General features: G+C 36.9%; 1 protein-coding gene across 1 annotated transcript; it reads right to left on the bottom strand.

Annotated features, from left to right (window-relative positions):
• Positions 1 to 17470: 17470 nt before the first annotated feature.
• Positions 17471 to 52171, bottom strand: LOC131075656 (uncharacterized). Its single transcript, XM_058012497.2, has 10 exons — positions 51839 to 52171; positions 40831 to 40919; positions 40657 to 40734; positions 37761 to 37873; positions 37526 to 37591; positions 27580 to 27681; positions 26878 to 27481; positions 26329 to 26534; positions 17975 to 18138; positions 17471 to 17843 (listed from the first exon to the last, which is right to left on the bottom strand). The coding sequence occupies exons 1-10, from the start codon at positions 52000 to 52002 to the stop codon at positions 17708 to 17710; spliced, it is 1722 nt and encodes a 573-aa protein (XP_057868480.2). The 5' UTR covers positions 52003 to 52171; the 3' UTR covers positions 17471 to 17707.
• Between the last annotated feature and the right edge of the window lie 19918 nt (positions 52172 to 72089).

Genomic DNA, 72089 nt, shown 5'->3' with positions numbered 1-72089 from the left:
TTTGGCAACATCTGCTATATGTTTGCCTGTTAAACATCTTAACTAGCTGCCTTAAACTATTCATTGGGCACAGAGTCACTAAAAATTGCTGAAAATTGGAGGAAAAAAAAAAAAAAAAACGTTCACAGCACTTACAAAAACTTTCCTTCCAAACATGTCCTAACCTATTGAGTATAGGTGTGTGTTTTATGGTAGGGAGCTTGACACCTTACTGTCATGAATTCTACAAGTGTAATTGATAGATTAGGATATGGCAGCAACAAAGAACTTCTCGGAAAACCCCTAAAAAACTGTTGAGAGTGTTAATGTTTTGTGACGCAGACATGCATTATGTGATAGTGATTCTTTGGTTCACTCTTTCATATGATGGGTGCCTACTTTACGGAACCATAGCACCTTACAACAATTTACCACCACAAAACAAAAATACCTAACAACGAACTGCGCACGAAGCACTTAGGGAAAATAGAACAGCAACTAATCTATTGTGCAGCAACACTTATTAGCACCAAAAAACCTACTCTATTATATACAAGTTGTTGATCATACCTCAAAAACAATGCTTGAGGTGAATCCCATTGACTGGGATTGGCTCCATATTGTTGTCTAGCTTGGAAAGCTGGAAAGCGTTGTGTTGTTTACATTTAGAAATAACGTAAGGCCCGCTCCAAAATGCATCAAACTTGGAATGCTTTCCAGGTTTTCTTTTGAGGGTATCCCATTTCAGCATTGCGTCTCCTTCCTGGAAATTTCTTGGAGACGCTCTTTTATCAAAAGATCGCTTCATCTGAGCCTGATGTTGCTCTATCTTGTTCATAGCATCATTTCTAGTCTCTTCTAGCTCAAATAACTGAGCTAATCTCATTGTTAGAGGACCTTCCTCCAATGTGTCCAGCTGATTTGCTAAGTCAAGTGTTGGAAGCTCGAATGAGATAGGAAGCCTTGCTTCCCTACCATACACTAGCATAAAAGGTGACTGTCTCGTGGACCTTTTTGGGGTGATCCTATCAACCCATAAGGCTAACTTTAACAGAGTATGCCAGATCCGTTGGTTACCTTCCATGGTCTTCTTTATGATCCTAATCAAATTTTTATTGGTTGATTCTACCTAGCCATTGCCTTGCGGATAGTAGTTGGAGAATGTATTTATGTAGATCCCTTTATTGATAGCCCAATCAGAGATTTTAAGACCAACAAAAGAGAGGTCATTGTCTGAAATGATGGACTCAGGAACCCCAAATCTGGCAACCAGGTCTTCATAAAAATTTAGAACAGCAGTCTCATTTGCCTCCTTGAGTGCTACTGCTTCAATCCATTTGGTGAAATAGTCAGTGGTTGTAAGTATCCACTTATGGCCAGCACTAGATGAAGGGTTTATCACCCCAATAAAGTCCAAACCCCACCTCATGAAGGGTTGTTCCACCTGGGTTGGTTGCAAAGGTAAAGCTGCCAAGCCCATTTTGCTGGCGAACAGGGCACATTCTTTGCACTTTCTGACCCATATGTGCGCATCTTTAAATAATGTGGGCCAATAATAGCCACCCTTCATCACCTTAAGAGTTGTTTCTCTTAGTGAAAAATGGCCTCCAACTGATCCCTCATGAAAATCATGCAGCACTTTCTCTACTTGGTTAGGCTCGATACACCTTAGCAATACACCATTAAAATCCTTACGAAACAGAACATCATTAAGAAGCGCATAAGGTATGGATTGCAGTCTAAAATACCTTCTTTTAGCTCTGTCCAACAGCTTAGGACACTCACCAGTTTGCAGAAAATGTGTCATTTGTTGCACCCAATCAAGAGTAGGAATTAAAAAATATGTCTGCTCGTCATCTTGCAGTGTTAGAACATCCTCTTGTTCATGCTTTGATGTGCTATAAACGCCATCAGCAAGCTGCTCGCACAAACCTTTGCCTCTAACCAGCTTGGTAACCTGAATCTTGGCGTCATATTCCTTTACCTTGGTTACCCAACCAGCCCTCTTGTCACTGAGATCCTTGCTCAACAAAAACTCTTTTATGCTCGGATGAGCAACCATTAGATTAATTCTATTGTTAGACAGCGTGTGTTTGAACTTCTTCAAACTCTTGATAATAGCAAGTACATGTTTTTCTACAAAAGTGTACCTTAGCTCATAATCTTTCAATGCTTGGCTGAAGAAGGCTAAAGGTTGTTCTGAGCCTTCATCGTTTTGATGTACCAACATAACTGAGATAGAATCAACATTACCATACGCGTACAAAGTGAAATCCTTAGAAAAATCAAGATTTAGAAGTGTAGGAGCAGCAGCCAATGCTTCTTTAATCAGTTCAAAACTTCTCTTGCCCTACTTGGTCCAGCTATAAGACATATTCTTCCTCAACATAGCAGGTAGAGGATTCAACAAATCTGCAATATCAGGGATAAATCTCCTGACAAAATTAATCCTTCCTATGAAGCTTTACAGACCTTTCTTGTGAGCTGGTAAAGGAAGGGCCAGAATGGCACTTATCCTCTCAGGGTCAATAGTAATACAATGTTTGGATACCACATAACCAAGCAATCTACCCTCATGGACAGCCAATACACACTTTTTGGGATTAAGTGATACCCCGAATTCCCTACACCTCTCGAGAACCTGCCTCAAGTGGTTTAGATGATCTTTAGCTTCTTTGGAAAAAAAAACTGTGATGTCATCAAGGTATACTAAGACAGATTTGTACATTAAGCCTTGAAAGGCCATATCCATGGCTTTTTGAAAAGTTGCCCCAGCGTTAGACAAACCAAATGGCATCTTTTTGTAAGCCATAGTCCCCCATTTTGTGGTGAAAGTTGTCTTAAACTGATCTTCCTCCTTAACCAATATCTGGTTGTAACCAGAATAACCATCTAGCAAGGAAAACCTCTCGGACCTTGAAACAACTTGGAGGATCTGCTCCATGGAAGGCAAAGGGTGACGGTCTTTCAATGAAGCTCTATTTAGATCTCGAAAATCTACACACAGCCTAATCTCTCCATTCTTTTTTCTAACCGGCACAAGGTTGGAAACCCATGAGGTATGTTTGATAGGAAATATTATGTTTCTCTCAATCAGCTTGTTTAATTCTTTCTTCATAAGAGGCTCAAGCTTAGGATTCAATGGCCTTTGCTTTTGCCTGACAGGTTTGGCGTTAGGCTTAAGCTCTATAGTGTGTTGGGCAAGGTGAGGATCAAATCCTTTTAAGTCAGTATATTCCCATGCAAAAACATCATTGAAGTCTTGGAAAAGCTTAATAAATGCTTTCCTTTCTACTGTTGTACATACTTTACCCAGTTTAAGCAGCTTACCCTTAAAGACTTCAATCTCTTCATAATGCTCTTACTGAACTTGCATGTTGGCCTTGATTTTTCTAGCTTCATCATCAGTATTGAAAATAGATTTGAAAATGACCAAACCCTTTGGCATCTTATTGCTCTTTCGCTGAATGATTTGGTCACTGTACTGGCGTTGTAGTCTCTCTTGGTTAGTATGAGAGAACTCAGCTTCCTCTCTCAAGAAATTTACAATATGTTGGTCACTTTCAAAAACTTGCCAATGTATGTTATTATCTGGTACAGCAGGCCTAATAATAATTTTAACATGTTGATGGCTACCGTCGCTGCCAATTTCTTTGGGAATATCAAACTCTACTCCTATGGCAGCTAATCTATCAGCATACTTATTCTGATTTCTGGGTATGGATATCAGATTAAAATCCTTCTAAGAGGTCCCACACCCTATGCTTATAAGACTTGAGCAAAACATTCTTTGTAAGACAAATGTTTCTTACCTGATTAGAAACTAACTCGCTGTCCCCAGATACTTTTAGACAGTTAATACATCTTTGTCTTGCCCATTCCAAACTGTGGATAAGAGCCTCGTATTCAATAACATTATTAGTACAGCTAAAGCAAAATCTGAAAGCTGAATGGTGTCTCTCACCCTTTGGGGAAACAAGCATGCATCCACCACCGACACCAACTTTGTTCTTTGAGCCATCAAAAAATAGCTCCCACAGCTCACTATCTTGCTGATTATCATGTTGTTCTGGATTTTTCTCTATATTAGGCATGAAGGGATCAGCCTCAAGTATCATAAAAACACCAAAATCAACCTCTTTCAGTTGTTCACATGGAACAACAGCCTGAGTTTGAGCTGCCCACTCATCAAGAAGGACAGCAGGTACACCTTTTGTGGGCGTATTGCCTTCTTGAACTACAGATTGCTCCTCATGCTCACTTGCAACCAAATTGGCATTACGAGGGGGTGGATTGTAAGGCTCTATATGATCTTTGGCTATAGGTTCTGATCTCATAGTGATGTTTGTGCCATACCTGGTCCTAAACAGCATATGGGACCAATCTGAAGATAAGTAACCTCCTATTTTTGCAGTAAAATCTCTTGATAAGCATATAGCGAAATAAGGAGGCAACTCTATAACATAAATGTCTTGTGGGATAGAGAAATTTGGGCAAGCATGAAGGGTTAAACTCATGTTTTCAATAACTCCAACTGTGTTAACAGCAGTCCCATCCAATTGGACAACTCCCCTTTCTAAAGGCTCATATTCAATCCCCAACCTATCTACAATTTGCTTAGGCATGACTGAACTGCTAGCACCTAAGTCAATCATGCAGTTATGGACTAATTGATCCCCAATGATCAAAAATACATAAAAGGGTGGGGATTTAACTTTTGAAGCTTTTTGTTCATTATCAGTTGTGGCGGTATTGGTCAACACAGCCTTGGCTTTATCTCTATTAAGTTCATCAAACATATCTAAATTTGACAAGGCTGATTGGAGTAAGTCCCTTTGGCTGGGGATACACAAAGAATCCCATATAGTCATGGATACACTTGCTTTCTTCATATGATCAAGAATATTGAAAGATGCACTTGACTTAGCTTGCATCTTAGGGACAACAACATCACCTTGAGAAGCAGATGTTTGGACTGATGGATTGGGTTGCTTCTTGCCTACCAAAGGCTGACTTGTTGGCGAGTGTCTGACATCTTCAGCAATTGATGGGACAGCAACACTCTGATCCAAGTTCGGCACCTAATGTATCTGGGTTTGATTTTTATCAAATTGTTGCCCTTCATCTATGGCTCTCTTCTTGGACCTTGTATAGACCATAGCTATTGAATCAGCTTGGTTAATCCCACAAAATTCTCCTCCTTTCAAATGAAGAAGAGTTGTCTCAATTTGTTGATCCCCTTGCTGTTGTATAGGATCCTCACGGGGCGCATCCAATTGCACACTTGAACTATTTTGGACCATTAGGGCCTGGTTAATCACCCCACTTGCACAAGTACTTTGGTTATGGGGTAAATTGCAAGGAAAACACCAATCAAAGTCCTGTGCCATATTGTTTTGAATGGGCATGAGCTCCTTTGAAGAGCTGACAGCATTGGGGTTATAAGCTTGATAAGGCCTTGGATTATAGGCTTGCCTTGGGCCTTGATTATTTGGTTGATAAGGCGGTCTATTTGATTGGTTCTGCTGATAATTAGACTGAAATGGGGGCTAGTAAGGCCTAAAACTTTGATTCTGCTACCTTTTCAAGTTTACTATCTCGTTGCCAAACGTTTGCAGCAATCCCTTAATCTCTTGCAAATCATTGGACTGCACTGGAAAATTGTTCTCTTGTCTAACAGACTGAGAATTTGGTGCTCGTAATGCTGGTGCAGCTGGGATAACAACTAAATGAGGTATTTGCATTGCTATCGGTGGCTGAATAGTAGGAAAAACTGGTAGAGCGGGTCTTGGGGCAATTTTACCAGCCTGTATAAGGTTGTTCACAGCCCTAATAGCTATAGCATAGGCCTAGGGTAAAGAAGTGCCTCCCATCGATTGCACCATCACTGAGATATCACTATTCAAAGCTCTTAGATAATACAAGAAAGCATGGTCAAAAATAGGTCTTACCGTTTATGGGATTCTATCCTAAGTCTTTTGAAAACGGTGGCTGAAATCTGACATGACCTCATGGGGAGCCCTCTTTATTGTAGACAATTGCTCCATTAGCGACAAATGGTTTGATTTGTCCTCGAAGAAACTGCATAATTGGTCACCAAACTGGTCCCATGTCACTATGGAATTGATAAGCAGGCCTCTAAACCATTGCAAGGCTTTCCCCTTCAAAGATGCTGCAAGCAATTTGACTGCAACATTCTCCTCTGTCACATGGTGGACAGCACATAGATTTGCAACATCTTTGATATGCTCTGTCGGGGTAGTCTGATCTTCACCATTGAAGTATGGTAAACTCTTCAAGGTAGCAACAGGAATTGGATCATGTTGAGTCAAATTAAGTGAGTTGCCTTGGTTAAATGCCACGAATGGCTGATTTCTTGCAGGAATCATCGCTACTGGGATTCTTGGAGTAGTATGAACTCCAACAGCAGGTGGAGTAGATTTGGCTCTTCTGGAATAAATATGATTTTCTTTTCGTTTCTCAACTACTATTCCTCTTCTTCAAGGTGGGGATAACTGCAAATATTCAAAATCTGAGGAACTACTTTTGGTTTGTATTCTTCTCATATGCAAAATATATTGGTTTTTCTAAACCAGAGCTCAGAGTCGCCAGGTATGCTGCTAAGATGCCTCTAAAAACTAAAAATGACCACTGCACACACCAAACAGCAGCATAAAATTTCTGATAAAGACTGAAAATTGCACTCTCAGTCCCACCGGGCAAGCCAAAAATTGTTATCACTTGAACCTGCACCCTATCTTTGTTAAGCTCTCAACTCAACAGGCTTGTGACACATGGGAACTCTCCTAGGCCTGTGAGTTGCCTAATAATTGGAGTGAACCTCCAGAGAAAGCCGGTTCTTAATTGGTTATCACCTAATTCTGACTATCCTAATGATTTTTTGAGGAAAGAGAAGGGGAACATGAAAAATGAACTTACTGCCTAATAGGTGATGCACCAAACTGAGTGTCTTGAGGAAGAAAATAACAAACAACAAACAATATGACAGTAATAATACTCACCTACACAACCTAGTTGGTCATAACCCTTGCATAAATAATTTATAAGAAGGCTAAAATCACAGTCCTTAGAAGAGAAAAACACTTCTCACAACCTAAGAATGTTAATTCACTAGCAACTTATAACCTTCAAATAATTATGCTTCTGCATAAGGTACCCTCATGAAAATACAGTTTAAAGGACAAGAGTATCACAAAAAACTTGCATAAACACCAAGTACTCAGTGACAAAAGAATATGGGAAGGCATGGACTGCTTATTACTGCTCAAAGTTGTTACAATGCTCTCTTATTCCTAAAAAGTGTTACAAAAACATTCCTTCTTGCAGAAAGAACTCAGAAATTACAGTCTACCAAAAAGATGAATGAAGAAGAACCCTTACAATGAAGAAGGAAGGTAGTATATATGCTTTCCAAAAAGCAGATAATGAATAATATATTCCACCTCCTCTTGGGCGAGCAAAAACAAAACCCCACCTTTAAAAGACCTTAAACAGGTCTGAAAGGGGAAAAGCTAGGCCAAAAGTCAAGCCAACCCATGCTGCAATCATAAAAGCCCCTAAATGCATCATAAATGGCCCCAAAATATCTCCTGATAGGCCTGCAAGCCTTCATAAATGCAAAAAAAATCTCTTTGACTTTACCAAATAAAATGAAAATTAATCTCATAAAGTGATTTCATTTTTTATTTATTTTTTTAATTTTTTTAATTGAATACAAGTTTTATTTTATGTTTATATTTAAAGGCAAAACTAGTAATAAATGTAAAGAATAATAAAACAATTTAATAAAGTGACATATCTATCACTTTAACAATCATTTTATTATTCCATTTATTAGTATTTTTTTACTCTAACTATAAACATAAAATAAAACAAATATTTAATTAAAAAAGAAATTTATAAAATAAAAAAACTCTAAAATTAATTAATCATTTTATAAGAAAAAATCATGCCTAAATCCCTATAAAAAGATAAATTAAGTGATTTAATTATTAATCACTTAAATGACATAGGAAAGGGAAATATCATGCATTTCACGGGAAAGAAGATGAGGAGACAAAGAATAAAATGAAAGGCAAAGAAAAATTTGCCTAAGTCATCGATGGATATTTAGGGAAAAGTAACCCTAAAACTCCATTTCATCCTTATCGATACTTCTTTCTTCTCAAAAATGCTCCTTCTTGTTGCCATGAGGGTTTGCCTTAGGTTCGAGTCACTGCTGTTGGAAATGACGATTCGCAGACTTGAAGGGTTCCACGGAAAGAGTCTATTTGACACACAACTGCAAATTTCCTTCGTTACTTGCTGATTCTGGGAGAAATGGGGGTTGTCGTGAGGATTTTGCTTACTACATATTCCTTGTCTAATAGCAAACTAGGCAGCTTATGTTGGTTTCTCTTGCTGTTGGGCGTGATTTTTACATTTCTGGGTGGATTTTAGTGATGTGTTGGGTGTCGCCATGAGAGTTATGCCACATTCTGAGGGTTTTTGAAATTCTGGAAATGATTTGCAAATTTCCAGGTGCATATTTCAGGCATTTCATTTTCGATTTTCTGTAGTAGCGTGATTTTCCCTGGCCGCCATTGCTGCTACTTTTGGGAACCATTTTCTGCAGATTTCTGCCATTAATGGCTTCTTCAGGTGCACATTTTTTTCATCTTTGCAAAAAGTAACAAAGTCTGAAACTTAACAATATGTCCTTCCGTGTATTTATGCGAACTGTTGCTTACCTTGCACGTTTGATAAAACTTAACACGTATCTCTCTCTTAACGTGTTTGAGCTCTAGAACTATCACATGTCTTAATCGTCCATAATTTGCAGCAGACCAAGCGCCATTCACTGTCCTAAGATTACATCAGATTTTGATCTTCTAATAGAGGCTCTGATTGACTGAATTTTTTGTGATTTGTTGGTTGTATACTTTGTTCTTTTACTGCTGCAACTGTGATATGACTGTTCCCCACTTCTTAGACTCATTGTGGATGCATTTTGTCATTGTTGAATGACTCTATTTTCTTTTTTAGATTCTTCATTGTTGCTCCCAGTTCTTCATTCACTGTTGATGACTCTTCAACTACTGCAATCTTTGCATTTATTGTATATAACAGCAAGTTGCTCATTTACTGCTCTGTCTCTAATTTGATCCTCTAAGACTACATTGCATATGGTTAAGAAGACTGCACTTTCATCTTTTGAATGGTGACCCTAACCTGGCTCCAAATGTTCTCCCTCCTCAAACATTTCTTAGGCTATCACTGTGCTCACCGTTAATATTACTTGTGGGAAGTCATTACTTTTTTATATCAACATGCCTCGAGGGGATTTAAGTAACACCTGTGCTTGTGCTTGGTTTGTTCTTTCACACATGATATTTAATTCAGATTTCTTTTTGAACCACTATTGTAGCTAATCATTGAAATCAGTATTTTAATATCACTTTTCTGATTTTCCATCTCAGATTCAAGGCTCTGTATGATATTTATTTTGATTGTGGTTGGGCCTAGGCAGGTATTTCCTTAAAATGGGACTGCAACATTCATTGTTAAACTTTGTCCTAGCTTTTATGACATTCATTTTGACAGTGAACATCTATCTTTGTGTCTAAGACTCTTTCACTGATATGCATGTCTCTCTATATGACTACTAAAAAGCTTTCGTCAATGCAAAACAGGTTGTGCTCTTAGAATACCTTATTTGATGACACTCCTACCACTACTTCATGAAAATGGGTTCTTCCTTTGACTCAAACATTATCACCGTTTAGCTTTTCATATGTCGACATGCTGAGCTCAACCCTTGTGGGAGCCCATTTCCCCCCCACATGTTGAAAATTAGCATAATCAAATCTGCAGCTACATATGAAGCAAACATGTTAGAAATAATATGCCTATGTATGACTATCTTCTTGATTTCCTTAATCTACTATTTGCTCTTCCGTGATGCTGACTATATGCACCTGATGCATGTAGGAACTATATATACATGCATGCATTAGTATACATATTAGGAATGTAATCAGTCATTGCTTAGAACAAAAAGTTCTAACCCATTGCATATTTAACTCTTTTGCAAATACCAAAAGGAAGGCAGATGCAGACAAGGACGAAGCAGCGAGACGAAGGCAACATCAAGGCTACTCCAACTGTTCCAGTCATTCAGGCAATGACTGGTTCCATTCTCAACATGCTCTCTTTATTTTTGTACTCATATATACATGTCTATGTATTTCCTTCCTGCACCTGATGTATGTGGCTAGTCTCACAGCTCTTTGTGTGGGACGCATGTTTGAATATTAATAAAAATACTTCCCTTTTTTGATGAGATGTCTCTCTCTTCTGCTGTTACAAACTAGAAGTATTAAAATAGAATCTTTAGTTCATTTTTTTCTAGTGCAGTTGGAATGCAATATAGCAGAAGTAACTTTCTACTTGTTTCATTTTGTAAAAACAAGCATATCTTAGAATATTTTTCAACTAGAAGTGAAAAATAGGTAACAGTACCTCCAATTCAATTGGTGTATTACAAAGTGCTAAACAAACACGATTATCCTTGTTCGAATAGGAAATGCATCTTCATCATGCATATTGCATTAGCATAGGTCATATCAAAAAATCATTGTCTCCATATGCATTCTACAGATCATCATGTCATATAGGTCTGCATACTAGGGGTATAACTAAGAAAATTCTAAAAAATCATAAAAGGTCCTGAACAAACCCCTAAAAATCAAAAACTCACAAAATCAAAAACTGAAAAACCAAAACAAGAAAGCATAGACCATCCTTCAAAACCAAATCAGACACAGACAAACTCTCAAGGTTTGCAATCATACTTATCGCATGTCTTGTTAATCAATCTATCAAACTCTATCAAATATCAACATGTCTTATACAAGGAAGGGTACACTCAAAACCAGACATATCGATCTTATACGGGGTACTTACTCTTTGAAACCAGACATTCCTATCAATGATCATCAAATCAAAACAATGATATCAATCAGTATGGTTGTTGGATTTTATCCAGGTTCGTCTTATCTCCTATACTGAAGTGTTGCATCTTCGCTTTTGCTTGTGCATATATTTCAGTCACTTTTGTCACATCCTGGTTCGTTGGAACCCTCATGGCTTGAAAATGATTAATGTCCTAGTCTTAGGTTAATCGACAGAGTACATTACATGTCCTAAACAGTATCAACCAAGTCTATTTTACGTCAATGAAACCTGGTCGTCCATTCTGAGTCAGTCACCTGTCTCCTGACTACTGAAGAGTTTTATCACTGAGTACACAAGCAAAACAACATTACTGAAAACAATCACTAAACAATTTGGGCTATGAATGAAATTTTTCTCTGTGTGTTGTCTTTTATATTGGTTTTCAATTATTATCCCTTTGAGTAACTTGAGGAATTATATCTTGACTAAGAGGTGCAAGGATTGGGGGCATAATATTTTCTTTGTGTTCTGCTTGTAGGAATGATTTTGATGATCTGGAAACATATAATCAGTTGAGTGTCTGTGATAAGAGCCTTCACATCAAGGTGAAATCGCCACACATACCTCGACTCCGCTTATTTGTATGCTACAGGGAGGTTCACATCATTTCTTTGTCTATTTTGAGGGAATTTCTTTATCATGCAATCTGGGTCCCTACAAAATCTATCCAAGGATATAAACGAAAAAAGGGTCATTGCAAACAAGATAATTAATATTGCACATGCAAAGAAAGGAACTCTAATCTGCCTACTATGTTTGTTAACGCTCAATGATGAAACTTAAGCATTTCAAATCCAGTGACTAGGTTTAGGTTGCATCTCATTTTGCATTTCATTCTGCATTTTGTGAATTTAGAGTGATTTCGGTATTGATAACAATGATCTCTCTATCTTATGAATGAGAGTTGGAAGCATTATCATTTCTAAGCTAAGTGGTCTCTTTTTCATCATTTCTCTGATTGAGTACTTGTGTATTGAGATGTTAGTTGCATACATAAGCATCTTATACAGATTCATACATTTATTTGCATTCATATTATTGCATAGAAAAAAATAAACAATTTGCATTACTCATTAGTCATTTTTATTCATTTTATTTGCATATGAAAAGAAACAAAAATAAACATCCAATTCATTTGCAGTACATCCATACTGAAAAGATATGCATACATATAGAATAAAGCATATACAACATCTCACAATCAATCGACACAAGTACGATGAAATCAAATCAAGAGCTCGTAAATCGGTTGTCTTGAGTCCATTTTCGAGATCGAAATCGAAATCCGAGATCATTTTGCTAATCAATTTCACAAAATTTGAACCACTTAGCGTTTTTCATTAAAAGCTCAATCTTTCTTCAATTTGGGCTCATTTTCTAATGAATCAACGTTGAATCTCAATTTTATTCTACAAATCAATTTTGCGCTCAGTTTCTCATCAATCAACGCCAAATTGTCAAAAATTCCTCTGAATCATTTGTGCTCAAATAACTTATCATCTCTAAACAATTGTCTAAAATCATATACCCTCGTTATCTTTCGATTTCACTCACGAGAGAGCATACTCATGACCTCATGACCTCACATCTTCGAAGTCGAGAAAATTCCCAAATCTTCATCAAAAGTCAAGCAAAAATATTTTCAACTAAAGAAAATCAAACAAATTCTTATTGCTAAGGGGCATCTCAGCTTCATCGCTTCATATCACGTTGAGATCTCTCGATCATTTGAATCGAATCAATCACTAAGGGCATATCAGTTACATCGCTTCAAATCAAGCTAATATTTGTCTTCATCTGAATCAATCTCTTAACGTCAATCAGTTTCATCGCTTTTCATCAAGCTGATTATTCGTTTAAACTCAACCAAAATTTTAAAGAGTATCTTTGATCACACGCTCAATCTAAGTAGGTGTTCAGTTTCATCACATCAAATCAAGCTGGACAATTTATCTTCGCTCATCGTGTCTTGATCCATCAAGTTCAAGACCGATTTTATATTCGCTCACTGTGTCTAGTTCAATCAAGTTCTAGATCAGTAAGATCTGCTTCTTGATCAATCAAGTTCAAGTTTGGTATCTTTGCTCTTCATCGTTCTTAGTCCAATCAAGTTCGGGATCGGTTTCGCTTTAATCAACTATGTTCAGTTGCATCGCTTCAAATCAAGTTAAATACCTTGCTCTTCATCTGGTTCATGATCAATCAAGTTCAAAACTGGTATCTCCTAGACATCAACTATTCTTTAAACCAACGCGCTGCTCGCACATTAATTCAAAGGGGCAAATGTAATACCCTAAAAATAGTCATCTAAACCATGGGCCCCTAATCTCGACAACATCACCAATGTCGTAACCAAAGACAATTAAATCAATCTTGAGCACACAATTTATTAATTCTTTAATCATCAAATGTCACATGGCAAGTGAATTATTCTATATTAATTAAATATTTATTTGATTAATTAAATCATTCCAAGAATATCATTTTGATCAATTATCCTATTTAATTTATTAAATATCCTAGCATATTTAATTAATTAATTAATTTTCCATTTAATCATAAAAAGGGAATTAATTACAAAGCAAGAGTTAAATTGAAAATAAAATAAAAGAATTGAATTGAAAGAGAAATCAAACTTGAGATATTATTTCTTTCTTCTAAATTGAAAACTTGAAATCAGAAAAGCAATTAAAAGGAATTTAATCATTCTCTAAAATTAGAACTCAAAGTTTTTGAGAAAAGAAGTTCAGTTGCATTGAAAAGATTATTTTCTTGAATAAATTAAAGAATTACCTATTTTTATCTCGAGTGAATTAATTGAATTACATTTCTAATACAAACTCAAGCTTTTTTTCTGAATGCATTTCAATTAAACTATAATTGGAATCTATCTCAAGGTTAACTGAATCTGATTTCTCAATTATTTCATTTTATCCTAAATTGTGTTTTCTCTTGATCTCTCTTGTGAATTTCTATAAATTCAGCCTTCAGCGCTCATTCAAAACACCCTAAAGATTTATTATTATACACTTTTTTCTCTGGAGTCATTGAAAATATTGTGCTTGCTTTTTGAGATTATTTGCTTCTTAGTTTAGCTTTTTGCATATTTATTTCAATTATGATTGTTTGAATCCATGATAGTTTGAATCCATATTGTTTGAATCTTTCATCCATCTTGCATCCATTTAGCTTAATATCATGCTCATATAGATTAAATCCTTCATCTTGGTGTGGTCTAATCACTGGTATTGCTTATACAAATCTGAGAGCAAGTCTATACTCACATCTTTTAGAAGGCAATTGGTCGATTTGTTATGGTTTTATTATTCATGCTTATATCTATCTAACCATACATGTAATAACTTAATTGAAGAGTTGTGTCTTGCAGCTTACACATACTTATTTCACTTTTTCACACACACACTCCAGTCATAAACCTATTTGTTACTGTTGGAGAACTTACGAGCGGGAGAAACAGTTTTAAAAATTAAACTTTGAGCGGGATTAATGCAGATGGGAACCACGGTCAGTAAGGGCAAACGAGATGAGTTAGAGGGGCCCACAACAGCAACGGAAATGTTAACTGCGATTGTTTGCAGAACGGAAACGGATGGGAATGAATGTGGAAGGAATGGGCCCTCAACACACCTAAGCAGTCAAAGCTTAGTGTGTGTTGTTTAAGGTTGATCGGGGGTAAGAAGGAGAATGAAGGAAGACGAAGAAGAGGTGGCATAGGGTGATGTAGGTGGAGTTGCGAAGGTGCTGGAGGATGTTGGAGGGTGGAGAGAGGATTGGTGGAGGATGGGCTGTGCTAGGTGGAATGGCAGAGGATAGGAGGTGCGACAGTGCTAGAGGATGGTGGCCGATGGAGATATGCCAATGGAAAATGGAGACAGTAGAAGTTAACAGTGCTTGGAGGTGGAGAAAAAAAAAGGAAGGAGGTATTAATACTTCAAGAAAGAGTATAACCACAAGGAGGGGTACCCCAGTGTGACTCCCCCCTCCCCCAATGTGACTCTATTGGTTCAAAGCTCCAGTCAAAAGCAATTACGGATCAAAAAAATAAAAAATCCAAATAGAATTAAAATTAACTTTAAAAATTAAAATTTGAATAAAAACTTATATTAGTCTTATTAGTATTTTCAATACATTTTAAAACTTGAATTAATTCAAATTTTAACATATTTAAAATTTAAATCAATTTTGAATTTTAAAATAATTGAAACATTAATGTAATTTTTATTAATTTTAATATTTAATTTGAATAAAGATAAATTTAAATTTCATTTACACAAGCATTTATTGCTTTTGCAATTTTTATTTTTTTTCTATTTTTTAAAAGTTTTCCAATTTTTTTTTATTTTTCAAAATTTCCAATTTTTTTATTTTAACATTTTACGATTTTTGGTGTTTTTGGACTAACGCTAACCTAAACTAACCAAGCAAACAACAACAAAGCAACAACAAGTGAAAACGCAAACAAGCAACAACTGGACAACAACCAACAAGAGGATGCATGCACAACAATGAAGATGCACGAGCGACAACACACGACAACACCAAGACAAAGTCGCACGCACGACAACCCAAAACACTGAAGCAAATAAATGAGAACACGGGGGGCAGCAAGGTTCGGGGTACCGGGAACTTTAGGAACTAAATTCCTGAGGTTCTTGGGATTCCTAAATCACGAAATCTCGAAAGCAACAAAGAAAAACAAAAACCCGGGATTCCAGAATCCTAGGGTTCCAGGGTGTGAGGAGGCCAAGGCCACCAGAACCTCGGAAACCCGGAATTCCGAAACAACAAACACAGAAGAACGCGAGAACCCAAGATTTTGGGGTTCCAAAGAAATGAAAAACCTCTTCCAAAACTGGAACTTCCGGATTCTAGAATTCCGAAGAAAACAAGCAAATGAGAACAAGCAAAGACAGAGGAAGGAACAACAAAACCGAGAACCGGGGATCCCGAGGTTCTGAGTTTACAAACTTGGGAATCCGGAATTCCGAGATTCCAAAGGCTGAAACGAAAGAAGCAAGGGCTTCGGGATTTCCAAGGTTTCAACAACTTAAACGCTATTGAAAAACTTGGAAACCCGAAGGTCCAAAATTCTGACACGGCAAAACAAACCAAAAAAAAAGGGAAAACACGGCAAAACAAACCAAAAAAAAAGGGAAAACACGGCAAAACAAACCAAAAAAACACGGGAACCCAAGATCCCGAGGTTACAAACTTGGAACCCAGAATTCCGAGATTCTGAAACGCAAAGAAAACCGAGAGGGGGGGTCCCCAACTCGGGAAGTGAAAATTTGGGGTGCGTTATGCAAGGGCCTAAAAATTATGTTCTGACACAGTGAGTTGTTTAAAAATGATATTTACTGATATGTTTTTAATAGTCTGAAAAGTAGTTTATTGTTGAGGTGTGCAAATATTGCTACCCAATGTATCTCACTATGTAAAGAAGTATATTGTTTAGATTTGCATGCATTTCAGATTATGGCTATTTCAAATTTTGAAGTGGTTTGAAGCATTTGCCAGTCTCTCTTGTTGTTGTCAATATTCTTAACCAAAATGATGTCCTCTAAGTAAACGTAAGGTGATCGTTCTTTGTTAAAATGCACTTGATTTTCTCGGAGTAAACATAAGTTAATCATTATTTCCTTGAAATGCAAATGAATATTTCTCATTTGACTGAGATTGTGAGAGATATCAAGGACGACACTGAATTACAGAAGACAATGACAGAAGGCATCCACTGCAAAATAAGTATGCATTCTTACACACTGACCACTATTTGAAAAAGGAATAACAAAGGATTGTACCTCCAAAGTCATTTGTCTTAGAGGAAAGTCAAAAATGGGCAGCTGGGGCCACAAACAGATTGCATGTCCATAGATGAAATTATATATAGAAGATGCTTAATCCACCCCTTCTATTTAAGGTTGATTATAGGTGGTCTAAACCTCGTGTTGCAAATACAAGGAGAACCTAGCCAAGTAACTAATCAACCAAGATTCTAGGAATCAAGAGTTGCTACAAGCACCTGTTATGTTGGAAGAGTATTTATAATCTGGAAGAACAGACAGTAAAGGCATTTAAATACACTTATAAGCGAAAAATTTACTCTCTATAGATTAAGGTTATACTTTAAAGTTTTAAACAACAAATTGCCTCAAATCTTGTTGCATAAAGAAGGTCAAGGTCGAATAAGAATGCAAAGCTTTTAGTAGAAGATGATCTTGATTTAAGCCCAGTATTGTGTTATCCATTTGGCTATCTAACAGCTCAAATTGAACCAAACTTCTTCAATTTTATAATATCATGTTACATCTCAAATTGCCTTGATTGACCCAGTGCCCTTAACTCATATCTTTCAAAACAGACTTCTTTGTAAACATTATATCCTTTGAAGTACTGACTTACATTAACAAAGAAACATTATAAGCCTTCAAGACAAACTAAGTGCAAACTTCAATTTACATGAAATAGACGGTAACATCAATTTTATAAATTTAGATTTTGTGCATTGCAAGGAGAGATGACAGCGATTCAGCCCTCATCTTTCCTGTGCTGGCATTGCAAATTGAACATCATTGCTCCATGACATGCTTAGGTTTTTACAGCAATAAAATACAAATCCTGCCAAAACATGTATAGAGCAGATAAGGGTAATAGTGTTAAAAAAGTATCCAATGTTTTCTACAAAGAAAAATCATTGGGTATTGTCTGCCAGCTGCGACCTCCGGACTCCCCAAAATGACTTTGGCTCCAAACCTTCCCTAACTGCAGTGAATAGCCAACCCATGTGTGAATCACAGACACTACAATGTGCAACAGTCCATGCATACCTGGAAAAACCATTATTTAGTATAAGTTTGGGCAATCAGTAAATTGATAATTAGGAGGTATTTTCCACGGCAAGTCAAATTATGATAGATCAGTAAATTATTAAAATGAACATAGGTGCAAAAATTCTCACCCTGGAAACCAACTGTGCTCAGTCTCAGCTTGCCCACTTAATGCCAATCCTTTTGTATTGTAGAGAGTCAAAATTTCATGAACAAATCCATAAGCATTTACATAGGCACCAACAGGCCCATCAGTGGACATTACAAGCATATTACGGCGTCTGGCTATGACAGTCTAGAGAAAATGAAGTTAATTTGAGTCAGTATTTCTTAATTAATTTCTGAAATACAAATTAATTGATGTCTGGAGAAAGCCTGAAGAAATAAATTTCAACTAAAAATTAACTGTGAAATGATCGTCTCACTAGCCTAGAAATGAAAAAAGGAACAAACATTATTCGAATTTCAAACAGAAAAAAGATGATCAAATTATTGAATTAAGGGTCTGATCATGGAGATTAAGATGATATGAAATCAAAACAACTGCCCATGATTTAGTTTGTTTCTGTTGAACAAACAAGTAGAGTGCAGATCCAAGAATTCTTTGGATATTTCAAAAAACTTCCACACAAGAAATCAACTACATTACCATGAGAAATTACTCAACCATACAGGAGCCCAAACATATCACATAAACTGGATGGATATTCCATAAACTAGTCATCAACTTACAGATTTAATGAAAGAAATGAAGATCGTAATCTTGCCAATAAACAAACTTGCAATGTATATATAAGAGCAAACACCATGCACAATTAAGAAGACAAAGAATTCACCTAAGTTACCAGATCCGAGCCCTGCAGCGCAGATGCGGGTCCAGGTCCGCGTTCAGTACGGGGCCTGGTTCGTGACTCACAAAATCATAAGCTTATTTTTCTTACATGAATTTTTTGTGAGTGTTTTTTTTTATTTATAAATTCAGTTAAAGTTATTTAATAAATTTATCGATTATTATATATATATTATTATAATATAATATAATATAAAAGATATTATATTATATTATAATAATAATGTATATTAATATCTATCTTACCCCGAGTTTCCGGGAAGGGGGCAGGGGGACAGGGAAACGGGTTTCCGGGACTGAATTTTGTGTGGATATATGGCCAATCAAAATTATGAAGAGTGAAGAGGGTGGATATATATTTTTACCAATCAGGCCATTGCACCTCCAGGTAATAGCAATTGCACTAGTAGATAATGTTTTTGTTTTGTTTTAAGTTTTGAACCTTTTTACTTGCACTTTCCTAGAGGAGATACACGAGAGACAACCAAAAACCTAGTGGGAGATGGGCTGATGCACAGGAGATGGCTAGAAACTTCTCTTGGTTAGCAACCAATAGTACTATTGTCATCTTATGACACCCTTGGTCCATCAGTGAGAATCAATCAGAGATAAGTTCCATGTCCCAGCGCTGCCCCCAGTTGATAAGGCACCAAGTCAGGAAATCAAGAAAATGTTTAAGTGTTCTCTTGTCATAGGGCGGAGTTTGGACCTTCTCCTTCATCCTTGCATCTTGCCTTCACACCTTAGAGTCCATTCGACCATTCTCCTTCCCTTCCTTTCCAGATTTTGATATTCGGGGAACAGTCTACCTACCCCTTCCCTCTTTGGGAAGAGGTAACCTATCTCCCCCAACCTCGAAACCCGGGCTTCCCTTCCTTTCCAAATTTTGAGATTCAGGGAACCAGTCTACCCCTTCCCTCTTCGGGCAGAGGTACCCTGTCTCCCCAAACCCCAAAACTTGGACTTTCCTTCCTTTCTAGATTTCGAGATTTGAGGAACCAGTCTACCCCTTCCCTCTTTGGGAAGAGGTATCTTGTCTCCCCGGACCCCGAAACCCAAACTCCACTTCCTTTCTCAATTTCAGAATTCAGGGAACCAGGTATCTTGTCTCCCTAGACCCCGAAACCCGAACTTCCCTTCCTTTATAGATTTCAGGATTTGGGGAACCAATCTACCCCTTCCCTCTTTGGGAAAAGGTATCATGTCTCCCCGGACCCCAAAACCCGAACTTCACTTTCTTTCAGGATTTCGGGATTCGGGGAACCACTCTACCCCTTCCCTCTTTGGGAGAAGGTATCCTATCTCCCCAAACCCTGAAACCCAAACTTCCCTTCCTGTCTAGATTTCGAGATTTGGGGAACCAATCTACCCCTACCCCAAAATCCGAAGTCCTCCTATCTCCTCCCTCTCATCCCTTCAAACTCTGGGGTTCCCGAAACCTCTCCCTTTGCAGCAATTTCTTGAGAACCTGATGCCCGATCTCCAATGAATACAACACTTGTCTACTTTCATTCATGGAGCTACAAGGGCGTATTTCATGTTTTTTGTAGGATTGCAATCAAGTAGAGTCCAAGGCAATGCTTATTTATGGTTACTTGATGGCCTTCATGTCAGGTCTGCATGCTCTAACTTTGGAATGTCAAGCAATCTACCTTCTAGAAGTGCTTTTCTTCTTGGGATTGCCTTGTCTAGGCATGGCCAGGTTGGTTGCACGCACAAACATGTTAGATCCGTGCACTTCCCTACCTTCCCAAACTGACATTCCTCGACCTATGCCAAGGTCAAGGTTTCCCCTCTTTGACTATTGGTCTCTTCTCTGCAACCAGTTTGCTATATATAGGCTGTTAAGCCTCATTGTAAAGGGTTTTTTCCCTGCTAGCTTGAGCTACCTTCTACTCTTTCACTCCTCTTGAAGATTTGTATATTTTCTTGCAATTCTGCAACTATAAGTTTGGCCATTGGCCTGAGAATGAATTGAAACCATCATTCTAGGCTCTCTTTGACTTATGTATGTTGCGTATGTTTTCCTACCTTCATTAAAGTGTATGTTTGGTAGATTTCTCTCTAATATTCTGTGTTAACTTTCTTTATGAGTGCGACTTGTGGGAAACTCTCTCCCCTTTTGACATTTAGCAAAATCTAACCTCCATACATGCATTGGGGTCATTCATGCAACTAGATTTTGTGCATCTCTAGAGTATTTTGATTGATTCTTTGTGTCATTTCAGGGTGGGGAGAGGGACATCTCTTATCTTGGTGCATCACCTCCTTTCATTTAAGCATTTCATTCTTCCCTTTTCCTCTACAAACTGTTAGAATAGGTTTTAAAGTGGAATTTGGAGTGTTGAGTTGGTTCAACACCTACACTTGGATTGAGAAGGAAGTTGTCCTTCTATGGAGATTCAACCCCTTTGCGAAAGGTCCCACACTTCTAGGTTGTTTCCATGTTTCACAAGATTGTTGGGTTGATAGCTTAGCAAGGGTGCAAACTTTTGTGACAAGTACCTCACCCCTTCTACCTCGATAGCTTCCATGTCAACTACCCCTTGACAACTACAACCAAAATAATTATTCCATTCACAAAACCCTATTTAACTCATCCATGAGATCACCTTTTCAACTTCTATTATCTTTTGATAGGCTATGCCCTACAATTTTAGAGTCAAACTATAAGAATAGGGACTCCACCTTTCTCTTATTTTGATAAATATCTCCCAACACCTATTTGTTCCATGTTGTGGCTTTACCTTGACTTTTGACAATTTCATCTGCAACACATCTCATATAACCTTTGAAATTTGTACTCCACCACCCATTAAGCTAGGTTATGAAATCTAGGTGCTCAAACCATAGAAGTCCCATTTTGAAAGGACAACCCCTGGGTCTTGGATCTCTATTGCTTTCCATCCAAATGTGCTAGTGGTTAGAGCCTACAAAGCGTAATAGCTTAAAGGAGAGAGAAGTGTGCTTGAAAGCTTATTAAAAAGCAACAAATCCATGCACATAGCCATGAAGGAGGATAAACAAAAAGCAGCCCTAATGTTGCCCCATGATTTTTCCTTTAAGTGAATTGAAGTCCCTTGATAGTAGCCAATTATATTCCTTGTTTTGTGCCCTGAAACGCCTCGAATCGTCCCAAACTTGAGCCCTACCTACATCCACATCCATTCCATGTATATTGGAAAGAATACCCTAAAAATTCAATTGACTCTTGATTATTTGAACATGACAACTTGAGGTATGTTCTGAGTGGAATCCACCAACAAACCCAACCTCTATTATCCTATAAAATAGCTAGACCCCCTACCAAGCTAATAGAGTCAACCACGAGTTTCTTGCTCCTCCTCCAAATACTCCTTAGCATATCCTTCATATCTATGTTGATTTTCATTTCCTAGAGTAATACAATGTCTGCATTGTGCCCCTCTACAAACTGGTTTAACAAAAAGTGTTTATCGAGTGTATTCAACTCCCAAATGCTCCAACTTATGATTTTCATGATTCCATGGGCGGAGATGTTCACCTCTATTCTAACATAATTTGGTGATGGGTGGATGCATTCCTTTTTTAGTTCCCCCATGTCCATGACCTTAGCTAAGGCAGTCATAGTGTCTATGTTGTGCTCCTCTATCAACTGATTTTTACTAAGCAATGTTTATCAAGGACATTCAACCCACCTTATCTTCATAAATATCTTTTACAACCTCTTCACTCTCCCCATCATCTAACATATCCTCACTTCTTACAATGCCCTCCATTGAGAGAGAGGCTTCTCATCTCTAGTGGCTATTTCCATAGGCTCCAATGAATCCCTTCTTTTGAAATTAACTAAAATGGGGCCATTTTATGGTAGCCACCTCCTTTGAATTTGTCTTCTCTAGCACTAACTTCCTTCTTGCCAACTTTTAAATTTGAATTTCTTGTTAGGGAAAACTCTTCCATACCTTTCACTCCTCTTCAAGGAGTCTAACATGATTTATCCTACCCATGATGCACCTCTTACCAATGTATCCAACCTTCAATAGTTATAACACCAATCAGCAAACATTGAAAAATCCAACCCCTACATCCAAGTACCCAAAAAAGAGCATAATTTGGTGGACTATCAAAACTAGTTAACTAAAATTGATTTTCACATATATCCTAGCATATGTGGCCATCACCTTTGCTTCAATCGTAGTGGAATTGTGTACATATTTTATTCCAAGGCATCTCCAATCTCCTTAAAGACTTCTTCCAACCATAATTCACGCTGGAGTTTGTAACTTTGTACATCTAAACGAATGACTTTGACAAGCTTCTCCTCTAAATCAAAGCCTATGGTCCACAATCTAGGATAGCCTTAAATTCCCCATGAGCTGCAGACCACACTTAGAATATTGTCATTTCTAAGTGAAAGCATAATCAATTTCATGTTGACTTTGTTTCTAAGTTTGAGTTCGGCAACAAAAAATATCAAATCTTGATATGCTTAAAAAATTTGGAACTTTTATTTAAATTTATTTACTTAAAAATATTTTAAAATTATTATAATTTAATTTAATTTAAATTTTTATTTTTTTAAATTCAATTTACTATATATAAAAAATTTAAAATAATTTTTTAAACTTATTTACCTTGTTAATAATATTAAGTTTATATAATTTATTTATATTTACTATAATATTATTTTAGTATTTATAAATTATATATTTTTAAAATAAGATTTAATTTAGTATAGTACTTATATTTAAAAAGATTGTATTAATCACAAATCTTTTTCGAATTTTTTTCCTTTGTCGAACTTCATCTGAATTTTACTGTTGCTGAACACGAACTCGAACTTGAACATTGTGACATAGGCTGCAGGTATGGATATTCTAAATTAAATGCAATTCTACGCAAGTAAATGCAAAACATTTGTAATTAGCTTTATAAATAAAGATTAAACGATTTCTAATATAGTGCTCGATTCAGAATTGCCTCTGACCAGAAAATGCTACCTCCCTGTCTGTGTAAGGTCTCAGATTCTGTACTGAATCCATGCTTGTTTCAGGATCAAATCCACACCTCAAGATATTTTCCACATCCATGGATTCATCCTTCAACCATGCAGATCTGATATTTGTGTTTTTGTGCTTCTGCTCTCTTCTTTGCTAATTTCACTCCTCCTCTGCTCTATTATCCCCTTTGCTCTGAAGATTGGTGGTATTTTGAAACTTTTTAGAGGGTTGTCACTATGTTGTGAGGGGACATGTTATCCTAGGTCAACCCTTTACAATGCATAAAAGATCATATGACAGCGAGCAATGCCCTAGAAGTGTTCTACTATTGATTACCCCTTTATTGCTTCTAGGATGAGAGCCGATAACAGAATGTGTGAGGATGTGAAATAGATGCAATTAGTGCCTTTAGATAAATGCACATTGCACCAAATTGAGCAATAATTTGTTTAGTCAGCTCACAATAGCTAGCAGAATTTCAATTTCAATTTCAATTTTAAAATTTTACAGGCCAAATCTACCTCCTGTTAAAATGACCATGGACTTGTAAATGGTCAGATCATGGTGGGTAACAGATAAATTGAGATATGTGTATGAATGGGCATAATTAATGCATGATGGATGTATCAGAAAGTGTGCACATATGGGCACAATTAATGATAAGTAAAGGGTTAGGGGAACGGGGCCAACTTCACATGAGATTAAATCATTTGTCATTAAGTACATATACTTAGGCATTCTCCAAAAATGGGCACAAGAATAAAGGCATTCTCCCAAAATGGGCACAAGAATAAACGGGAAATGGCATGGGTATGCAAATTTCACCATTACAATATTATGATAACATATGCTATTAACTCTAAAAAAATAAAAATCATATTTTAATAGCTTGAAAATGATATATAAGATAAGCATTATTTCAATTTAAGAAACAATGAATTTCATAAAATGAGATGTTCTGTCCTTCAAACATGTAAATGTTATAGCCTAGAAAATTATATATGCCTAAATAGTTAAAAACTTATAATGAATTTGACAAGCATGCATTGGAGCATATATCCACACAAAATTTTCTCTAAACACCACTAAAGGATAGCAAAATTCATTTAATGTTCTAGAATCTAAGCAGTAATACTCTGAGTTACAGGTAACAGGCAAGGATCATTTTTACTTTGAAATGAAATATAAGTTTGTGTTCCCACTTAACACATAGCAAGTTTTCTTTAGGGAACGAGATCAAGAAACAACAATAATTGAATTCTGAAGGCAATATGAAGAATTTCCTCTCTGGAATATCTAGTTTAGAATTTAAGAAGCCTTGTTTCCAATGCTAAAATAATTCAACATGCATCATATGCATCATGTGGCAGACCCACAGTCAGACCTACAAAGATTCTTCGAGAATTTGAATAGTATTAAAGAAGAAATTTTCTCTGTTTTAACTAGCTCAACTACTTGTCCCCATTAACTACTCAATGCATGCATACATAGGATGAAATCCCATGTGTTCTAGTTCCTTCTCCAACTATCGATTGAACCAAAGAATGAACTTTGCATTCCTTCTATAACATTCTAAGAGTTTCTGCAGAAACTTCACAGTAGAGCTCCCCTCAAGCATGCACAGAGTATAATTAAAGTGATAAAAGTATTTATATGTCAGAGAAATACTATTAAAAAAGGGGTTTGACAGGTTTTATTTGTTCTTTGGCAACCAAAGAATGCTGCCAAGTAGAAAAAGACACTTAAAATGCTAATTTAAATCACTATGCCTGTTTGTTGTAATTCTGAAAATTGAAATTTATTTTGTGTAAAGTACAAGATTTACAAGGGTTAAACAAAGCCCGCTTTGCTAGAAATCAAAATCCCATCTTATAACTGGCAGTCCTTTCATGTCAAGGAAAAATTAAGACTTGGAACTAAACAGACTTTCCAAACTAAAATTGCCCTCTTTGATATACAAAATACATCAAAATGAAATACCAAAAGCCAATATCAAGGGGATTGAGAAATACGAATTATAGAAACAATAGGTGCATGCTCCTTTATAGAATAGAGTATAAACTATAAAAAAAGGCTATGAGTCCTTCCACCATTTTAATATTAAATTAGATCTACATGAGACATGAATAAGCGGACCAGAGTTTGCCTGTCAGAACTCTGCTGGTTGATGATTTGGAATGTCAGCTTCATTTTATAACTGGCCGGGTATTCCTCAATGCTAAGCTACGACTTCAGTTAAAATTCAAGCTGTGCATCTCACTGTATATATTTGAAAAATGTATGGTCGTACACCTCTTGTTTCTTGTTCTGTTCATTATTTTTAAAAACAATATGTGGGATCTTATCATCAAGTGTTTACATATGTCCTATCATCTTCATTGTTTTCTTCAGTCATCTATGGAAGCAAGCAACTTGTAAAGTTTTCCAGTTTAATACTAAAATTGATGTATATTTTCAATTTTTACCTAGCTTAAAAAAAAGATGATACAGTTTATAAGTCAGTGTCACCATCCAACTGCATATACACATAAAAGTAAGTGAAAACAGAAAGATAGCAATCTTCTTTATAGTCAAAGTTAACAATGATTGTACCTTCAATGTCCTTGGGAAACAAGCTACTAGAGAAGTTCAAATAGAGAGATTGAAAGTTTACCATGCAAATCTTACAGCGTACACGGTCAATACATTCCAAAAGTTGTATCTCTCTTTGCAACCTGTACACAACACCATCAATTTCCAGAAGCTCTTGCCTTGTACTATCAGGTACTGGTATTTTACTAGCAATATAAAATGATAATAAGTCTGGCTTCTTCACTAGATCATCCATTGAAGGAAGCTCCACCATCTGCCTCCACATATCTGTGAAGTTCAGTCAACACAAAGTCAAAGGACACATTTCAAGATGATAGTCCACCCTTAAAAAAGAAATATAAACAACCAAGGCAGCAATTCTTAAACCAACACAAAATGATGACAATCTTACATAGCACAAATACATTGTCTTTATTCTACCGTATCCTAGAACATCATAATATCACAATTGAAAACTAATCATATACTCCAGGAAAAGGGAACAACAAAAGATCAACCATACAATAATACTGTGAATACGAATCATGCAGCAAAACAAAAACAGGTTTATTCATCTGACTTCTGAAAGAGCATTTGACGAGATAAAATCCATCATCTATCTGACAATTACCTGCAGCACGTCGGGCAAGACTGTATGCATCATACATTCTATACACCCATTGTGGCCATGCTGCACAGGGTGCCCTATACCTCCACTTCAAATCATCAGCAACCCAGGCTTTGCCTGCACCTCCCCAACCTCCATCCTTTGAAGACTGTTTTCTTTCCAACTGAACCGTGCTCTTCTCATCACTCTTACTATCATTGCAGTTTGTGTCAGATATGCCATCACTCAAAGACTGTTGTGGAGCATTTCTAGAATTCCTTCTATGGGATCTTCTTGGCCTCTGCCAACCAATCATATTCTCTTCATCACTGCTAAGTTCATCATCTCCTATTCCAGGATGGCCCTGTTCACCCATATCAGTTGATTGTACCTGTCTTTGCAACCTCCTTACAAAAGGCTCCTTTTCAACAGTTGAATCTGATAATTCATCCTCCAGCTCATCACTATCACTTTCAATGTCCTCTCTTCTGCCATCATTGGAGTTTGAAGGCTTTGACCATGGTACCTTCCCACTTTGAAAGCAAGGTTTAGATGCCAATGAACCAAACGCATCCTTTGGAACATGCAGCGGAGTATCTTCTTGGATAATCTGGACCTGTGCACATGGCTATATAAAAGAAAAATGTTTTTATCTATGACTTCTCCATTCAAAATCCTGTAAAACGAAAAATAAAGGCCATAGCTATAATAGGAATGAATTCTTACTGCACCATTCACATCAGTCCAACAACGACGCAAGCGAAAGCGTTGCTGTCCCCGAGTAACAACATTCACTGAGCCATCCTCCAAGCGACGGTGTTGACGAATCTATTAGAATATAAGCATATATGTTAAAAAAAAAAATCTGCCAAATAGTGAAACCATGTACTAACATTTTATTTTTGTTGTTCACAAAAACAACTCAAATTAAAAGAACCAAATCAATGCTTGTTTGATGTTTCCATGAATTTTCAATGTTTATGATTTTACTTAGTGAGAAATGTGAGAAAACATTGTTACACTCCAATATCTTGGTTTTTGAGAAAATTGAAAGCTAAAGAGAATAACGCATTTACAGTCACTTTCTTGTACTGATATATGGATCAAGCTATAACAAAATCTCTTCACAGAACTAAACAATTAGAGTTTTATTTTAAAGGATTTTATTCACATTTTCAATATCAGAATTGTTCTATCATTTCTAGCCACAACTGCAATGAGCATGAAGTGGTAGGGGCAAAAATAGTGCAACAGTCACAAACTTAACTTTACAGATATTTTACTTATTTGTGAATACAGATGTGCCGAATTTGCCATTTACTGAATACCACAAGCCCACATACAACCACACAGGTATATCATACAGGCTAGGATGTATTATCTCTGGCACAAAATAAACAACAATTACAAACCATAAAAAATATGAACAAAGACTCACCTATGTCTGATTTTGTGTTATGAACAATAAATGAATTTTACGCAAAACGCATAGTTTGTGTGAGCATCAAGCTAGCTTGAAAGCCCTCATAAATTTCTTTTGTCTAACATTATAACCAACAACTTACCAAAAAAAACTTTTAACATTTTCAACACAGCAAATAGTCTAAGCATTTGAAATGAGCAAAAGCTCCTAAAAAATATACCATTAAAATCCTATTAGGGATAGCCCACATACAGATCAACAGCTTGAAATTGAATAAACATCACAACATAAAACCGACAAGCAAGGTAACCTAAATAGAACAACATGCCATTATTTGAGAGTTTGATTGTGTTCATGTTACCATGTCATTAATTGAGTCATGTAAGCAGTGACCATTGGTATCAAGGTATCTACCATACTAAGAGAAGCAAGTCGTAATCCTCGTGATTAAAGATAAGACAATTTGATTCATAAATTTCTTTAGGTTCCAGGGGTCATGTGATCCCCTGGATATCCTCAATGGATCTCCCTAAACAAGACATGTTTAACTTATTTTTCCTTTGGTTGTCAGCTGGTCAGAAGAAGGTCAAAGGGAACACCAAGCCAACCTAGTGTCCACCCACCTTTAAGAAGAATGAACTTTCTCTAGATTACATGGATTTCATTTACCCATTCAAAACTTGATAAACAGGTATGTTTATTTTCGTCAGGCTGTCACCTGGCCAGTAGGAGGTCAAATGGGATTACCAAGCCAACCTTGTGTCCATCCCCTAAAAGAAAAATGAACATTCTCCTGCAATATACTTCGACTTCTAAAGAGACTGTACTCAACATAAATTTGATAAAAACACCTTCCAAAAACATATCGTATTGAAACTTTGTATAAACCTGTTATACCCATATGAAATTTTCATATCATATCCAATTTCTAAGTAAAATGTTGTCAATTCCTCCATCCATAATTATGGTTCAAAACTACCATGTTCATCTATATTGGTGTCTCTCATTCATATGCTCTTCTAAAAATAGGGACAGATTGTGTTTGGGTCAAAATCTGCTAAGCATCATTCAAAAGGCACACCCAGATGAGAAAGTATAATCTGGGCTTCAGATTTCAGTCAGAATATGAAGTCGCCCTCTTATGCCCTGCATACCTAGCCCCATTAGTTTTCTTGTCTTGGAAATATGGGTCCCCCTTTATTTGCTCTTTGTAGCTTTGTTTTTTTTAGTTTTTGCCTTAACACCCCAGAACCTTGGAATCCCAAGGTGTTCTTTGCCTGTTTTTGAAATCCTACCCCGGAACCCTGAAGATCCGAGATAGGCCCTTGTTTTGATTTGTGTTCTTACCCCGGAACCCCAGAGTTCCGACGTAGGCTTTTGCTTCTTGTGTTTGTTGAAACTTCGGAATCCCGGAGTCCCAAAATTCCGAGTTCTTCATGTTTTGTCGTTAGTCACTTCAGAACCCCGGATCCCCGAAGTCCCGAAGTTGTGTTGTGCTTTTAACTTCGGAACCCCGCAACCCCGGAGTCCCAAAGTTGTTTTGCTTGTTTTTCTTTTTTCCACCTTGGAACCCCAGAAGCCCGAAGTCCCGAGGTGCCCTGCTTGTTTTTCACTTCGGAAGTCCGGCACCTCGGAGTTTCGAGGTTTGTTTGTGGTTTTCTTGTTTTTCACTTCGAAAGTCCAGAACCCCAAACTCCCGAGGTGTGTTTGTCTTTCTGTGTTTTCCATCTCGGAAGTTCGAAGCCCCAAACTCCCGAGGTCATGTTTAAGGCAACCGTACGGACGGAATATCAAGGGTATAAATAGAAAAACTGAATTTTTTTGAGCTCATTTGTGCATTCGAAGTTTTCCAACCTCCTAGCTCTGCCTCCCGACTTCGCGCCTCCGTGTTGCCAAGTTTTCAAGGGTTTTCTTTCGCCAGGTTGGTAGATTTTTTTTTCGCCCTCTTTGTGTTTTCTTGTTTAGATTTTTCTAGTTTTTAGCTTTGATTTTCTTTTTTTTCAGCTTTTCTCATTTTGTGTGTTTAAGTTCTTCCCGCTTACCTTAGGGTTTTCAAACCCCAGATCCCCGGAGTTCCAGGCTCTGTAGTTCTAATCAACCTCGGAACCCTGGATCCTCAGGGTCCCGAGGTTGATCTTTTTTGGGTCGTGCTTTAAACTCGGAACCTCAAATCCCCGGAGTTCTGGACCACCTTTTGACCTTTGGATGAACTACCCCTAATCTCGGAACCCTGGAATTCCGAAGTTCTTTCCTCTTAGGCCACTGTTTTAACTCAGAACCTCGGATCCCTGAAGTTCCAGACCATCTTTTGGGCCTTCACTCGAACTACCTCGAGACTTCGGAGCCCCAAAGTCTCGAATGAGCTGTGCTAACTTGGTCCACCTCGGAACCTCGGAGTTCTGAGCTCCATTGGTTTGGTCCACCCCGGAACCTTGGAACCCCGAAGTTTTGAGCCATGTTATTTTAGCCCATCCTTACCTCGGAACTTCGAAACCCCAGAGTTCCGAGGTCAGGTATTTTAGAAAGAGTTTTCCACCCCGGAGTCCTAAAGTAGGTGATATAATTGATATATTTGATGATGTGATAGGCTAATTTGTGGTTCTTTCTTGCAGATCAGAGCAATTAGATGGACCCAACCTCCAGCAAGAGAAGCAAGGAATTGGATAAACTCCCAGTAACCATGAAGTACCATTATCAAGGGCAGGTTTATGTTTCCAAATTGGATGATCAAATCAAATGGGTAACTGACACAGAGGTGGGACATGTTGAATTAGAGGATATTAGAACACAATTGGATAAAACAAGGCTAGAGGCTCCTTATAGGAGAATCAAGAGATCATGGCTAGTAGAAGCAACTGTTTTTCCTCAATCCATCCAAGCCCCCGAATTCATTATGACTGTGGCACAATTCTACAGTGCAGACACTAGGAAGTGCACGGATGATCAAAGCAGGACAGTAATAGATTTGTCAGCAGATATGCTAGGATTTGTTTTTGGTATTCCTTCAAGAGAGGAAGAGATGATGTTGACAATTGAAGAGGAAGCTGAAGAGGTGTGGAATAGGGATACCGCCTCGAGTAAAAGACACATGAATGAAAATTGGCTCGAGGAGGAGAGGAAAACAGGATTGAAGGCCAATGATATTCTAAGGGCTGATTTCAAGGAGCCACAACGTGACCTGATTATTATGCTGAGCAAAGCCTTCGGCAAGACAGATTGCCGACATTTCCACTCATGGATGTTTCACTACATGACTACTATTTTGATTGGAAAGAAATATTTTGATTGGCCTCAAATCTTATCAGACAATATACATAAGCAATTAGTTGATGTGCATAGAACGAAAAAAATCTTTTTCACCTCATATGCTATCTAGGTAGCTGCCCAAGCAGGCAAATTTCCAGGGTTGCAAACAGAGGGTAACTGCCCAAGCAGGCAAATTTCCAGGGTTGCAAACAGAGGGTAGCTGCCCGAGCAGGCAAATTTCCAGGGTTGCAAACAGAGGGCCAGCTCGGAGATGAGGAAGGACAAAAGGTGTGGGAATATTACACTCAACTCCCTCTAGGCAACACAAAGGCACATTACAAAAGAATAAATGATGCCTTCCTTTTTCCTATCATCATCAAACTCACAGGTGATACAAGGTTATAGAATAAGCCCAGAAGCCATGGCAATAATCAGGGAATGGGCATGTTGGTTCATTTAGAACCAACGTTCCACATATATCAAGGTCAGTGGATTTACATGGAACCCTATGCTGCTACCCAGATACTGCAATGACCGAATAATACTCCTAGAGTATGTCAGGCAGATGTTGGGGTTACAATCACTGTTGTCTTCAAAACATAAGGCAAGTGTGGATTTTTCAGTTTCTATTGGTTCCAAGATTCAGGTGGTCAAGACAGCGGAGCAGGAGTTACAAGATTTAAATTTAAAAGAATTCAATTATGTTCGAGAGTACTATGACCCATACGGCAAACTGAAGCAAATAATGCCAAAGGCATATGAGGGGCATAAGCTAAGATTGGAGGATTTTTGGGCTAACCTCCAAGATAGTTTTGAAGTCAGAGAGAATTTATTCTAACCTCTCGGTGCCACAAATAAGGAATTTTGAAATAGAGACCAATCTCCCTAAAGAATTGAGGAATGATGGTGGATTGTTAGATCCTACATACAAGGAACAAGAAATTGATAAGAAGCCCCTCTCTCCAATCAGATGGTCGGGGCATGAAGAGGTGGATATAGATATAGTAACTCAAACTGTTATAGATAGAACTAGGCAGTGGCTAAGTTTGAGGGTTAGGTCGAGCGCTTCGAAGGGGAAGCAAAAGGAATCAACCTCCGGTGTTCCTCAGTCAAGGGCTCATAAAGAGTACGCCTGCAAGACAAGGTCCAGCTCCAGAAAGAATACGTCTACGAACCTAGAAGAGGCTACCCAACCTGAAGAAAGTACTGAGGAACTCCTAAAGCAAGTCAAGGAGCAAATGAGGAAGGCCGAAATTTTGAAGAAGGCTGCTGATTTCGGAGTAAGAGAAGGGTTAGGAGTTGTGCCATTGGCAGAGGTACATCCCGTTAGGACAGCAATTGGGCAAAGGCCAGGAGAGGGCACTCAGGAGGAAGATTAACAAGGGAAAGTTGATGAAAGTACACAACCTCCTCCTGATACAACAAGTGCATCTACTCAACCCCTGTCAACAACAAGCACACAAGCTCCAATTTTGACGTCAACCACTACAACCCTTCTGCCAACACCACCTGGTATTTTTGTAACAACATCAGCAACACTACCTTCAATAACCACAATATTGACTCCCGTTGTAGAAAATGTAAGCATTCATAACATTGAGTCAGATTCTAACCAAGAAGATGAGCAAATTTGTGGTACAGTTGGTACGAAGAAGGACTGAAAAGAAGAAAGAAAAGAAGTTTACCAGGCTCAAGAAACAGGCACCGGTTGACCCCATGGACATTGATGAACAAGGTCAACTAGCTAAGCAACCACTTGGGGAAGAGGGAACAAAACGAGCCTGAGGATTCACAGGATGAAAGATTGGTCTTAACTCCAAAAGACCAAGAAGATTTACTAAAAGAGATAGCTGCCAAGCAAGGTATGGAGGAAATAGATACAGGAGATAGGGAATTCGAAGAAGAAATAACTAATAAGTTAGGAGAGTTGCATAAGCAACAGCAGTTTAATATTGATACCTCTTCGAACCGCCCAAATTCAACCAAGTACATCAACCCGAGATATTCAAACCTCGGAGTAAGAAGAAGAGGAGAAAGATGAAGCAGAAGAGCACACATGCTGACTACCGACATCGTGCCACATGAAGGTGAAAAGGATAAGGATGTGCCACAATGGCTAAACTTCACCTTCGAGAAGAAGAAGAAATTCGTGCTACCAAAGGTTACACTACAATAGGCCATCATTGAAGAACCACGGAAAACAAAGAAGGCAAAGACAGTGCACCATTTGTCAAGGACAGATTCTGGTGAAGTGATTGCTGATGTAGCAGTTCCAACACAAGCTGAAGGTCAAGACTCCCCGAAAAACCAGGAGTCACAGGTCAAATTGGGTAAACAGACCAAGTGGGGAGAGCTAGATAAATTGGAACTTGCTACTGGTGTCATCAGGGGCCAAATAGAAAAGGAGCACATCTCCCACTCAAAGGTCAAGGCACAGTTGGAACAATAAAAGCAGCTATTGGTAGAGATGGGCAAGCCCCTAAATACTCGTATAGATGACAATCTACCTTCAATCTCATCACTCCCAGAAGGAGAAATAAAAGCACTAGTTGAAGTAAGACAGGTGGCAACTACAGCAAAGGCATGGGCACAAACAAATGCCTCTAAAATTAGATTATTTTTGCAAAACACCATGAGAGAATATGAAAAGGCTGTGCAGGTTGAAGGAGCGTTAGCTTCTTGTTTTCAGCAGTGGGAGCAGAAGCTCAACATTTTTGGCAAACAGTTTCATGTTTTGAATAAAGTTTTGAATCTTGGGGAAGAGGTTATAATAAGAGAAGATCTCTTAGCCGGAGATAGTTGTAAAAATTTGCAATCCTACATATACATTTTGGAGTTGAAGATTGAAATGCTCCAACAGTATGGGAAGGATATAACAGGTATTTGATCTCCCCTTCTCAGTGTAGTAGAGAAGTATGAGAAGTTTGTAGGGCAGTTGTTAGGAGTTTTGGGACTTGGTATAACCAATGCTGGACATATGGAGGAGGACAAGGTACTCCGCCAATGGGATGCATATGTGACACATTATTTTGCAGCTCCTGCTCAGTTTGATGTTGAGTTAAAGGACAGGTATACGTATTTGATAACTCAATGTCAACAGGGCTCAGAGATGGTAGAAAAGTTGGAAGGTAGAAGAAAGAATGCGGAGGAGATTTTGAGGAAGTACAAGTTTAGAATCAAACATGTTGTTGACCCTCCTGCTGAAGTGATTGCATGTATCATTAGCAACTACAAGACCTATAAAAAGAAGTGAAAGATAAACATACGGTTAAACATACGGTTGCTAATGATAGCATGACTTTTTGAAGGAATTTTGCATGACACTACACTGGGACTTCAACTGCACCTCCAAATTACACTTTAGTTTTGAGCAAGTTTTGCATGACTATGAAAGCTTAACTCATGCAACACCGTTTTCGTAATGTTCGCCTAGTCCCAGTTTCGTAATAGTTAACTAGAGTCTAAGGCAGAGACTTGCATGTCGACTGCGACTCCTTGCTTTTTTAGAGCTTAATTTAGATAGGTTTATTTCCTAGAAAGTAGGACAAGAAACTCTATAAATTGGAGAGTTTGATTCATTTGTAAGGGTCCACAAATTGATGATTTGAGGCCCACTTAGAGATTTTAGATTACTTTTTGCAGATTGTTATGAATTAGAGTAGTTTTTGTGATACATTCTTTGGAGTTAATACAAGAAGCAGCTCATAGATTGCCTGATCTATGCATATGTGCTATGAATTTGTTCTTTGCTTTATGAATCATATTGCGCACGTAAGTGGTGTATGAGAATTACTCTGATAGGACAATATTGTGGTGATATTCTTTCCATAAATTTGTGAGGTTGCATGACTTTGCATGTTTATTGGAGGTCCGTTATTGAATGTTGGTTTGAATAGTATTGATGATTTTTGGATTGCAGGGTGCTAATTGAGTAGTTCATTAAGTTGTTATTGCATTGGTTTCATTGTTATTTTCTTGTTTCCCTGATCTATCTTTTGCAGTTTATTTTGAAAGAGAATTTAAATCATAAAAATACAAAAAAAAAGTAAGTTATTGGAAGTTATTGGAATTTGTTTCAACCAGCAAACCCCTTAACAGGGACGACCGCATTAACCATTGAGTTGCCCATCACCGTCGAGACCCGACTATAAAGACCTTCGAGTAGTTAGTTTCTCAAAACTTAATGATTTTCAGGAGAGGTGGCGAGTGGTCACATAAAACACCTGACTGTTGGTGAGTGTGTCAAACACCCGTCAACACGCCCCCGTCAAAACTAAAGCAGATTTTAATGGTTAAATTATGTGTACCCATAATGGACTGGTACAGTCCATATCAAATATTCATATGATTAGGCATTCACCATATTTATTATATAACCATATTATGAAATAATAGAGCTGAATTGAGAATTTGCATGCATTGACATACCACTCAAGAAAATTTCAATGTCTAACCATCTAAGTTTCATTACCAATGTGAATATACAACAAAATGAAAAGGTCAGAAGGCTATGAGTACAAAATGACAAAATGGAGACAACTAGATGTACTGTTACTATGCCCTTGCCTCATCTTCACTTAAATTGAAATAAGAATTTGAGTTCAAGTCATTGCCAATATAAAGGGTGACTCGTCCCATAGAACCCCAACCAATCTTTGTGGCATCATTACGATCAACATCCCACCATGCAGCTACAGCCTATTGATTTTGAAGTCACAAAACACTATAAATTTATAAATAGCCAGCAACTTTTCTGCTCATCAAGAGGTAAGCCTATTCCTACTGACTTGCTAAATAAAGTTGTAAGTGGACCTTTGTAATGTCCACATTTTTATGCCATATTTTTATATGAGCGTTGGCCAGTTTTCAAGGTTTTTCAAAGGTTTCCAAGTGAGCTGGGAGAGTTCCAGCATTCTTGGAGAGCTCAATTTAAGGTACACTTGGCATCCGGTGGTGGTTTGGAGTTCAGATGGCTTTCAAGTTTGCAGTGACACTCTTTGTAGCGTTCTGGGTTTTCCTGGGTTTGTTCTCCTTAGTCCTTGGAGAACTATTTATAGTAAGTTCTTTTGGGTACCAGTCTTTTGGGGTTTTTTGGGGTTTGTTCTCCTCGGTCCTTGGAGAACACTGCTATTTATAGTCAGTGCTTGTTTCAGCACCAGTCATTGTCCTTCAGAATTAGTTATGTTCTGGCATGATCAATTTCCATTTTTTGTGTCTTGGCGAGTTTTTTGTCATGCGTCTTATTGATCCTATGCCTGAGGCTCCTAATGAGAATGATATTGTATCTCTACTAGTATATCTATATTTAAAAAATATATGTAAAATATGCCAAGAGATATCTTATAATAGAAGAGAATCATCTGTAAAATAAATGTTCTTCTAAAATATTAAACTCCAAGTATACAAATCCATATAAGTCCCGCATGCAAAAAGTTGTGAATCTACCTGGAGACAAGTGGCAAGGGTTCTATTTTATTTGGAGTAATAAAATAACACCTCCACAAAAGCTGAAACATGACATATTTCATGCATTTACCCGTCATTTGCATATCAAATTGTTTCAAAAATGGATTTTTGTTTACGGACATTTTGATGTCATTGTAGATGCCTCTCGGCATAACAAGAATCTTAGCAAAGTGTTTCACATAATTTTCACTTACTTGGAAACAATAGCAAACATGAGGGTAATTTCCCTTTTTAGTATCGCACGATGCTTTTCAAGGACTGTATTGAATTTTGAAATATCTTTGTTATGCTACAGATATGCTTTAGAAGATGTTCGTGTTCTCATCTTTCCTTATCATGCAGGCTTCATATTATACTATAGAATATTTTAACATCTGGTGTTTATCCAAAGTTCGATTATTTTAAAAAAAAATTGCAATCGTGCCAGTAAACAAGAACCCCATCCCAACAGGATTGTGAATTACTCTCGCCATCTAATGCACCATTTAATAAAGCAAATACAAATGCATGTCCAGATAGTAAAATTGTTATAGTTACCTCAGCAGTAGTCCCAACTAAAGCGAACCGAAGGCCTTCATCTTGGGGCAGAGATCGAACATGTATCTACAGCAAAATTTTAACAAAACCTTGATTAACTTATCCAACAAGGAATTTAATACAATTGAAACTAATATTCATTTTAGTTCATATCTACCTGGTGATTAAAATCAATAAGCAAACGAAAAGGAGAGAAAAATAGAAATGTGTGAAGCAAGAAGATTAATATCCATACCACACCTATAGTGTATCGGGCTTCTTCCTGCTGCATAGCCCGTTCTACAGCTGCTTTAAACCTCGGCTGTATCACTCTCAATGGAAGAGTAGCTTCTGGGAACAATACAATTCCTGAAAGAGAACCAATATGACCACCTTACTGCAAATTGGGTAAATGTTGTCGCAATCCAATAAATGTATCATTGCATGTATCAATAAATCAAAACAAAATTTCCAATAAAACAAGTTCCTTATATAAGTAATGAAATAGTCACATGTCGTTAGCAATGCAAAATATGAAGGACAGATGAATATGTACTTATAAAACACAGAAACCAACAGCAAAGCCATCATGTGAATATGAACTGTCTTAAATATAACCTAGTAATTACACATTAGGAGCTACTAAAGCTGGGTGCAAGGAATATAACATGCATAAACCTATAAAATAATAAAATGAGACAGAAAAAGACCAATGAACAAGAAGAATCAAAAACACCAAAAAATAAAGTAGACAAGAAATTAGTTGCGTGTTAATTTGCTATCATCCTTTCAAATAAATGCATCTGGAAATATAGTTACTATAAAAGAGGTGTCTTCTACTAAAATTGCCATTCATCCTAAAAACCTTTTGATACTCAAACTATAAACTAGATTATCTTCCATAAACATAAGACCAATAATAAACAAAAAACAACAAAAATCAAAAGTAACTTCTCAGAACTAATCAGCTTTTTATAGTAATTTAAAAGATAACCAAGAATGACAGAAAGATAATACCTAAACTTATCATAACGTACAAAAGAAAATCTGAGTGATAAACCAAACCCAATAAGAAGCAAAATATAATAGTTTACTTTGACATGTCATTGCACTGATATAACATCATGCCATCACCGGAAGGGGGAGACTATTTCTGTCATACTCCAAGGATGAAGCATTGCAAGAGGAAACCTTATAGGCCTAATAAGATCTTATTTACAATTAGTTAAAGAGGTATTTACCTTTTCACAGTATACAATTAATAACTATTCATATCACAATCTTGTTACAATCATTGTGTGCAAATCTCCATATCATTACAAGAGACAACCTCATATTCAAGCCTGTATCTGTAAAAAATCTCCTGTAGTGAGTGGCATACACCAAAGTTTCCAACCTAAAAATTGATTTCTGTAATGAAATGCAACAACAGACACAAAGAGATTATTGAAGATGGTATTTCAAAAACTAAGATATAAATACTCCCCATCACTTCAAAGGGGCAACATCACGATATAATATCTCAATAATAATTTGGGAACAATGTACTAAAATTGACTTCTGCTTCCTAATGATATGCCAGTGCCCAATACTGGGTTAGAGCAAACTCTAAACAATTAACTAGGTTAGCACAACCCATAAGGTAATAATCAGCTGACCAAACATGCGAAAAAATTAAAAGAATGTGGAAACAATTAGAAAACTAACCTGAATTTATATGAGTTAATCCCAAATTGTGGAAATGGGAGCAACACCTCCAATCATTCTATTTCAAGACAATCAGATGTCATTTATAGTTTGGAGGTCTATATTATTAAACTTGGAGAAGAAATGGGCCCCATGCAACTCACCCAATAATTCATCAATTGAAGTATAGGAAACTTGTCCTTAATGATTTTATTGAACTCATGTAAGTATAGAACCTGTCTGTCACACCCTTTACGATATATTTTTACCCTTTAGCTAGGAACTGAATCCATAATTCAGCAAAATCACACATGTAGGGTCCCAATATATGAAGCCAAGGAGCACCCAAAGCTATGTCACACTCACCTAATGGAGGTGTGAACATATCAGCTTTGAGAGTGCAATCTCCCATTGAATTCTAACATTTCAACATTTGCCTTTACAAGACAATGTGCCCCAATTGGCAATCATCACCTCAAAATTGTTGCAAGTATACACATAACATGTCACCTAATGAAGTTTTGAAGTTATGAGAGAGTTTAAGGAAAATTCCTTGTTAGTTGGCCACTGATTTGACAGTCTTGATTCTAAGAAGTAGGTAACCATTAGACAAGATGAGGAAATCAGCTGGAAAAAACACCAACACATACATGGTGGGACAACCCTAGTGTTGTTGACAGTGTCTAAATACGTTTTTCTATTAGACCTCTTCTCTTAAAGATGGTCAAGAAAAACTATAAACTTCAAGTCCTGCAGATCCCTATATGGTCAGATTTTGGATTTATATAAAATCAAAAATGTTCATGCTTACTTCTTAATCCAAAAACAGAAAGTCAAAATATGAAAAGGGTACAAGAAAAGATATAATACTTGGGGCTCTCAAAGTTACTCTTAACAGTAGTAAAATGAAAAGCAAACAACGTTTAAAGAAGAATCAAATATTAACACTCCAAAACTCTACAGAAGATACAAGAACCTTAATCAAATATGGTTCATTGCAATCCAATTAAATAGAAAATCCCAAAGCATAAATACCCTCTAAGAAACATAATTTGTATTCTAACATATTAGATTTCATGCTCAGGGTACAAAGCAGAGAATATAGCTATAAGCTTTGCTAATTACCTTTAAAAAAGCAAAGTCAATTGAAAACGATAATTGCTAAAAGCATTAGAAAATACAAACTGACTTGGATTACTTGAATAAATATCTTGAAATTTTTATAGAAAAAAAATGTTTGCAGGATTCAGGATAGATCAATAGACTTTTTCCAAGATCCCAATAGCAAAGTTGTCAAGGAATTATTCATACTGCCTCCATTGTAATTATATAAAATTAATTATAAGGTACCAGAATCAAAAACCACGAGAATATATCCACAACAAATGTAAAACAATGGACTTTCATCGAGAACATTTAATCTTCTTTACAAAAGTATGAAAAAAACAATCAGTGAAAGACTTTACCCTCCAGATAAAACATTGGCAGATCAAGAAGAGCACCGCCATCCAAAAATGCTCGTCTACAATGAATATCATCAACTTCTGTAACACCACACAAAATAAATGAAAATTAAAAAACTAATTCATAATTCAAAATGTAATTGAACCTTAAAACTTTCAGATAGTTCACAAGCTTACCGCCAAGGTATGTGTGCAAGGATGCCAATGATGTGTCGAATGTGAAGCCACCATAACGGCCTGCCCCTCCATCCCCACGTCCACCTAGACTGCAAAACAAGCATGACATGAACTCTTGGCAGAGAACTAGTTTTGACTTTCAAGCTATTAAAAGTACTCTGCTGCATACCTAAAGAATTAAAATTAACTTTATACTGATATAGTTTAAGCTGCTACTATATCTGAGATAAATCTTTGATTTTGCTTCAATTAAAGCATAATAATTTCTTAAATATCCTTTTAAAGTTCAAACTGGAACATCCCTTTGCATTCATTAGAAAATATCATTAATGTTGACCAATGGTTATTGATCAAATGACTTAGCCTGCTACAGTCTTCAATCATACATATATCGGTTCACGATGAATGTAGCAGTTCTCGTGATTTTTCAAAATATCACAGTGATGGATAGTAATCCCTAGGCCAATGGCTGTTACTGCAGTAAAAATGACAAAACCTTAACAGCTAACAATTTCACACGATAAGCTACAAAAGTCACAGATAGCTCCATTAAAACAATAGTGTTTTCTAATTTCCAAAGCTGACACTCTTGGGATTTACACATCTTCCTTGCATATGTATAGAGTGCTAACAATCTAACAAGGAGAATTAATAAGGAGAGTTAATACATTCACAACACCAGTGCCCAGTGAAACGGAGCCTGGGACTTGTCGCTCTACACACAAACTTTTAATTTGCAAAAGCAACTAGAAAGCATAGTATAGAATAAACTACTTCAATTTAAGAGTCCAATTAACAGCATACAGGCATACAGACTGAATGAAGTACAAGATATTATCAGGTTAAGGAAAGTGAAACTATCTTCTCAGAACAAAACCAAAAAAATATATCCTTTCATGGACTGTAACTGAAATTCCAAAAACAGAGCTGATATTGGCATGGTGTAGTGGTTTAAATGTGGTGGTGTTGTTCTTGCCACCAAGGTTCAAACCCCATTGCGGTGGGGATGAGGTCCCCTGTTTTTGACCTCACCAGTTCACAGCTCCCGGTCAAAAGCGTTTACCCCTTAAAAAATGCCAAAAACATAAATCAACAGGCTGCTAGCCAATCAAGGGCAGTCTAACCCAACTCGCAGGAACATAATTCTGCAACCAACATTCAGACCTATGTCACAAGGTTCATGTTCGTGTTCAAGTGCAACAAAGATAAAATTTGGATTAAACTTAACAAGATAAAATTTGCAAGAAAAAATCGTGATTATATTTGACTAATATAAATTAGAAATTTTTTAAATATATTAAATTAAAATTATTAAAAATATATATAAATAATATAAAAATAATATAATGTTGAATTCCTGTTTTTGTATATTATTTTGTCCTCGACAGTAATATATTATTATATATCAAATTGTTATATTATAATTTTATGATAACATTATAATAAAATTATAAAGCACTTGGCTACAGTGATGTTCATTTAATTTGTAAATTCAGAATAACATTATAATAAAATTATAAGGCACTAATACTCAAGGGCACATGGGAACATTTATTTAATATATAAATGATAGGTGCAATGCTTACGAGTCAGTGCTGCAGAGCCTACAGCAATATTTATTTAATAAATAAAGAATTAATGATGGCCGAAACATGCGTCCAGAAGCTCAAAATGAAACATAATTTCAGAAATGAAATGGAGCTTTCTTCCATCGAAATCCATTGCTGCTCATTGCATGCTGCCAACACAACAACCAACTGATGGCAGTGGCCCAGGGTTTCAGATCAAGAGCAACAATACAACATACGAACAAATATTATACAGGTATAACTTGTTGAATTGGAAGCCTAAATATTTTTTTATTAACTGTGTTATCTAGGAAATGAAAAATAGCCAATTTGTGAAGGGAACTTCCAAAGGGCTTAATATTTTTTTATTAACTGTGTTATCTAGGAAATGAAAAATAGCCAATTTGTGAAGGGAACTTCCAAAGGGCTACGAGAATTAATGAGATATTAGTTTCAACTCTTTGACAACCTGTACAATCTCTTCAAGTTTGGATCTATCTGACCTGAATCTTTGTAACCTAAGTTGGATGACAATTTTAATAAGATCATTCTCTTGTCTAACTTTAACATGCTCAATCTCTTGCAAGATCAGAGTACATCATAGAAGCTCTTCTTGTGCAATAGAACTCTGAAGATGATACTCTCAAGCTAATAATTATGGATTCTGAATCCAGAAGTGCACCAAAAATTTAACAATTATTTTTAATAATAAGGCACCAAAATATCTATCTCATTCTTCAACAACCGAACCAAAATACATAGAACTCTTCCTTTAAAAGGAAAATCCACCACTGTCCCACTATCTAGCATAATTAAGATGCACCAAAAGGTAGTAAAACTAAAAAACTACCTGGAGCAACTGAATATGCTAAACATAGCAAATTGCTAGTTCTAGTGATTTTACATTTAAGCACAGACGGACCTAAAAGTTTGCCCATAACATCTACATGACGAAATGTGTCTGAGTCTAAATGTATACCCAAGATCACACTCAAACATCAAATTATTAAGTCTAGAAAATTCTAAAAATCCTAAAAAAATTTAAATTACAATTTTCGAGCCCTAGATAGTTAAATTTGGCCCTGAAAATGATCAAAGCCAGCTTCCTAGGGTGGATTACAAGCAAATAGATCTCTGTGAGCTCTTCACTTCAAAAAAATGGCTTTCATCAACTACCCAAATCAAAAGTTAGAGCCTCCAAAAGTTATTCTCTACTATCATTCTCCTCTGTTGAAGAAAATGGCTCCAATGAGTTATATCCTAATTACATTTCTGACATTTGCTCCTATCCGGTCTCTTCAATTCTTGACATTATTCTCTTCTATCATTCTCCTCTTGTTGAAGAAAACTTGGCTCATATGAGTTATCCTAATTAAATTCCTTACAATTGCTCCTATCCAGTCTCTTCAATTCTGATTCTAAGATCCAAGTGTTATTCTCTTGTTGTAACCCTTCCAACTATACAAAAACTTATTGCCGCTTCCCTGCCTCATGTTGATTGTCATTTCGCCTAGAACTAATCGTATTTATTCTTTCTTCTTTCTGGGTACCTATTGCTTCCAATTCAATTCATCTTCCCCTTCACCTTCATTATCATCTCCATGAAAGGCATATAACTTTAAAACATTAAATGCTGGAGAAATGTCAAAATTTTGTGGCAAATATACTCATAGCATTGTCATTCATTTTCTTCAAAATATTGCACAAGCCAATCTTCTTATACTTCGATTTGTATGTTCCTTTGTCAAATCTCTCTGTTCTCAAATATACCATCACTAAATCTGCCTCTTCAAATACATGTGGTCTTCTTGTTACATTAGCTGCTGCCTTATACTTCACATTGTTATCCTGTAGCTTTCTTCTTACTTCATTTTGCAATGGTACACATGCTCTACAAATGCCTATACATCATCACTGACCCATTTTGCAACTGATAAGTGAACCAAGTCTGAATCACCTGTAGAATCCTTACCATAAATAAGTAAGAACGGTAGTTTTCCTATAGCCCTACTCCCATAAGTGTTATATACAAAATCAGCCGATGGTAAAGCCAAGTCCTGCTGCTTGGGCTTCTTTCCAAGCTCAATAGATGTCCCAAACTCCAAACTCCTATTTATTACCTTGGCCTACCCATCTGCTTGAGGGTGGTAAGCACCACCAAATTGCAATTTAGTTCCCAACTTCTTCCACAAAGTCCTTCAAAAATGACACAGAAATTTTGTATCCCAACTTGAAGTAACAGATTTTGGAACACCATGCAACCTCACAACTTCTCTGAAAAACACATCTGCTATTCTTTATTGGTTCTCTTGCATGAAATAAAATGAACCATCTTTGAAAATCTATCCACAACAATTAATATTGAACCATTACCTCTTTTGTGTTTGATAATCCTAGTAAAAAGTCCATACTCAGATCTATCCGAACTATTCGGTATTGATAAAGACATGTAAATCCCTATGTCTTGTGAATGGGCCATTAGCTACTTGGCATATTCTGCATCTTGATACATATCTTGCCACATCTCTCTTCCTCTTTGGCCAAAACTACTTATCCTCTACCAAAACTATTGTCTTACTTTTACCAAAATGTCCACCTAAACCACCACTATGAAGTTCTATCACAATACTATCTCTCATAGACCCGGCTGGAATACATAGTTTGTTTCCTTGAAAAAGACGACCATCTTGCACAAAATAATCATCATAAATAGTACCAATCTCACATACTAAAGGATTCTTGCTTTGTTCAACACCCTTTCCAAAATTTGAATCAAAAGCATACACGTCCTTGAGACACTTGAATCCAAGTATTTCACTCACAATGGTAATTAGCACAAACACATGCCTACTTAAAGCATCAGCCACTTGATTATGCTTCCCTAACTCATGCTTCCCCTGCAAGAAAGAAACCCACATTGCATGTCTACTATTTAACTTCTTTTGAGTTCACATGCCTAGGAGCCTAATGATATGTAAATAGAATAAACTCCTTAGGTACCAAGCAATGCCTCCAATGCCTCCAATCGCATACAATGGTATAATATTCAACATCATAGGTAGAATACTTCTTCCTCACCTTATTCATTTTCTCACCATAAAATGCTATTAGTTTTCCTTTCTAACTCAGTACTACTCCAACCCCCACATGTGAAGCATCACAATCTACATCAAACACCTTGTTAAAATCTAGCAATGCTAAGATAGAGGCTTGTGTCACCTTCTTATGCAGCAATTGGAAACTTTCTACTGCTGCACTTGTCCACATGAATTCTTTCCTCCTCATGTAATCTGTTATTGGTGCTAATGAACTTTCTATATAATATTGCTAAACCATGGAAACTTCTCACCTTTGATATGCTTCTCGAAGTGGAACATTCAACAATTGCCTTTACCTTCTCTTCATCCTTTTCTACACCATCTTCTAAAGCAACAAACCCCAAGAAAACCAAACTCTTCTACATAAACCTACATTTTTTTCAAATTTGCTCCCCTTTACTCCTACTGAATATCAAAATATCATCAAAATGGGCTACCATAAACTTACCAATATACTCAAGCAACACTGGATTCATCAACCTCATGAATGTGTTGGATACATTGGATTATGTAAATGGCATCACCAACCATTCATATAAACCATCCCTAGTCTTAAAATATAAAGCTCCATCAAACACAATTATCATGTCATCCAAACAGTGTATAGGAAACTTATATTTGATGGTGACTTTGTTTATTGCCTAGCTATTTACTATTTAGAGGGAGTTGTTAATGCAAGTGTCGCACAAGGACTCATGCTCTATTTTACTACACCCTCACCAACTTAGTCACCTACGTATTCAATTTTGCATGTTTTGTTGGGCTCATCCTTTAAGCTACTTGGTTGGGTAGAGATGATCTTGAAATTAAATCAATTTGATGTTGAATATCTCTCTTTAGCAGAAAAACATCAAGTAATTTATCGTGAATAACATTTACATATTTTTCTAACACTTAAGTTACTTCAATTGGTATTTGCATGAAATTTGTATCTTCTTTCTTTGCCACTAAAGCATAGCAAAGCCCTAACATCTTCATATCCTTGATAAATTCTTTGGTGGACAGCATGCCCTCAGCTACCCCTTCTTCCTTAAGAGGTAACAAACCTACCTTTAAACCATCCTTCAAAAAATGTATGTTTTTCTCTCCTCCATGCATCACTTTTTTGTCATATTTCCATTGCCTTCATAGCAATACATGGCATGCATCCATTGGAATAACATCACACCAAATTTCATCCATATAATAAGTCTTTTCACATGGAAAGCATAATTAAACACATCTTATCAATAATGACTTCATTTCCTTTCTTCAATCAAGAAAGACGATGAGGATAAGGATGATTTTTACATTGCTGACTTCATTTTTTTACCATTTCATTAAAAGCCATAGTTTCACAACTTCCACCAACAATAATATATTTTACATACCTTTCCACCTAAAGTACATCTACTTTGGATAATACTTGTACACAGCCATAAATTGCCACAGTCTTTAGTCAAAGCATGTTCATTCCTAGGAGCAATCATTGTTCTTCCCATCATGAGGCTCTCTACCACATCTATTGCAACTTCCAGATTTTGTTCTTCAGCCATAGGCTCAACCAAATTCATTCTTGGTTGATTCTCTTGCCTCCTTTCTTGTGTATAATAATGTAAACACTGAAATGCTTGTGCCCTTCTACACCACACCTATAGCAAACATAAGGTCTACATAGGGGATCCCAACATCTACCACTACAATAGCCTCTACCTCTCTAAAACTTGCTTTGTAGGTTGTGAAATCCTCATCTATAATTTTCTTGATTCTCCCCTTCATAGGATGATTTGTGGGATTAAATCCACCTCATCTCCTACGGAAAGATGATAGCCCTCTTTGCATCCGAGATGATCTCTAAATATTTTGTCTAGTTTTCTTCTCTTCTACCTTTAAATCTAGTTGATAGGCATCATCCAAATTATGAATCCTATGCATGCTTAATCATCACCAATAGACAAGTTTAGACCAATTAAATACCTTGCAGTCACTTGTTCATATGTTTCATCTTGATCCACTCAAATGGAAAGCTTATTAAATTCTTATGTGTAGCATTGTACAGTATGCTCCTTTTGCATTCAATTTTGAAATGTTTTGTAGAGGTTTGGCATAATCCACAAAAAGAAAATCTCCCCTCAAGTTCTCCTCCATCTTGCTCCATGTCTCAATCCCAACCTTAGCCTTCCTTTGTCTTTCTTTCTATAAGTGATCCCACCAGATCACTACATGACCCTTCAATCTTGGCATAATGCTTAAACCTCAAATCTCTACCCAAAGTTGAACTTACTCTAATACCAAATGATGTATCCAGAAATGCAACAAAAATCTAACAATATTTTTTTATAGTAAAACACCAAAATCCCATCACATTCTTCAACAATAGAACAAAAAGTACTAAGAGTCTTTGTTTAAAAGGAAAATATGCCACTGACCCACTATCCAGCATAAGTAAGATGCACCAAAAACTATTCAAACTAAAAAACTACCAAGAAGAACCGAAATTGCTAAAAATAGGAAAGTTCTATTTTTAGTGATTTTACATTTAAGCACAAATGGACTTAAAAGCTTACCCATAACTACTACACATCTGATTGAGTCTTGAGAGAGAATCCCAACCCAAGATCACACTGAAACACCATATTATTATAATTACGAAATTCTAAGAAACCTGAAAAAAATAAATTGCCATTTTTGAGCTCTAGATGGTTCAATTTGCCTCAAAAATGCTCAAAGCAAGCAATAATTGACTATGGTTGGTCACAAGGAAATAGATCTCTCAAAATTCTTCACTTTTGAAAAATAATGGGCTCCACCAGCTACCCAGATTAAAAGTTATGGCCTTTGGTGTTGTTTTTAGTAATCAGATTTAAAAGTAAATAACAGAAACTGAAATGCAACACATTATGGCACAAAACAACACAGCAGTACCCTGGGAAAACCTCCCTCCCGGAGGAAAAACCCAGCAACAAGATTCAGCTCTGATTATGTTAATATCAAAAGATGTTCAAGTACAAATTCCCCACCTAGGGCATAAACAAACTAACTTATCTGAATCTTGGATTCGGATCAGAACATGACTGAACCTCAATCACATATAGGACAGATCTTCAAAAAACTTGAAGCACAATAGTCTGAAAATACTTCGCTCTATAAATTTGCCCTCCTTAAATGAATTCGCTCAGCAAGTTGACTCAATATAGCTCAGACTGTGATTGCAGACCTTCAATCATGATCGCTGACCTTCAGACTGTGTTCGCTGATCTCCAGAATGTGTTCACTGACTTCTTGAAGAATCGCTGATAGTTTAGTAGGAAAATCGCTGTTTTTTGCAGACATACATCGCTTGTGTTAGATGATTGTTTGTCTTCAAATCACCTTGTAGATATAGGTGACACATGCCTTCAATAACCCTAAGTCGGCTTGCATATATTATGCCAAGAGTTTTACACATTACAATTATATAGGTCAGTGTCTAATTACAAGCTACATATTTGATAGGTCTTGCCACATAACAATTACATAATACATAAGTTGAACGCCCAAATAGGGCCTGCCCTAATATTATAAGTTACAATGGGGCCCAGCCCAATTACATGAATAACTTAAACTAGGATCCGATTCTAGCTACATATTTCAACATTTGGAAATTATGCTCCTGCACCAATCTCCCATAGTGTTGCAAAACCCAACCAAGTCAATTGCATGACTTTTAGGCATCACAAAATCCATTTTAAGTGTTACTCATTTCATTTTTGCAAGATAGAAATTTCTTCTTGTGCTCAACTCCAAAAACAAGAAAACAACATTGACAATTGATTATATGCAACTTCCTTCCCTTGACGAACATCCATCACAATGCTCTTACACCAGTGTTTTAGTGCAGTGGATAAAACTTTCTACTTTCCTACATGCATCACTTTGTTCTTGCAGCCAAAAAGGTTATTTTAAATATGTTGCGCTCCTACAACATCGTACTTATTAATCAACTTAGGGATGCGACTAATTATATGACATATTTTATGAAGAAGTCAAATTAATATTTATACCGAACATATAGCCAATTCTAACCACCAATTTTTCATACATTTTCATATAATTATTATTATATTTTTATAATTCATCCAGAAGATGTTCCCAGAAACCTAGCATAGCAGAGTGCTCCTGCCCTCAATATAATGTGATTTTCGGTTATTTTTCTAGTGTAACTATTGCAATGAATTTTTGTTCATCCAAAAAACTCCTTGCTCATTTCAATTATCCTTGTAAGGACTAGAGTGGCTATTTTGCCACAATGGACTAGATAGTACATTGCCCTCTTCCTCAGAGTGACATGGTAAATAAAGAAACAAAACCAATTACTAGGTTCTGTTTATAACGAATGTCTTGGGTTGGCTCAGGTGAAGTGTGTGCTTTTCTTCATTCTGGTAGTATCTTGCATGCTTGAGCAAGGAAGACATTTTCAGGTTGAGAGTTCCTGTCATCAGAAACTTTCTTTTAAACTTGTTCTCAATTTTAAAAATGTGATTCTCGAACAAGATTCTAAGGATACATTGCGAAACTTTGTAAAAATGAATCAAAAAATTGTTTCCAGAAAAGGAATTCTCAAACTGCAATAGTCCAAAATCCCCATGGCCACAGATATTGTTAAGAAAGTTTAGCAGGTAGAGCACTGAAACAATTTTAATGTCCTTACAATGAAGAGAGGGGAGATACAAGTCAAGGGGTGTATATAGTAATTACCATGATGATGCCCTGGGCTCAAGCCCAATTAAGTATATTCCCCAGGTTGAAGAGAGCTTAATAATGAAGGGCACAACCAAATAGGGCTCAGAGTAAGTCCAAGTGATTTTTGAGAGTACAAATCCTTTGGATATGGCTTCTAAGCCAAATGATATCTAAGATTGATGCCTAATTCCCCTGTGAATTTAAAGACAATGACAGGGAGGGTGAGGATTACTTATCTAGAAATTTAGGCAGTAATTCTATGCAGTGCAGCCACCATAGTTTTCTCTGTGGGTGCTGCTGAGAAAAATGTTTAGACGTATCTAGCAAACGTATCCTGTGAAGTAGCTATCCAATGCAATTTTTCAAGTTTCTATGTTTATAAGTACAGATTGAAATATGTTTTGACAAGATCAACGTGTACGTATTCCCATTTGGTCAAATCTTACACTATATTCTGAGCAGGGACTCCAAAGTTCTAGGCCCTCTCCGCAGAATCCTCTCAAACTTCCCCCTTAAAAACTAGCCACACTGTTTTTCTTAAAGAAAAGTCCTTAAATCCCATAGCACTCTTGAAAACATTATATGGGGCCATTTGCGGGCCATTTGCGCTCAAAACAATAAAAAATAGGAATTGCAGCTGCTTCCACGGGATCACCTCCCAGCCAATGAGTATGACCAAAACAGTAGAGGAGATTAAATAGTCGCATGTTTTTCTTTTAATTAATGCGAACTGATGGACTTCACCAGCAAAAATATTGTACTCAAAAAAATGCAACACATAATCCACCATGTATTCTATGCCAACCGCATACACTTTATTTATGATTATACTGTAAGTGAAAAATCATGAAATTTTGATGCAAGAAGCAACTGATCCCCAAATCAAACCTGGCCATCTTGGGGAATATACCCGTTACAACCATGTTCGTCTTTTCCACACTGCCTACAATTTGCCAGTCTTTAGTTTTTACAAAAACCCTTCATGTCTCCGCTAATTGAGAAAGGCTGACAGAATTGTAAATAAGAATTTCACTAAAAATGTCCCTTATTATCATAATATGTCAGCCACCAGTGGTAACAAGGTGAGGGCCAAGTACAAACAGAGGCAGATGTGCTCAATTGTTGTAATTAGGTAACGTACTGCATCCAACATTCTGGATGTTGTGTACCCCTGTCAGAACTAGTGCAGGTCCTTCCCGGAAGAGATACCCCCCGGTAGTGGCACTGGCATCTAAGCCCAATGCACCCCTTATGGAGAAGTTTATCAAATAAAGCAAAATATCTTCAGTTGATCTCAACTCTCCAGTCCTTGATAATTTCGGCAAATGATTCGTCTCCAAATTCGCTTTTTTTCGCTTTATCGTTCATATAAAGAATTCCTTACTATTCATATGGCAAAAGCGGCTTCATTCCCTACCCAGACTGTAAGAGGCAGGGTTTGGCACGACGAAGTCCACATAAATAACTATGAATTAATTAAAAATAAAAGGATTGATTTCGATTATTGAGTCATTCTAAATGCTAGGGATGAGAATGAATGAACTTTAAAAATTATCATGTACAAACCCAAACAAAAAATAAAATAAAAAGAAGAAAGGCAAAGAAAAATTGGGAGAAGAAAAGAGAACAGTGATCGCAAACCTTGAATCATCACTGGAAGAAGACTCACGACCTGAATCGACCTCTTCAACTTCGAGCTGCTCCATCTCAAGCTCTCGAATCTGCTCCATTTGAAGCCGTTCGTTTCTGGGTAAAATAATTCCATTTCTGTCATCAGATGGCTCCTGCTCCCGTTGATCCTCCATCTCTTTCGATTTCTTTGCAGCTGAAATTTACTCCATAGGCACCGTTAATTTTAAAAGAGATTAACTAAGCATTCGAGGATCTCTGAATGAAATGAAATGTGTGTTTATTTTAATTTACTTTACTCCCAGCTTACATTGAGACCTATACAAAAACAGGACACGAACACTTCTCTACCCAGAAAATTGAGAGTTTTATGGAAAACAAGCGACGGGTCAGGTGTCGCCCCTTAGGTTAGGCCACGTCTATCCAGATACACATTTTACCTATTTATTAATTAAAACTCAAAATCATGTTTCATTTTGAAAATCATTTTATTAATTAAATAATAATAAAAATGCATTGGGGGTGTTGGATAGATAATATATTTAAGTTATATTGTTGTTTGTTTATGCATTGTTATTATCTATTTCTAATTTATTTCAATTTAACTCCAATATCATTGGAGTGAAAGTCCCCCTTTTGATGTTATTTTCTTATTTGAAGTGTTTGGACTCATCAATGATTTTTTATATTAAATATCGAGAGACTGAAATAAGGAGAGTTTATACAAAAACGGGCATTGGAGGCAGAGCCTCAGCCATCAACCAGAGAGATTATCCAACTGAACATAGACATCCTCCTACCAAAAAAAAGTTTCGAGAAAGAGTATATACAGTGATCCATAAACATCAACTAAAGAGCTACTAAACACCTATTATAGAATCTCATCTTGGTTTTCCAACCATGTTGTCCATCCTTGTGGGCCTTCCATCCACACCACCTTCTTCCGCTCTAGGCAGACTTATCAAAGTAGGGACCTCTGTTGTCCCTGAGTTCCTTGATCAACTTCTTTAGAGCCTCATCTAATGCAGTCTGGTTCTCCGCAATTCTAGCCCATTCAAAGCCATCCTTCATCTCATATATGAACATGGTTGCCTGGCCAACCCTTAGGAAACGCAGCAGCTTCTCCCTCTCAACATTCATCAAAAAGCATACCTGCACAACAATTTTATAATGTGTGAGTTTCTTAAAAAACCCAATAAGAGTCCTATCAGTACCTTGGAATTTTTCCTCGTTTCTAAGTTTCCAAATAAACCAAAGTATGAAAGAAGAAAGAATTTGCCAGAACAAGTTAGCATCCTTCTTGAGGCCATGAATGAATCCAGTAATAATATCAAGAGTACAAACATGTTCAGTAATGGAGATTCCAAACATCAGCCAGACCTCTCTGGCAAAAATGCAATAAAAAAAGATGTGTCACATAGTCTCAGGCTTCCTACATACAGAGCATAGGTCGAAGGCAACAAAGTTATTCCTAATAGGCAGTCTATCCAACATTAGTTGCCACCTGAAGCATTTGATTTTAGGGGGGATGGGGAACTTCCATAGTTTCTCAAACGTTTTCTGCCAGGCAGAGGTATTAAGGTCAACATACCAGAGGGAGTTAACATGAGCTATCACTGTGATGTCATGAGTGAGCAGTTTGTAAATAGCTTTGGCTTTGACCTTGGAGAGGAGGGAGCCATCCTTCCATTGGAACGAGAGGTATCTGTGAGCGTCTACATCAATGTTCCTAGGAAGATCTAGACAAGCACAGGCATTTTTAATCATATTGTAGGTTCTCTTATGTGAGGCAAGGAGGCCAAACTTATTGCTAAGATCCTCCCAGCTGATGAGATTATCATGTTCCAAGATGTCCATGAGATATTTAATGCCCTTATTATACCAACACCTAGCAGAGCATCCTTGGGTTAAAGCAAGGGGTTTAGAGTTATGGTAGAGGTTCCACCATATTGACCTTTCCCCATGCAAGGTGTTGTTACAGTCAATATTAGAGTTGGCAATAAGTTTATGCACATGCTCCCAGGCTTTCCAGATAGACTTAAACACCCAAGTTCCTTGAACAGACACAGAGAATCTGCCTGCTACCAAATCACTAAAGGGGAGGGCTTTCCAAGATTTGGCAGACTTGGGGACGCCATTTTGTATGTTATTTCTGACAAGAATCTTCCAGGGTTCTTGTCCTTCCAAGGCATGAAATATCCACTTGGCAGCCAGAGAAATTCCTTGCATTTTGAGATCCTTAAGTCCCAGCCCACCAAGTTTCTTATCTATGTGGCACCAAATCCATTTGACCGTGTGGGCCTTTCTTTTACCCTTACCATCAGACCATAGGAAGCGCCAGATAGATTTTTGGATCTCATAAATTTGGTAGTTGTTGAACATCCAAACAGAGGAGTAGTATAAACTATAGGAGGAGAGGATTTTCTGGCAGACTTGGATCCTACCAGCGAAGGATAGAACTCTATTGTCCCATTTGTTAAGTTTTTTGTCAATCTTTTCTTTGACCCAAATCCACATGTATTTGAGAGAGGGAGAGACAGAAAAAGGGATACCAAGGTATCTGACTATTTTATTGGGTCCTCCCCATGAGTATCCAAACTATTGAAGCCAGTCTGGGGGTTCCTCTTTCCACCCAAGCAGAATAGATTTGGAATTGGAGATACGAGCACCAGAGGCTCTGCCAAAGGTTGCAAGTTTTGATTGAGGGAGTCAATGTTATGCCTAGAGAGCTCCAGGAAGAGTGTGGTGTCATCAGCAAATTGTATATTGAGCAATTCAGAGTCATTCGGCATCTTAATGCCATGAACTTTAGGGGATAGAGTATCATCTCTCAGGAGGTAAAAGAGGGCATCTGAGGCAATGACAAACAGAGCAGGGGCAAGGGGGCAGCCCTGTCTAATGGATCTAGAAAGAGGAATAGGTTGGGAGAGTGACCCATTAACTTCAACCAAGGCGGAGGCATCTTTGAGGAGAATTTGAACATATTTACAGAACTCGCTAGGGAAACCAAAGGCTCTAAGCATCATGAGGATGAAGTCCCATTCCACCCTGTCATAGGCTTTCTCAAAGTCCACAAGGAACATGGCAGTACCTTGATTTGAGGTCTTGGCCCATTCCATAGATCAATGATTTGATATTTTAGTGTACATTATATTATTATTTATTTAATTAGATAAATATAATAAATTCATATAAATTAATAAGATAAGGATAGGTAATTATTATTAATTTATAAAAATTAAATGTGAAGATCATAAATATAATTAATAATCTGTAAATAATATTAAAATTGTGAAAAAATAATTTATTATTATTTAAAAAGAAATGTTCTTGTTCATATGATTATCTTAGAATCTATATTGTATCTAAAATTATATGGTTTAAATCTAAGCATCGTATGTTTGATCCTAATTATAATGAATTTAATCTATTGTATGATTCTAATATATTTCACGTATGATTGATCTATGAATGTGTACACCTAAAAAAGTAGTTTGCCTTTTCATTCTCAATAGTTGAATCTATCAAGGTAGCATCAAAGAATATTATTTAGGGTTTTGCTAACTCAATAAGTGAACAAGGTCTTCTAGGTCTGACCCCTTTGGTAGGCTAGATTAATAATGATGAGTAATATCAACTAGTATATCTATATTTTAAAAATATAGGTAAATTATGTTGAGAGATATCTTATAATAGAAGGAAAGATGGCGATTGCAAGAATATTAGTAGTATATAAGAGTTTCAAAAACATGGATAATAATAGAGTTGCTTAAGTATGACACTCTTCCACTATCATTTGAATGTAATGGTTTCATATAGTTGGAGACAAGTGGCGAGGGTTCTATTTTATTTGGAGTAATAAAATAACACCTCCACAAAAACCAAAGATGGCATATTTCATACATTTACTCGTCATTTGCATGTCAAATTATTTCAAAATTGAATTTTTGTTTACGAACATTTTGATGTTATTGTAGATGCCTCTCGGCATAAAGACAACATTCACTAACATGCAAATGCAAATCTTGTTGCCCTTGGAAATTGTATTGTGCTCTAGTGATTTTCTATTTTCAGGTTCCATTCTTAGATTGATTGATTTCTATATTTTAATTAAGTGAACATTGGATGTTCGTTCATGGCATACCAACATGGTGCATAAATGTATGTTTAATCAACTCGTGACAACTAATACAAGAGGGTGAGAAACTTGGAAATTGAATTATAAAAATTTTAATTTTAAGGTCATTCTCACATACCTCAAGAACAACTAAGTCAATCTTGCATAACTCAAAAATGAACCTTGGGGTTAAGATAATAAATTGAGGCAAGGATCAAATATGTGGAAAAAAATGTAAATGAGAATGCAATAGTGAAATGGTGAATGTATCGAAATTTATAAATGAGTACAACTAAGGATGAATAGGGATCAATTCTTACATTAAAACATTTCGATGAGGTGGACACAAATCTAGATGGAAAATAGCATGGCTACGTTGATTCTACCATTATATGGTGTCCTCACTTGGATGTGTGTACAAATCTAATATGAGCATGTGTATCAAAGTATATAAACAATTTCAATGAACATGAAAAATAAATATGCATACACCAATAAAGGATATTATCTCTAGAAATGGATATAATATTTTTTCTCCATTTTTCCTTGGAGTGAGTGCTTTGTCAAAACCTACAAAATATTGAAAAAATGTTGCAATGAGTAGCTCTTGCCCCTATCTAGAGTAAGAATATATATATATATATATATATATATATATATATATATATATATATATATATATAGAGAGAGAGAGAGAGAGAGAGAGAGAGAGAGAGAGAGAGAGAGAGAGAGAGAGAGAGAGAGAGAGAGAGAGAGAGAGAGAGAGAGAGAGAGTATTGTGAAATACTCAACATAATATAGAAATGTCATATAAATCCATGCAATGCAACCATGTCATAAACTCCAGACAATATGGCAATGTGATAAGCCTATATGTAATGTGAACAATGTGATAATGGTAGACCTTTTAAAAACCAATATGTCTATGACCTTTGTCACCAATTTCACCCTCGTATTTATGGTCAAGATAAGGCTTCTAAGAAAACCATATTAAAAATCCTCAAAAAGATATTTAATTAAGTTGGTCGTGATTGGCACCTCTAATTGAACCCTACCTTGTGGGCTTATCACACTAGCATTCACACTCCCATAGAAGTCACTCCATATTCACTTGTCTTTGGAACCAAATCCATTTTTCCTATCGAGGTCAAACTTTTCTATGGGTCTATCTACAACATCTCATTGGTCATGAGGAGTATCAAGTTTCTAGACTACATGAGTTAGAGTTGTTATATGAAAGGTGTCTCAATACACTTAATCACTTGCAATCCTATCGAAACCACTTTCGTCATAGCTACATAAAAATATTCAAAACTTGCAAAATTGAAATAGGAGATGTAGTCTTGAAGTAGAACTAGAAAAAATAGCAAGTCGTGAAAAGAAAGGAAAAATTGAACCTAATTGGTTGGGACCATTTGTTATTACAACAACTTATGGATCTAGAGCCTACTAACTTGCAACACCTGGGGGTGAACTGCTAGATGAGCCTATCAACAACCTTCACCTAAAGAGAACTTTTTTCTTAACTCTTAGAGTATCCTAGGTGGAAAAATATTTTTTTTTTTTTTTAAACTATAAAAATAAAGAATCAACCTCTAGTATAAGTCGTTCCTATGGTGCATTGGAGTAGACATCATGATGACAACCTGGCAAATAAGCAACATGCTTGACATCCAAAAAAAATTGATTATAGAGAAAAAATAAAATAAAGATAAATAATTAATCCTATGGTGAAAACCACTTTGGTGGTGTCTTATGCAAGAGCCATAGTGAAACCTATTTACAAGAACCATGTGTAGCAAGCACTATCCACCATCAATTAGGTTCTTATCCATTCACTCATAATAAATTGCAACCTTCACCAAACACACTATTTTCCCATCCCACCTACTCGCCTATCATGGCTTGATAATTATTAATATATAGTATTATCCATTGTACCTAATTCCATAATAGAAACCTTAGTCTACCCATCCTACAATAAATGGTCATATACATAACCAAGGGTATTTCATTGATCTAGTCTTTGGATTGGATCCTTGTTCTCATCTTGATAGGAAAATTTTCAATTCTACAATGCCACACTCACACTTCATCCATAATAAATTCTTCCGCCTACCATAAACCATAGAAAACATATCCCATTATCACCACACAAATTTCTATAATAAACTATTGTCACCTAGACTCACACTCAAGCAAAAAAAGAAAAAGAAGCAAGTTGTGCATCACACAAAACATCGATCTTGCATGAAAAATTGCAAGCATAAGACTATTGTTGAACTAACCTATTGCCTAATCAACTTTATCCATTTGTATCCAAGCTATACATTCTTTAAAAAATTCACATTTCCTACAATAAGCATAATCCAACATCATTTGATATGAACACGTATCCTTTGGCAAGAGATTGGGTCATCATTACAATCTTTTTCTTTTTTATTTATCTTTTTATGTCATTCTCATGCTAACTCAAGGCCACCTTGATCTCTCTATATCTTGGTAGGTTTATAATATCAAAGAATAGGGCATGGTAATTGTTTTTGTCAATACATTCCTTGTGTGTATTGAAATGGATTCTAACATTTTAAGAACCTTTGTATATGAGTTTGTTAATACCTTTTGTGCACTAGGACTATCATGCTCCTAGACTAGATTCCTCACATATTTTAGTAAGGTTATATTCTATCCAATTTCAATAGGAATAACTCTTTTATTTGAAGCCGTAGTCCATGCAAAATATATAGTATTCTCAGTTCCTCACACCTTCATGCATATTATCCTTTTGCTATAACAAAATAAGGATCTCTCTTTACATTTTTTAGCATTACACAAAGTATAATGTCATTTTATTTCACATCTTTACATACACCACATTTCACCTCCCATTACCCATTTATAGTCTTCTACCTGATGTTGGTCAACAAGCTAACTCATTTCTCATGATCCTAACATTTCATCCTATTTTTTCCACCATTCTAAGTACCTACCCATCCTATCATAATAGTGATTTTGTCCATATATCATGACACTTAAAAATAAATAGCATCACTAATGCATCTCACTCCATCTATGCATAGAACGTATACACAAGTATAGGTCATCACCCATAGTCTAATAACATAGATCATCATATCATTTAAAATTTACAATGTACATCCATAACAACACATTATAATCATTACATAACCATCACAATTGTTAGAGTAATTTTAGGACAAATATCTAATTATTTATTAATTAGGTCCTTTAATTGATTTTTCGCTTAAGCTAAACTTAGGTGCTTTATTTTATCTAGGTGTTATGCTTTTTTAGTTGAATTCACTTAGAGGCGCTTCTAGTTAGCTTTTTTAGCTTGTAGTCGAGTTTAATTTAGCTCCTACTTTGCATTGCTAAAGTTCTACTAATTTTAGGATTAGGGCATCTCTTGCTTCCTATAAATAAAGTCATTCATTCATTGTAACTACACCTTCAATATTGAATCTTCAGTTCTTTTGTACAATAATACATAATTCTCATGTTGTTATAGAGCATAAATCTTTGCATGATTTCTTTTGTGGGATAGGTGTTTTGCTTGCAGATGATTCTTGGCTCATGTGGTTGATCATCAACTTCTATGAGAATAAGATTATTAGATCATAATCCATCACATCATAATATCATCATCCTAGGCATAACATGAGTCATAGCATTAAATCATCATACATCCACAAAACACTACATATAGACATCACTAGGTACCTTTACATCATTCAAAATATCCATATGTATCATCATCATAGAATCATTTAAGATAAATATGACATAAACCATAAATAATTTAGCACGCATAGATTGCACCGAAAATGATCTTGTCTCATATAATAGCAAAAAAAGGGTCATAATGCCTATTAATGGGCCTAAAAGGGTTTATCCTTTACAAAGTGAAGTTAGGGGAACAAAATGGTCATTGCCTGAAAAAGATCAGATCAAAGTGAATTTTGATGGTGTTGTTAAAGGGAATCTAGGTCCTTCAAGAGCAAGACATGTGGCAAAAGATTACAAGGGAAGAATTATAGCTTGTTATAGTCAAATATTAGGATGGTGCTCTAGTAATGAAGCATAAGAATATGCAACCTTCCTTATTATTTTTATTGCAAGAAAATTGAATGTGAATAACCTCCATCTTGAAGGGGACTCACAGATTATGGAAAGTAAAATTTCAAAAGGGCATGCGGATAATGAGAAAATAGATATAATTATTCAGATCATAAAGAGACTATTGCTTAGTTTCAATAAATTTAAAATTTCCCATGTGCTACAAGAGGGAAATACCGATGTTGACAAGCAAGCCAACATGGCTTTTGCATTCCAAATTGGTGAAGTTAAGTGGTCTGATGGGGTCGATGAGATGTTGTAAGATGCGTCTGAGTAAATACCAATTTAAATTTAAATGGATATAATTATCCATTATGGCTTGAAGAGGACGATGCAAGTTGGCATAAGTTGTTGGCATTATGTGAACCGGTATGAGGACATAATGACATTATGTGTTGTCATTGATGTCAATATGATGAAGAGAAGAGAACCGGTATAACACTGTGAACCGACATTTGTGCCAAAGTGAAGCGGTGTGTTTGTTCAAGGTGAACCGGCATATGGTTATCAGAACCGGCACATGGAAGCATTGCATGACTACCGGTTGGTAGTCTCAACTACAGGGTTTCCAGTTGAAGTGCTTCAAGCCTGTGTGGCTCAACCGGTGACTGTGTGTGATGAGTTAGTATGATAACGAAGAACAAATCGTGTTGCCATGTAAGCCTTGTGTGCGTGAAGGATCTTGCATGAAGGAGATTGTTCCTATCTACCTCGGGAATGTGCGAAGTCTGTAAATGGTGATAACGTGTGATGGGTTATCAGCCGCTATGAAATCGGTGGAAAACAAACAATGGAGAATGTCTTGAGATTGGATCAAGACTATTGCATTTAATGCAATGTGCTCAACGGTCGGGATTGAACTGTTTGAATTCCTTAACCTAACAGGTTTAGGGTTTAGGGTTTATGCTATCGACCTATCTGTTTTCCTATAAGGTCGATGTTGTGATTCTTTCTAGGGTTGTTGGCAAAAGTTGTGTGTGTGTATCCAAGAGAAGAGATACGTGATTCTTGTCAGACCAGAGGAGAGAAGTGATACCTGTAGAGTGTAAGTGTAGAAGGTGAAGAGGAGCTTAAGTGGATCTGCATTGGCATTGAGTGTTGTTACCAGATCATTGTAATACCTGTTGATCTCTAACCACCTCAATAGTTGGAAAATCCCTTAACAGGGTAGCTTTAACCTGCTTGCTATAAATCCTTTAACAGGGTGACTCAAAACCATTGAGTTCTTGAAATCCTCTAACAAGGTAACCTTTAACAGGGTTTAACCCTTAACTGGGTATTCTAGCCATCCCTTAACCGGGTGATCCCTAACAGGATTGGTTCCTAACAGAACCTATTGTATCAGTCTTTAACCGGACAAGGCTCCTAACAGAGCGAACTTCTAAAGAGTTCAAAAACAAGCTTGTGGGTATTCATCCCCACCGTGGTTTTTCCCAGTTGGCTTTCCACGTGAAAAATATGTGTGTCATGTGTGATGTCTTCTTCATGTGATGCTATGTTGTTTTCTGTCAAGCGGTGAATCATGTTGATCTAGTTGCTTATATGTATATCTTTGATGGTAGATTACCTATTCATGCATTAGGGTGAAATGGAAATGAAGTGTTAGATTGTATGAGAAGATAAGTGTCAACTGGTTTATGCTTGTCTCAGTTATTCTGGGTTTTGCCGGTTGAACTCTGTTTTAGGACCGGTGTTACTGTTTGTCTGTCAATGCACAGTGTCTGCTGACAAACCGGTTTAAGAGTGAAGCTTTTGCCAGTACTGATTCACCCCCCCTCTCAGTACCGGTTTGGTACTATTCATTCATCATTGAGTTATCAATTGGTATCAGAGCATCCTCCAGGTCCTCTGTGTTATAAGCTTAACCGCTTGAGGTAAAGATCCCAGTCTAATGATGAAGAGGGAAGGTCCAAAGTTTAACAGAGAAAATTTCAATATATGGAAAGACAGAATGAAGATATACATCAGAAGCATGGGTGCTCAACACTGGAGCTATGTTGAGAATTCCTATGTTGCCCCTACCGGTACTCTCACCGATGACCAAAAGAGAGAGATGCAGGAGAATGGGCAAGTCATGGAAGCCCTAATTAGAAGTTTATCTGACATTGAGTTTATTGATGTTCAAGATAAGGTAAATCCCAAAGAGGTATGGGATACTCTTGAAAATATCTATGGTGGTGATGAGCATGTAAAACAAGCTAAGGAAGAAAGCCTTAGAGGGAAGTTTGAAGATATGTGGATGGTTGAAGGTGAGACCATTCAACAATATGGAATAAGAATCAAAACCATTGTTGGTGATATCAAGAGTGCAGGTGGTAAAATGGAAGATTCCACTGTGGTAAGCAAAGTCCTGAGATCCCTATTGTCGGTCTATGCAATAAGGGTTGTTGTTATTCAGGAGCTGAGATCAATAGACAAGACTAAGGTATCCCTAGACTCCATCATTGCAAAGTTGACAGCCTATGAGCTAAATAGTTTTGATGGCAGTGTTCAAAAGACTGAATCAACTTTTAAAGCTTTTGTTGTACCATCCAAAAAAGGAAAAGAAGCTAGCACCAGTGGTGAACCAAGACAGAGTAGAGAAATGGATGATGAGGAGATTCTGATGGCATTTGAATCTCTCCTTGCCAGGAAACTTCCTAAAGGAACCAGCAAATACAGAGGTAAGCTTCCTTTGAAATGCTTTTCTTGTAACCGGATAGGACATATCGCTGTAAACTATCCCAATAGCGACAACAAGGACAAACCGGAAAGGTTCAAGAAATTCAAAGGAGGAAACCGAAGAAACTGTTTTGTGGCAGCTGATGAAGGTGTCACAGATGAGGAATCAGAGGATGAAGAAAATGAAGATATTGTGTTTGTTGCTGTCAAGGAAGATGTGTCAGACAAGAAGGCTCTTGTCTCCCGATTTGATAATTCCAATGAGTGGATCATTAACAATGGTTGTTCTCACCATATGACTGGTGACCAAAGCAAGTTTCTATCCTTGGAAGAGTATGATGGTGGTGTGGTTCGCTTTGGCAATGATGCACCATGCATGGTCAAAGGAAGAGGGTCCATCTCTTTTAATGGAAAGAGTAGTGCTGACAATGTGTATTGGGTTGATGGTCTCAGACACAATCTTCTGAGTGTTGCCCAACTGAATGACAGTGGTCTCACTCTAGAATTCAAGAATGGAGTGTGCAGAATCAAAGGAAAGAATGATGAATTGGTGGCCACCGGCATGTAGACCAAAGGTAACCTATTTCAGCTGAATGCAAATATAAGTACATGTCTTATGGATAAATTTGATGATAGTTGGATATGGCATAGGAGACTCTGCCATGTAAACTTTGATAACATTGTGAAGGCTAGTAAGATCAAGGCAGTTAGAGGGTTGTCGGTGCTAAGAAAACCGGATAAGGCCTTGTGCAGAGAGTGTCAATTGGGGAAAATGTCTTCCTCAACCTTTAAAGGTAAATCTTTCATTGCTGACAATTTGCTTGATCTCGTGCATACTGATTTGTGTGGTCTTATGAAAACTAGGAGTGTGCAAGGTGATAGGTACTTCATGATTCTCACTGATGACTGCTCAAGAATGATGTGGGTCACATTCTTGAAAGATAAGTCTGAAGCTTTTGTAAAGTTCAAAGCCTTCATAGCATTAGTGGAGAAGGAAAGCGGAAAAAGGATCAAGTGCCTGAGAACTGATCAAGGAGGGGAATTCACTTCCGGTGAATTCAACAAGTACTGTGAAGAACATGGCACCAAGAGACAACTGTTTGCCCCCGGACTCCACAACAAAATGGCCTAGCTGAGAAGAATAATCGGATTGTGGTTGAAGCAGCTAGAACCATGTTGATTCAAGGAAAGGTAGCCCACACCTTTTGGAGAGAAGCGGTGAGCACTGCAGTCTATACAATGAACCGGGTACTCATCAAGAAAGGTAAGGATAAAACTCCTTAGGAGCATTGGACCGGTAAGACACTTGTGGTTAGCTACTTTAGAGTATTTGGTAGCAAATGTTACATCAAGAGGAGTAAACACCAGAGCAAATTTGATGCGAAATGTGATGAGGGAATATTCCTAGGGTATTCCACCAAGAGCAAAGCTCTCAAGTGTTTCAATAATAGGACTCCGAGAATCATGGAAAGCATCAATGTAAGAGTTGATGAAACCTCTGAGAAAACTGAGGAAACCGACAGTAAGCAAGCAGTAAATGAACCGATTGTAAACTTCTGGGAACCGGTTGTCAGTCAACCAAGTACTAGTAACAGTGTTCCTACACTGGTAGATGTGGATGTTGATACTGATGGAGATGAGGATGAAGAAGAAAAGAAAGAGGAATCTATCAAGACCATTCCTCGGTATGTCAAGTTGAATCATGATCCTAAGCAGATCATAGGAGATAAGGATGTAGGAATCCTTACAAGAAGAAAAGTCAGAGAAAACTCATGTATGATCTCTGAATTTGAGCCTAAAACATTCAAAGAGGCACATAAAGATGAAGACTGGATCAAGGCAATGGAAGAGGAACTTGACCAAATAGAGAAAAATGGTACATGGTCTTTGGTACCCAGACCGGAGCATAAAAATATAATTGGTATTAAATGGGTTTTCAGAAATAAGCTGAATGAGGATGGCACAGTGATTAGGAACAAAGCCAGATTGGTATGCAAAGGATATACCCAAGAAGAAGGAGAAGACTATGGAGAAACCTTTGCTCCTGTAGCCAAATTGGAAGGAGTTCGTATGCTTCTTGCATATGCAGCTTTTAAAGGTTTCAAAGTATATCAAATGGATGTAAAATCTGCATTCCTAAATGGTGTACTTGAAGAAGAGGTGTATATAGAGCAACCAGATGGGTTTGCCCTATCTGAAGACAGTGACATGGTATGTAGGCTACATAAAGCCTTATATGGTCTAAACCAGGCACCTAGAGCTTGGTATGAACGTCTGCATTCCCATCTTGTGAAGATTGGATTTGAGAGAACAAGTGAAGATAGCAATATCTACTTGAAGTCTGAAGGAGACCAGATCCTAATCTGTGAGGTATTTGTTGATGACATCATCTTTGGTGGAGATGACGAGATGAGTCATGAGTTTGCAGATGAGATGAAGAAAGAGTTTGAAATGTCACTCATAGGAGAGATTAAGTTCTTCATTGGACTACAGATCCAACAGATGAAAGATGGAATCTTTATCACTCAGTCCAAGTATGTCAAAGAGGTGTTGAAGACCTTTGGCATGGAAGATAGCAAACCAATTGGTACTCTGACGGTGACCAGTTGTAAACTATCCAAAGAAGATGACTCAGTATTGGTTGATGAGAAGGAATACCGATCAATGATTGGTAAGTTGCATTATGTAGTGCATAGCAGACTAGATATTGCACATGCAGTTGGCATTACTGCAAGGTTCTAGAAAAGCCCAAGAGAATCCCACTTGGTTGCAGTCAAGCGGATTCTTAGGTATCTGAAGGGAACTATTGATTATGGATCGTGGTATCCATATAGCAAGGGTTTCAACTTAAAAGTATACACAGATGCGGATTGGGCAGGTAATGTAGATGATCGGAAAAGCACAACCGGTGTTGAATTCTTTCTCGGTGGAAGACTGGTTTCATGGATGAGTAAGAAGTAGAGTTGTATCTCTCAGTCTACAGTAGAAGTTGAGTATGTTGCAGCTTTCATGAACTACACTCAGACAATTTGGATGAAGCATGTATTAAATGGCTTCAAAGTTCCTGTATTTGAATTGGTAAGTATATTTTGTGACAATACTAGTGCAATTAACATCTCCAAGAATTTGGTTTTACATTCTAGAACCAAGCACTTTGAGCTTAAGTATCATTTCTTGAGGGAAAAGGTTCAGAACAAAGAGATTGCACTGGAACATGTTTCCAGTAAGGAGCAGTTAGCAGACATATTCACCAAGCCTCTCCCAAAGGCTACATTTATGTACTTAAGAGGTGAATTAGGGGTGTTACCCCTTCGGGAGGTAAACTAAAGGTATATGCTCCACATCAGTCATGTATTGCATAGTCAAAATTTTCTTCAGGATTGATGTGTTGAAGGGTGCTACTCCTCAGGGGGAGCAGCATAATGGAACAGGGAAGCTTGTGCCTCCACTTTGGCAGTGTTGTCAAAGGGGGAGAAGATGTGAAGCGGAGAAGATATCTGTAGAAAATGGGGAGAAGATGTGAAGCGGCGAGATATCTTTGTATATTGCCATCAATGCCAAAGGGGGAGATGGTTGGCATTATGTGAACCGATATGAGGACATAATGACATTATGTGTTGTCATTGATGTCAATATGATGAAGGGAAGAGAATCAGTATAACACTGTGAATCGACATTTGTGCCAAAGTGAAGCGGTGTGTTTGTTCAAGGTGAACCAACATATGGTTATGGGAACCGGCACATGGAAGCGTTGCATGACTATCGGTTGGTAGTCTCAACTACAGGGTTTTCGGTTGAAGTGCTTCAAGCCTGTGTGGCTCAATTGGTGACTGTGTGTGATGAGTTACCATGATAACAAAGAATAGATCGTGTTGCCATGTAAGCCTTGTGTGCGTGAAGGATCTTGCATGAAGGAGATTGTTCCTATCTACCTCGGGAATGTGCGAAGTCTGTAAATGGTGATAACGTGTGATGGGTTATCAGCTGCTATGAAATCGGTGGAAAACGAATGATGGAGAATGTCTTGAGATTGGATCAAGACTGTTGCATTTAATGCAGTGTGCTCAATGGTTAGGATTGAACCATTTGAATTCCTTAACCTAACAGGTTTAGGGTTTAGGGTTTATGCTACCGACCTATCTATTTTCCTATAAGGTCGATGTTGTGATTCTTTCTAGGGTTGTTGGCAAAAGTTGTGTGTGTGTATCCAAGAGAAGAGATACATGATTCTTGTCAAACCAGAGGAGAGAAGTGATACCTGTAGAGTGTAAGTGCAGAAGGTGAAGAGGAGCTTAAGCGGATCTGCATTGGCATTGAGTGTTGTTACCAGATCATTGTAATACCTGTTGATCTCTAACCACCTCAACAGTTGGAAAATCCCTTAACAAGGTAGCTTTAACCGACTTGTTGTAAATCCTTTAACAGGGTGACTTAAAACCATTGAGTTCTTGAAATCCTCTAACAAGGTAACCTTTAACAGGGTTTAACCCTTAACCGGGTATTCTAGCCATCCCTTAATCGAGTGATCCCTAACAGGATTGGTTCCTAACAGAACCTATTGTATCAGTCTTTAACCGGACAAGGCTCCTAACAGAGCAAACTTCTAAAGAGTTCAAAAACAAGATTGTGGGTATTCATCCCCACCGTGGTTTTTCCTAGTTGGGTTTCCATGTGAAAAATATGTGTGTCATGTGTGATGTCTTCTTTATGTGATGCTATGTTGTTTTCTGTCAAGCAGTGAATCATGTTGATCTAGTTGCTTATATGTATATCTTTGATGGTAGATTACATGTTCATGTATTAGGGTGAAATGGAAATGAAGTGTTAGATTATAGGAGAAGATAAGTGTCAATCGGTTTATGCTTGTCTCAGTTATTCTGGGTTTTGTCGGTTGAACTCTATTTTAGGACCGGTGTTACTGTTTGTCTGTCAATGCACAGTGTCTGCTGACAAACCGATTTAAGAGTGAATCTTTTGCCAGTACTGATTCACCCCCCCCCTCTCAGTACCGGTTTGGTACTATTCATTCATCATTGAGTTATCATAAGTGTCTTAAATGAAGTTGATGGATATAACGTGAGGATTGCATTAATTTTTAGTAATGATTAGGCAACTATGATACTGGTTGAGAAGTTTATATGATGTTTGCAACTACAAACGGCCTAGGGGGAAAGTTCAAGGTTGGCGTACAACTCTTAGTAGGCACAAATTGGATGAGGTGGAGATGTGAGAAAACACATACATGATGAGTAGCATGTGTCTGGTTGGTGGATGAGATATCTCTACTATAAAATAATTACATGTTAGTTTTCCTACATGCGAGAAGACATGTTTCTAAATTACAATGGTCACACCATACACACAGAGCGAAGAGATGGCATGCAAATTTCCAACTAAATTTATTGCATGACAAATGACAGGTTGGCAATGGTTTTAATTACTAATGTGGATAGAAAGAGAGTTCATTGTGAGTGTAGACACCAATCAAAGCAAAATTTGCCTATGAGAACAAGGCATCCTAAGTTGGTGTGTGAAGGAAGGTGGCATAATGCAGGCAAACTTCTCCTTGTAGACCACCAAATTGATGGTGGTATTCTATGAAAGGATTTTTGATGAATGCCCAACTCGCATCTTCATAATCACTGAGTAGACCTATTTAAGTAGGGTGAAAATAGTCCTGGGGGATGAATACTTAAAGGCACAATATCGATACCAAACCAATATTGATATCATTTCCCTATTCTTGGCTTGGTGCTTAGAGTTTGAGCTGAGTAAATCAGTCTTTTAGCTTATGCACAATTGTACTAGGGTTTGGCGTGCCTAATTGGGATGGCTTGACAAGGAAAAGGGTTTGTGTGCCTTGGTGGAGATTGGTTGCATGTTGGTGATTTTATTCCTCCTCTTCAACCTTTCTTATTGTGGATTGAAAATGGCAACAAAGAGGTTAGGTGGGCTTCTACCCAAATTGGGTTACAAGGGATAAAGGATTTTCTCAAGTCTAGGGAAGCCCAAATGGTGTGGAATGAAGTGGCAAAGTGGATGCTAGGAGAAGAACTCTAGAAGCATGTGAAGGAGGTCACTCATCTCAAAAGGAAGCATGGTAGGTCTATCGAGTCTTTCAACTCAAAATGACATTGTCTCTTGCAGGATGACACATCCTTGACCACAGAGATTCAAAGCTAGGGGTCTAGTGCAATGGTGAGAGAGATGGCAACAAAGGACCATGAGAAGCATATTGTGGAGCAGGAGCAAAGCTCCTAAATTGATAAGTTCTATTAATATTTTGTTATTATATGGTGTATAAGGGTATAGAGCCTATTTTATAAATAACAATAGATAGTATATGGTTGTATAGGACTAGGAGTTTCAAGTTTATGGTTGTTTTGTGAAATTCGATATTCAAACTTGATACAAACTATGTAAATATTTTTTGATAATTAATATTATGGAACAATTACTAATATAAAAATTGTCACGATACATCATTAGTGTTTGTACATGCATTACATGAGCCATAAATATCCATATAGATGTCATCCCATAGACAAAATGATGAATGGTCTATAAAACATGGTATATATCATAATCCCCTATGATGATCTCTCACCCTTTGAATGGGTAGGTGATGGCTATGGTGGTCCACTTGGTTATGATCCCTAAGAAGGTTTTGCATGTTACTATGATGGCACTACTAGTGGTGGTCCCTATAGTAGTTCTATACCCCCTAACTAACTCGTCTTCATGACTTAGAAGCACAAGACTGACAAATACCAACTGGGAGCATGTTGGTCTACAAGACCACTCTCTCATATAGTGATTTGTAATATAAGGCCTTATGTGCCAACCTCGTAATCATCAGTGATATCAAACCCTATTCTATATCTCTAATTCATTGTATAGCTATATATCCCCTCTACCATCAAACCACCTCAATATCTTTCTCAAAATAAAGGTCATCCCTCTCTATAGTCCTCCTCTATGCCAATTGCACTTGTAAACTATCTTGCTCGACCTAGGTCTGATCTTTATTAATTATGGCCTCATCTCTCTCCCAAGAAGCCTCGTTATGCTTTGAGTGTAATAAGTAGATGAACCTAAAAAATCTCTCATCTCATCACTCTCACCTCCATCAACACCCCACTAGTGCCCTTCATATCCCTACTCTCCTATCATGTACACCTTAACCTCTACATCCTCCTCTCCTTGTCCACCTCCCTCACTATTATCACCATAACCCTCCCCGCCTATAGCCACCTCCTCTACTCTCCTTTACATTATCCACCCCCTATCTTACATACACCTCATCTCGTTGACCTATCAACCATTAGGCCAATGAACAACCCACCATGTGTCATACTCAACTATCATATCAACATATCTAATGTCAACTCATAAATCTCATAAAATGATATCAAAGCCTCACAACTGGGTGAACTCACAAAGCTGGTTCCCACTTTTTGGTACGTCCTAATTTTTGCTGAAATCGTACATTTAAAAAAAAATATAATGATTTAAGCTTTAAGAGGTCCCATTTTAAGTAATTAATTGAAGAGAGTTAAATCAAAGGCTCTTAGATCAAAATTTATTGGATAGAACCTCTCTACTTCTAAATCATACTTGCAATGGAGTCTCCTTTGCATCTATCAAATGCTGACAAAAAACCAATTTTACATTAGCTTTTGGGGGGTCAAATTAATTCATTTAATTTTTATTTTTTTAAAGTACTTTGTCCTTATTATAAGCTTTCCAAATAGTATAACTTTTAATATATTTAATTTCATTAATATATTTTTATTTTATTTATTATGAATGTAGGTTTTTCACCGAACATGAACTTCTTTGTTCAATGCATTGGGAAAAATAGTAAACTAATTCAAAAAAATTCTGAAAAATATCTATGCACTAGGTATTGATGTTTTCTTTCTAACAAAAAAAAAAAATTGAATTTTGATATGCATAGAACAAGTTATGTGTTCAAATGTACACCTATATCGAAATTATAATTAGTCGAACTTCAAAACTTAATAAAATGAAAAATATTCAACATATCACTATCAAACCAATTGCATGCCCTAGGTATTGATGTTACAAACCAAAATTCAAAAGAATTAAGTATTTATCATTTATAGAAAAAAAATTATGCATTTCGGGATACACATCACTCTTAAAAAATGTTGTTTGCAATAAAAGATTACTTTTTGAGGGAGATGGAAAAATCAATAAAATTTTATTCAAACAAATTTGAAAAAAATATATTTAGAATCTAAAAACAAGATGTTAAAAATCACTAGTTTATATCATCTTCAGATTCTTAACGGTTTAAAAGTTATAGGTGTCACAAAGTGAATGTTTTTTTCAAAATATTCATACAAGTGTCAAAGTTGGTCAAAAAATGGGAACCAGTATTGTGAGTTCACCCAACTACAATCAAAATCTAGAGACACCATGAACCCCCAATCTACTATCTCCTTCTATATATGATCAAAATAATGCCTCCCCAATAAGTGGCCATTGCACTCAATCAACTCACAAAGAACTTGCTTCAAAATATACCTCTTTGTTATGTGTGTCATGTGGCCAATAAAAAAGCATGGCTACCAATAGTAAGGCAACTACTCTATGTCATCAGTCCACACCGTTTTGTCTCACCATGGCCTCCATACAATTGTATTGATATAGTCCAATGCCCACCTCTAAAATACCATGTCACCTAGTATCCACTAATTCAAATCACTCTCATACATGTACACATATAGGGAAATCCTACACCTCTAACCCTATGGATCATCAATTTTTTGGGAAAATAGGTGTTGTACACCTTGCATAATAATATTTATAATTGCAATATTTAATTGATTATGTGAGTTGAATATTAATGTGTAGCATGTAGAGATTCTCTATGGAATATTATTGGGTTACTTGATGAGTTGTAATGTAACATTGGGATATATTATATTGTATTTATTTAATATTGGAAAAAATAAATTAATAAAGTATCCCATATTAGATGTCGGATCAACTAGTAGGTAGCACATGGTTTTGATGTAATATCACTTGATTGTATTATGGGAGTTTGACTCTATAAAAGAAACCACAAGGGCAATTGTTTTGGTGAGCCAAGTTAGCATTTGTAGAGGTTGGAAGCATGTCATGAGATGGGTGGTTACATGCTTTCTCACATGGATTGCTTGTTGATGGTTGGGGTTTCAAAGGATTTCATGGTGTATTGTAATGTTGCATTGTTGATAATACATGAAAGATGGATGCTTTTGGAGGCTGGGTTTTTCCCTCACAAGGGTTTTCCCAGCGTATATCTTGTGTCATCTTTGATGGGTATCTTGTCTATTC

Source organism: Cryptomeria japonica, chromosome 6 (genome assembly GCF_030272615.1).
Source record: "Cryptomeria japonica chromosome 6, Sugi_1.0, whole genome shotgun sequence".
NCBI lineage: Eukaryota > Viridiplantae > Streptophyta > Pinopsida > Cupressales > Cupressaceae > Cryptomeria > Cryptomeria japonica.
This window is presented reverse-complemented; position numbering and strand designations above follow the sequence as displayed.

What these genes read in the sequence shown, in the direction of transcription:
- LOC131075656 (XM_058012497.2), bottom strand. Translation starts at nt 52,002, where the DNA reads ATGGAGGATCAACGGGAGCAGGAGCCATCTGATGACAGAAATGGAATT. An exon ending in TCTTCCAGTGATGATTCAAG is followed by an intron (nt 40,920 to 51,838) that starts GTTTGCGATCAC and finishes CTTGTTTTGCAG; the next exon opens with TCTAGGTGGACGTGGGGATG. An exon ending in TACGCTGTAAGATTTGCATG is followed by an intron (nt 18,139 to 26,328) that starts GTAAACTTTCAA and finishes CATTTTCTCTAG; the next exon opens with ACTGTCATAGCCAGACGCCG.